This window comes from Dama dama, chromosome 8 (assembly GCF_033118175.1).
Source record: "Dama dama isolate Ldn47 chromosome 8, ASM3311817v1, whole genome shotgun sequence".
NCBI lineage: Eukaryota > Metazoa > Chordata > Mammalia > Artiodactyla > Cervidae > Dama > Dama dama.
The window spans coordinates 65,754,563-65,826,402 of record NC_083688.1 but is presented as its reverse complement, the minus strand read 5'-3'; positions in this window follow the sequence as shown (position 1 = coordinate 65,826,402).

The window sequence follows — 71,840 nt, the reverse complement described above, 5'->3', positions numbered from 1 at the left end:
ATGAGGTGTTCAAAAACATGAACAGCCTGAAAAGGTGTGAAAAATATGAAGAGCTTCAAAAGCTGTGAAAAATATGAAGAGCTTCAAAAGGTGTCAAAAATATGAGGAGCATGAAACGTTCTGAAAAATAGGAGGAGCATGAAACGGTGATCAAAAACATGAGGAGCCTAAAAAGGTGTGAGAAATATGAAGAGCTTCAAAAGGTGTGAAATTCATGAGGAGCATGAAACGGTCTGAAAAATATGAGAAGCATGAAGTGGTGTGGAAAAACATGAAGAGCCTGAAAAGGTGTGAAAATATGAATAGCTTCAAATGGTGTCAAAAATATGAAGAGCATGAAACGGTCTGAAATTTTGGAGGATCATGATCGGTGTTCAAAAACATGAAGAGCTTTAAAAGGTGTGAAAAATATGAAGAGCTTCAAATGGTGTCAAAAATATGAGAAACATGAAACGCTGTGAAAGATAGGAGGAGCATGAAACGGTGATCAGAAACATGAAGAGCCTGAAAAGTTGTGAAAAATATGAAGAGCTTTAAAAGTTGTGAAATTCATGAGGAGCATGAAATCTTTCTGAAAAATATGAGAAGCATGAAGTGGTGTGGAAAAACATGAAGAGCCTGAAAAGGCGTGAAAAATGTGAAGAGCTTCAAAAGGTGTGAAAAATATGAATAGCTTCAAAAGGTGTCAAAATTATGAGGAACATGAAACGTTCTGAAAAGTAGGAGTATCATGAAACTTTGTTCAAAAACATGAAGATCCTGAAAAGGTGTGAAAAATATGAAGAGCTTCAAATGGTGTCAAAAATATGAGAAGAATGAAACGGTCTGAAAGATAGATGCGGCATGAAATGGTGTTGAAAAACATGAAGAGCCTGAAAAGGTGTGAAAAATATGAAGAGCTTCAAAAGGTGAGAAATACATGAGGACCATGAAAAGGGCTGAAAAATAGAAGCATGAAGTGGTGTGGAAAAATATGAGGAGCCTGAAAAGGTGTGAAAAATATGAAAAGCTCCAAAAGGAGTGAAATATATTAGGAGCATGAAACTCTGAAATATAGGAGGAGCATGAAGCGGTGTTCAAAAACATGAAGAGCCTGAAAAGGTGTGAAAAATATGAAGAGTTTCAAAAGGTGTCAAAAATATGAGGAGCATGAAACGGTCTGAAAAATAGGAGGAGCATGAAGCTGTGTTCAAAAATATGAAGAGCCTGAAAAGGGGTGAAAAATATGAAGAGCTTCAAAAGGGGTCAAAAATATAAAGAGCATGAAACTGTCTGAAAAATATAAGCAGCATGAAACGGTGTTGAAAAACATGAAGAGCCTGAAAAGGTGTGAAAAATATGAAGAGCTTCAAAAGGTGTCAAAAATATGAGGAGCATGAAACGTTCTGAAAAATAGGAGGAGAATGAAACGGTGATCAAAAACATGAGGAGCCTGAAAAGGTGTGAGAAATATGAAGAGCTTCAAAAGGTGTGAAATTCATGAGGAGCATGAAACGGTCTGAAAAATATGAGAAGCATGAAGTGGTGTGGAAAAACATGAAGAGCCTGAAAAGGTGTGAAAAATATGAATAGCTTCAAAAAGTGTGAAATTCATGAGGAGCGTGAAACAGTCTGAAAAAAAAGAGAAGCATGAAGTGGTGTGGAAAAACATGAAGAAACTGAAAAGGTGTGAAAAATATGAAGAGTTTCAAAAGGTGTCAAAAATATGAAGAGCATGAAACGGTCTGAAAATTCGGAGGATCATGAGCAGTGTTCAAAAACATGGGGAGCCTGAAAAGGTGTGAAAAATATGAAGAGCTTCAAATGGTGTCAAAAATATGAGAAGTATGAAACGGTCTGAAAGATAGGAGGAGCATGAAACGGTGATCAGAAACATGAAGAGCCTGAAAAGTTGTGAAAAATATGGAGAGCTTCAAAATGTCTGAAATACATGAGGAGCATGAAACATTCTGAAAAATAGGAGGAGCATGATGAGGTGTTCAAAAACATGAACAGCCTGAAAAGGTGTGAAAAATATGAAGAGCTTCAAAAGGTGTGAAAAATGTGAAGAGCTTCAAAAGGTGTCAAAAATATGTAGAGCTTCAAAAGGTGTCAAAAATATGAGGAGCATGAAACGTTCTGAAAAATAGGAGGAGCATGAAGCGGTGTTCAAAAACATGAAGAGCCTGAAAAGTTGTGAAAAATATGAAGAGCTTCAAAAGGTGTCCAAATTATGAGGAGCATGAAACGGTCTGAAAAATACGAGGAGCATGAAGCGGTGTTGAAAAACATGAAGAGCCTGAAAAGCTGTGAAAAATATGAAGAGCTTCAAAAGGTGTCCAAAATATGAGGAGCATGAAACGGTCTGAAAAATAGGGGGAGCATGAAGCGGTGTTGAAAAAAATGAAGAGCCTGAAAAGCTGTGAGAAATATGAAGAGCTTCAAAAGTTGTGAAAAATATGAAGAGCTTCAAAAGGTGTCAAAAATATGACGAGAATGAAACGGTCTGCAACATAGGATGAGCATGAAATGGTGTTCAAAAACATGAAGAGCCTGAAAAGGTGTGAGAAATATGAAGTGATTCAAAAGGTGTGAAATACATGAGGAGGATTAAACGGTCTGAAACATAGGAGGAGCATGAAGCGGTGTTGAAAAACATGAAGAGCCTGAAAACGTGTGAAAAATATGAAGAGCTTCAAAAGGTGTGAGAAATATGAAGAGCTTCAAAAAGTGTCAAAAATTAGATGAGCATGAAACGGTCTGAAAAATAGGAGTAGCATGAAGTGGTGTTGAAAAATATGAAGAGCCTGAAAACGTGTGAAAAATATGAAGAGCTTCAAAATGTGTGAAAAAGATGAAGAGCATCAAAAGGTGTCAAAATGAGATGAGCATGAAACGGTCTGAAAAATAGGAGGAGAATGAAGCGGTGTTGAAAAACATGAAGAGCCTGAAAACGTGTGAAAATTATGAAGAGCTTCAAAAGGTGTGAAAAATATGAAGAGCTTCAAATGGTGTCAAATATTAGATGAGCCTGAAACGGTCTGAAAAATAGGAGGAGCATGAAGTGGTGTTGAAAAAAATGAAGAGCCTAAAGAGGTGGTAAAAATATGAAGAGCTTCAAAAGGTGTCAAAAATATGAGGAGCATGAAACGGTCTGAAAAATAGGAGGAGCATGAAGCGGTGTTGAAAAACATGAAGAGCCTGAAAAGGTGTGAAAAATATGAAGAGCTTCAAAATGTGTCAAAATGAGACGAGCATGAAACGGTCTGAAAAACAGGAGGAGAATGAAGCGGTGTTGAAAATCATCAAGAGCATGAAAAGGTGTGAAAAATATGAAGAGCTTCAAAAGGTGTCTAAAATATGAGGAGCGTGAAACAATCTGAAAAATAGGAGGAGCATGAAGCGGTGTTCAAAAATATGAAGAGCCTGAAAAGGTGTGAAATATATGAAGAGCTTCAAAAGGTGTCAAAAATATGAAGAGCATGAAACGGTCTGAAAAATAGGAGGAACATGAAGCGGTGTTCAAAACATGAAAAGCCTGAAAAGGTGGGAAAAATATGAAGATCTTCAAAAGCTGTCAAAAATATGAGGAGCATGAAACGTTCTGAAAAATACGAGGAGGATGAAGCGGTGTTGAAAAACATGAAGAGCCTGAAAAGGTGTGAAATATATGAAGAGCTTGAAAAGGTGTCAAAAATATGAAGAGAATGAAACGGTCTGAAAAATAGGAGGAGCATGAAGCGGTGTTAAAAAACATGAAGAGCCTGACAAGGTGTGAAAAATATGAAGAGTTTCTAAATGTGTCAAAATGAGATTAGCATGAAACGGTCTGAAGAATAGGAGGAGAATGAAGAGGTGTTGAAAATCATCAAGAGACTGAAAAGGTGTGAAAAATATGAAGAGCTTCAAAAGGTGTCAAAAAGAGATGAGCATGAAAAGGTCTGAAAAATAGGAGGAGCATGAAGTGGTGTTGAAAAAAATGAAAACCCTGAAAAGGGGTGAAATATATGAAGAGCTTCAAAAGGTGACAGATACATGAGAGCATGAAACGATCTGCAAAATAGCAGGAGCATGAAGCGGTGTTGAAAAACATGAAGTGTCTGAAAATTGTGAAAATATGAAGAGCTTCAAAAATACGAAAAATATGAAGCGCTTCAAAAGGTGTGAAAAATATGAAGAGCTTCAAAAGGTGTCAAAAATGAGATGAGCATGAAACTCTCTGAAAAATAGGAGGAGCATGAAGCAGTGTTGAAAATCATGAAGAGCCTGAAAAGGTGTGAAATATATGAAAAGCTTCAAAAGATGTGAAAAATATGAAGAGCTTCAAAAGTTGTGAGAAATATGAAGAGCTTCAAAAAGTGTAAAAATTAGATGAGCATGAAACGGTCTGAAAAATAGGAGTAGCATGAAGTGGTGTTGAAAAATATGAAGAGCCTGAAAACGTGTGAAAAATATGAAGAGCTTCAAAAGGTGTCAAAAATATGCGGAGCATGAAACCGTCTGAAAAATAGGAGGATTATGAAACGGTGTTCATAAACATGAAGAGCCTGAAAAGGTGTGAAAAATATGAAGAGTTTCAAAAGGTGTGAAATATATGAGGTGCAAGAAACGGTCTGAAAAATATTAGGAGCATGAAGCGGTGTTGAAAAACAAGAGGAGCCCGAAAAGGTGTGAAAAATATAAAGAGTTTCAAAAGGTGTGAAATATATGAGGTGCAAGAAACGGTCTGAAAAATATTAGGAGCATGAGCGGTGTTGAAAAACATGAAGAGCCTGAAAAGGTGTGAAATATATTAAGAACTTCAAAAGGTGTGAAAAATATGGAGAGCAAGAAACGGTCTGAAAAATAGGAGGAGCATGAAGCGGTGTTCACAAACATGAAGAGCCTGAAAAGGTGTGAAAAATATGAAGAGTTTCAAAAGGTGTGAAATATATGAGGTGCATGAAACGGTCTGAAAAATATTAGGGGCATGAATCGGTGTTGAAAAACATGAAGAGCCTGAAAAGGTGTGAAAAATATGAAGAGCTTCAAAAGGTGTCAAAAATATGAGGAGCATGAAAGGTTCTGAAAAATATGAAGAGCATGAAGCCGTGTTGAAAAACATGAAGAGCCTGAAAAAGTGTGAAAAATATGAAGAGCTTCAAAAGGTGTCAAAAATATGAGGAGCCTGAAACGGTCTGAAAATTAGGAGGAGCATGAAACGGTGATTAAAACATGACGAGACTGAAAAGGTGTGAAAAATAAGAAGAGCTTCAAAAGGGGTCAAAAACATGAGGAGAAAGAAACGGTCTGAAAAATAGGAGGAGCATGAAGCGGTGTTGAAAAACATGACGAGCCTGAAAAGGTGTGAAAAATATGAAGAGCTTCAAAAGGGGTCAAAAATATGAGGAGCATGAAACGATCTGAATTAGGAGGATCATGAGCGGTGTTCAAAAACATGAAGAGCCTGAAAAGGTGTGAAAAATATGAAGACCTTCAAAAGGTGTCAAAAACATGAGGAGAAAGAAACGGTCTGAAAAATAGGAGGAGCATGAAGCGGTGTTGAAAAACATGAAGAGCCTGAAAACGTGTGAAAAATATGAAGAGCTTCAAATGTGACAAAAATGAGATGAGCATGAATCGGTCTGAAAAATAAGAGGAGCATGAAACGGTGTTGAAAGATATGAAGCGCCTGAAAAGGCGTGAAAAATATGAAGAGTTTCAAAAGGTGTCAAAAATATGAGGAGCATGAAACGGTCTGAAAAATAGGAGGAGCATGAAGCTGTGTTCAAAAAAATGAAGAGCCTGAAAAGGTGTGAAAAATATGAAGAGCTTCAAAAGGTGTGAAACATATGTAGAGCATGAAACGGTGTGAAAAATAGAAGCAGCATGAAACGGTATGGAAAAACATGAAGAGCCTGAAAAGGTGTGAAAAATATGAAGAGGTTCAAACGGTGTCAAAAATATGAGGAGCATGAAACGTTCTGAAAAATAGGAGGAGCATGAAACGGTGATCAAAAACATGAAGAGCATGAAAAGGTGTGAAAAATATGAAGAGCTTCAAAAGGTGTCCAAAATATGAGGAGCATGAAACGGTCTGAAAAATAGGAAGAGCATGAAGCGGTGTTGAAAAACATGAAGAGCCTGAAAAGCTGTGAGAAATATGAAGAGTTTCAAAAGGTGTCAAAAATATGAGGAGCATGAAACTGTCTGAAAAATAGGAGGAGCATGACGCCGTGTTCAAAAATATGAAGAGCCTGAAAAGGTGTGAAAAATATGAGGAACTTCAAACGGTGTGAAATATATGAGGAGCATTAAACGGTCTGAAAAATAGGAGGAGCATGAAGCGGTTTTGAAAAACATGAAGAGCCTGAAAACTTGTGAAAAATATGAAGAGCTTCAAAAGGTGTGAAAAATATGAAGAGCTTCAAAAGGTGTCAAAATGAGATGAGAATGAAACGGTCTGAAAAACAGGAGGAGCATGAAGTGGTGTTGAAAAAATGAAGAGCCTGAAAAGGTGTGAAATATATGAAGAGCTTCAAAAGGTGTGAAAAGTATGAGGAGAACGAAACTGTGTGAAAAATAGGAGGAGCATGGAGTAGTGTTGAAAAACATGAAGAGGCTGAAAAGCTGTGAGAAATATGAAGAGCATCAAAAGTTGTGAAAAATATGAAGAGCTTCAAAAGGTGTCAAAAATATGAGGAGAATGAAACGGTCTGCAAGATAGGAGGAGCAGAAATGGTGTTCAAAAACATGAAGAGCCTGAAAAGGTGTGAAAAATATGAAGTGATTCAAAAGGTGTGAAATACATGAGGAGGATTAAACGGTCTGAAACATAGGAGGAGCATGAAGCGATGTTGAAAAACATGAAGAGCCTGAAAACGTGTGAAAAATACGAAGAGCTTCAAAAGGTGTGAGAAATATGAAGAGCTACAAAATGTGTGAAATACATGGGGAGCATGAAACGGTCTGAAAAATAGGAGGAGCATGAACCAGTGTTCAAAAACATGAAGAGCCTGGAAAGGTGTGAAAAATATGAAGAGCTTCAAAAGGTGTCAAAAATATGAAGAGGATGAAATGTTCTGAAAAATAGGAGGATCATGAAGCAGTGTTCAAAAACATGAAGTGCCTGAAAAGGTGTGTAAAATATGAAGAGCTTCAAAAGGTGTGAAAAATAAGAGGAGCATGAAACGGTCTGAAAAATAGAAGCAGCATGAAATGGTGTTGAAAAACATAAAGAGCCTGAAAAGGTGTGATTAATATGAAGAGCTTCAAAACGTGTGAAATACAATAGGAGCATGAAACTCTCTGAAAAATAGGAGGAGCATGAAGTGGTGTTCAAAAACATGAAGAGCCTAAAAAGTTGTGAAAAATATGAAAAGCTTCAAAAGGTGTCAAAAATATGAGGAGCATGAAACGGTCTGAAAAATAGGAGGATCATGAATCGGTGTTGAAAGACATGAAGAGCCTGAAAAGGCGTCAAAAATATGAAGAGTTTCAAAAGGTGTCAATAATATGAGGAGCATGAAAAGGTCTGAAAAATAGGAGGAGCATGACGCCGTGTTCAAAAACATGAAGAGCCTGAAAAGGTGTGAAAAATATGAGGAACTTCAAACGGTGTGAAATACATGAGGAGCATTAAATGGTCTGAAAAATAGGAGGAGCATGAAGCGGTGTTGAAAAACATGAAGAGCCTGAAAAGGTGTGAAAAATATGAAGAGCTTCAAAAGGTGTGAAAAATATGAAGAGCTTCAAAAGGTGTAAAATGAGATGAGAATGAAACGGTCTGAAAAACAGGAGGAGCATGAAGTGGTGTTAAAAAAAATGAAGAGCCTGAAAAGGTGTGAAATATATGAAGAGCTTCAAAAGGTGTGAAAAATATGAGGAGAACGAAACGGTGTGAAAAATAGGAGGAGCATGGAGTGCTGTTGAAAAACATGAAGAGCCTGAAAAGCTGTGAGAAATATGAAGAGCATCAAAAGTTGTGAAAAATATGAAGAGCTTCAAAAGGTGTCAAAAATATGAGGAAAATGAAACGGTCTGCAACATAGGAGGAGCATGAAATGGTGTTCAAAAACATGAAGAGCCTGAAAAGGTGTGAAAAATATGAAGTGATTCAAAATGTGTGAAATACATGAGGAGGATTAAACGGTCTGAAACATAGGAGGAGCATGAAGCGGTGTTGAAAAACATGAAGAGCCTGAAAACGTGTGAAAAATACGAAGAGCTTCAAAAGGTGTGAGAAATATGAAGAGCTTCAAAATGTGTGAAATACATGGGGAGCATGAAACGGTCTGAAAAATAGGAGGAGCATGAACCAGTGTTCAAAAACATGAAGAGCCTAGAAAGGTGTGAAAAATATGAAGAGCTTCAAAAGGTGTCAAAAATATGAAGAGGATGAAATGTTCTGAAAAATAGGAGGATCATGAAGCAGTGTTCAAAAACATGAAGTGCCTGAAAAGGTGTGTAAAATATGAAGAGCTTCAAAAGGTGTGAAAAATATGAGGAGCATGAAACGGTCTGAAAAATAGAAGCAGCATGAAATGGTTTTGAAAAACATAAAGAGCCTGAAAAGGTGTGATTAATATGAAGAGCTTCAAAACGTGTGAAATACAATAGGAGCATGAAACTCTCTGAAAAATAGGAGGAGCATGAAGTGGTGTTCAAAAACATGAAGAGCCTAAAAAGTTGTGAAAAATATGAAAAGCTTCAAAAGGTGTCAAAAATATGAGGAGCATGAAACGGTCTGAAAAATAGGAGGATCATGAAACGGTGTTGAAAGACATGAAGAGCCTGAAAAGGCGTCAAAAATATGAAGAGTTTCAAAAGGTGTCAAAAATATGAGGAGCATGAAACGGTCTGAAAAATAGGAGGAGCATGAAGCTGTGTTCAAAAACATGAAGAGCCTGAAAAGTTGGGTAAAATATGAAGAGCTTCAAAAGGTGTGAAAAATATGGAGAGCATGAAACGGTGTGAAAAATAGAAGCAGCATGAAACGGTGTTGAAAAACATGAAGAGCCTGAAAAGGTGTGAAAAATATGAAGAGGTTCAAAAGGTGTCAAAAATATGAGGAGCATGAAATGTTCTGAAAAATAGGAGGAGCATGAAACGGTGATCAAAAACATGAAGAGCCTGAAAAGGTGTGAAAAATATGAAGAGCTTCAAAAGGGGTCAAAAATATGAGGAGCATGAAACGTTCTGAATTAGGAGGATCATGAGCGGTGTTCAAAAACATGAAGAGCCTGAAAAGGTGTGAAAAATTTGAAGAGCTTCAAAAGGTGTGAAATTCATGAGGAGCATGAAACGGTCTGAAAAATGGGAGAAGCATGAAGTGGTGTGGAAAAACATGAAGAGCCTGAAAAGCTGTGAGAAATATGAAGAGCATCAAAAGTTGTCAAAAATATGAAGAGCTTCAAAAGGTTTCAAAAATATGAGGAGCATGAAACGGTCTGAAAAAATCGGAGGAACATGAAACGGTGTTCCAAATCGTGAAGAGCCTGAAAAGGTGAGAAAAATATGAAGAGCTTCAAAAGATGTGAAAAATATGAAGAGCTTCAAAAGCTGTCAAAAATTAAATGAGCATGAAACGGTCTGAAAAATAGGAGGAGCATGAATAGGTGTTCTAAAACATGAAGAGCCTGAACAGGTGTGAAACATATGAATAGCTTCCAAAGGTGTCAAAAATGAAATGAGAATAAAACGATCTGAAAAATAGGAGGAGCATGAAGCGGTGTTCAAAAACATGAAGAGTCTGAAAAGGTGTGAAATATATGAAGAGCTTCAAAATGTGTCAAAAATGAGATGACCATGAAACGGTCTGAAAAATAGGAGGAGCATGAAGTGGTGTTGAAAACATGAAGAGCCTAAAAAAGTGTGAAATATATGAAGAGCTTCAAAAGGTGTCAAAAATACGAGGAGCATGAAACGGTCAGAAAAATATGATCATCATGAAGCGGTGTTGAAAAACATGAAGAGCTTGAAATGTGTGAAAAATATGAAGAGCTTCAAAAGGTGTGAAAAATATGAAGAGCTTCAAAAGCTGTCAAAAATGAGCTGAGCATGAAACGGACTGAAAAATAGAAGAAGCATGAAGTGGTGTTGAAAAGATGAAGAGCCTGAATACGTGTGAAAAATATGATGAGCTTCAAAAGTTGTCAAATATACGAGGAGCCTGAAACGGTCTGAAAAATAGGAGGATCATGAAGCGGTGTTGAAAAATATGAAGAGAATCAAAGGTGTGAAAAATATGAAGAGCTTCAAAAGGTGTCAAAAATAGGAGGAGAATGAAACGGTCTGAAAATTCGGAGGAGCATGAAACGGTGTTCAAAACATGAAGAGCCTGAAAAGGTGAGAAAAATATGAAGAGTTTCAAAAGGTGTCAAAATATGAGGAGCATTAAACGGTCTGAAAATAGGAGGAGCATGAAACGGTGTGGAAAAACATGAAGAGCATGAAAAGGTGTGAAAAATATGAAGAGTTTCAAAAGGTGTCAAAAATATGAGGAGCATGAAACGGTCTGAAATATAGGAGGAGCATTAAGCCGTGTTCAAAAACATGAAGAGCCTGAAAAGGTGTGAAAAATATGAAGAGCTTCAAAAGGTGTCAAAATATGAGGAGCATGAAATTCTGAAAAATAGGAGGAGCATGAAACTCTCTGAAAAATAGGAAGAGCATGAAGTGGTGTTCAGAAACATTTAGAGCCTGAAAAGGTGTGAAATATATGAAGAGCTCCAAAAAGTGTCAAAAATAGGAGGAGCATAAAACGGTCTGAAAAATAGGAGGAGCATGAAGCAGTGTTGAAAAACCTGAATAGCCTGAAAAGGTGTGAAATATATGATGAGCTTCAAAAGGTGTCAAAAATAGGAGGAGCATGAGACGGTATGAAAAATAGGAGGAGCATGAAGCCGTGTTCAAAAACATGAAGAGCCTGGAAAGGTGTGAAAAATATGAAGAGCTTCAAAAGGTGTCAAAATATGAGGAGCATGAAATTGTCTGAAAAATAGGAGGAGCATGAAACGGTCTGAAAAATAGGAGGAGCATGAATCGGTGTTGAAAACAAGAAGAGCATGAAAAGGTGTGAAAAAACTGAAGATTTTCAAAAGGTGTCAAAAATATGAGGAGCATGAAATTGTCTGAAAAATAGGAGGAGCATGAAGTGGTGTTCAAAACATGAAGAGCCTGAAAATGTGTGAAAAATTCGTAGAGCTTCAAAAGGTGTGAAAAATATGAGGAGCATGAAACGGTCTGAAAAATAGGAGGAGCATGAAGCGGTGTTCAAAAACATGAAGAGCCTGAAAAAGTGTGAAAAATATGAAGAGCTTCAAAAGGTGTGAAAAATATGAGGAGCATGAAACGGTCTGAAAAAAAGGAGGAGCATGAAGCGGTGTTGAAAAAATGAAGAGCCTGAAAAGGTATGAAAAACATGAAGAGCATGAAAATGTGTGAAAAATATGAAGAGCTTCAAAAGGTGTCAAAAATATGAGGAGCAAGAAACGGCCTGAAAAATAGGAGGAGCATGAAGCCGTGTTCAAAAACATGAAGAGCCTGGAAAGGTGTGAAAAACATGAAGAGCTTCAAAAGGTGTGTAATATATGAGGAGCATGAAACGGTCTAAAAAATAGGAGGAGCATGAAGCAATGTTGATAAACATGAAGAGCCTGGAAAGGTGTGCAATATATGAAGAGCTTCAAAAGGTGTCAACAATATGAGGAGTATGAAATGGTCTGAAAAAGAAGAGGAGCATGAAGGGGTGGTCGAAAACATGAAGACGCTGAAAAGGTGTGAAAAATATGAAGAGCTTCAAAAGGTGTCAAAAATATGAGAACTATGAAACGTTCTGAAAAATAGGAGGAACATGAAGCGGTTTTGAAAAACATGAAGAGACTTAAAACGTGTGAAAAATATGAAGAGCTGCAAAAGGTGTGAAAAATATGAGGAGCATGGAACGTACTGAAAAATAGGAGGAGCATGAAACGGTCTGAAAAATAGGAGGATCATGAAGCTGTGTTGAAAAACCTGAAGAGCCTGAAAAGGCGTGAAATATATGAAGAGCTTCAAAGGTGTCAAAAATAGGAGGAGCATGAAACGGTCTGAAAAATAGGAGGAGCATGAAGCGGTGTTGAAAAACATGAATAGCCTGAAAAGGTGTGAAATGTATGAAGAGCTACAAATGGTGTCAAAAATATGATGAGCCTGATACGGTCTAAAAAATAGGAGGAGCATGAATGGGTGTTGAAAACATGAAGAGCATGAAAAGGTGTGAAAAATATGAAGAGCTTCAAATGGAGTCAAAAATATGAGGAGCATGAAACGGTCTGAAAAATAGGAGGAGCATGAAGTGGTGTTCAGAAACATGAAGAGCCTGAAAAGGTGTGAAATATATGAAGAGCTTCAAAAAGTGTCAAAAATACGAGGAGCATGAGACGGTATGAAAAATAGGAGGAGCATGAAGCGGTGTTGAAAAACCTGAAGAGCCTGAAAATGTGTGAAAAATACGAAGAGATTCAAAAGGTGTCAAAAATATGAGGCGCATGAATCGGTCTGAAAAATAGGAGGAGCAAGAAGCGGTGTTGAAAAACATGAAGAGCCTGAAAAGGTGTGAAAATATGAAGAGTTTCAAAAGGTGTCAAATTTATGAGGAGCACGAAATGGTCTGAAAAAAAAAGGAGGAGCATGAAGCGGTGTTGAAAAACATGAAGAGCTTGAAAAGTTGTCAAAAATATGAAGAGCTTCAAAAGGTGTCAAAAATATGAGGATCAAGAAACTGTCTGAAAAATAGGAGGAGCATAAAGTGGTGTTCAAAAACATGAAGAGCATTAAAAGGTGTGAAAAATATGAAGAACTTCAAAATGTGTCAAAAATATGAGGAGCAATAAACGGTCTGAATAATAGGAGGATCATGAAGCGGTGTTGAAAAACCTGAAGAGCCTGAAAAGGCGTGAAATATGTGAAGAGCTTCAAAATGTGTCAAAAATATGAGGAGCATGAAACGGTCTGAAAAATAGGAGGAATATGAAGCGGTGTTGAAAAACCTGAAGAGCATGAAAAGGTGTGAAAAATATGAATAGTGTCAAAAGGTGTCAAAACTATGAAGAGCATGAAACGGCCTGAAAAATAGGAGGAGCATGAAACGATCTGAAAAACAGGAGGAGCATGAAATGATGTTCAAAAACATGAAGAGCCTGAAATGGTGTGAAATATATGAAGAGCTTCAAAAGGTTTCAAAAATATGAGGAGCATGAAACGGTCTGAAAAAATCGGAGGAATATGAAACGGTGTTCCAAATCGTGAAGAGCCTGAAAAGGTGTGAAAAATATGAAGAGCTTCAAAAGATGTGAAAAATATGAAGAGCTTCAAAAGCTGTCAAAAATGAAATGAGCATGAAACGGTCTGAAAAATAGGAGGAGCATGAATAGGTGTTCTAAAACATGAAGAGCCTGAACAGGTGTGAAACATATGAATAGCTTCCAAATGTGTCAAAAATGAAATGAGAATGAAACAGTCTGAAAAATAGGAGGAGCATGAAGCGGTGTTCAAAAACATGAAGAGTCTGAAAAGGTGTGAAATATATGAAGAGCTTCAAAATGTGTCAAAAATGAGATGAGCATGAAACGGTCTGAAAAATAGGAGGAGCATGAAGTGGTGTTGAAAACATGAAGAGCCTAAAAAAGTGTGAAATATATGAAGAGCTTCAAAAGGTGTCAAAAATATGAGGAGCATGAAACGGTCAGAAAAATATGAGCATCATGAAGCGGTGTTGAAAAACAAGAAGAGCTTGAAATGTGTGAAAAATATGAAGAGCTTCAAAAGGTGTGAAAAATATGAAGAGCTTAAAAAGCTGTCAAAAATGAGCTGAGCATGAAACGGACTGAAAAATAGAAGAAGCATGAAGTGGTGTTGAAAACATGAAGAGCCTGAAAGGTGTGAAAAATATGAAGAGCTTCAAAAGGTGTCAAAAATATGAGGAGCATGAAACGGTCTGAAAAATAGGAGGAGCATGAAACGGTGTTCAAAAACATGAAGAGCCTGAAAAGTTGTGAAAAATATGAAGAGCTTCAAAAGGTGTCAAAATTAGGAGGAGCATGAAACGGTCTGAAAATTAAGAGGAGCATGAAGCGGTGTTGAAAAAAATGCAGAGCATGAAAAGGTGTGAAAAATATGAAGAGCTTCAAGGTGTCAAATATATGAGGTGCATGAAACGGTCTAAAAAATAGAGGGGAATGAAGCGCTGTTGAAAAACCTGAAGAGCATTAAAAGGTGTGAAAAATATGAAGAGTTTCAAAAGGTGTCAAAAATATGAGGAGCATGAAACGGCCTGAAAAATAGGAGGAGCATGAAACGGTCTGAAAAATAGGAGGAGCATGAAGCGGTGTTGAAAAACCTGAAGAGCATGAAAAGGTGTGAAAAATATGAAGAGTTTCCAAAGGTGTCAAAACTATGAAGAGCAGGAAACGGCCTGAAAAATAGGAGGAGCATGAAACGGTCTCAAAAATAGGAGGAGCATGAAGAGGTGTTGAAAAACCTGAAGAGCATGAAAAGGTGTGAAAAATATGAAGAGTTTCAAAAGGTGTCAAAACTATGAAGAGCATGAAACGGCCTGAAAAATAGGAGGAGCATGAAACGGCCTGAAAAATAGGAGGAGCATGAAACGGTCTGAAAAATAGGAGGAGCATGAAGCGGTGTTCAAAAACATGAAGAGCATGAAAAGGTGTGAAAAATATGAAGAGTTTCAAAAGGTGTCAAAACTATGAGGAGCATGAAACGGCCTGAAAAATAGGAGGAGCATGAAACGGTCTGAAAAATAGGAGGAGCATGAAGCGGTGTTGAAAAACCTGAAGAGCATGAAAAGGTGTGAAAAATATGAAGAGTTTCCAAAGGTGTCAAAACTATGAAGAGCAGGAAACGGCCTGAAAAATAGGAGGAGCATGAAACGGTCTCAAAAATAGGAGGAGCATGAAGAGGTGTTGAAAAACCTGAAGAGCATGAAAAGGTGTGAAAAATATGAAGAGTTTCAAAAGGTGTCAAAACTATGAGGAGCATGAAACGGCCTGAAAAATAGGAGGAGCATGAAACGGTCTGAAAAATAGGAGGAGCATGAAGCGGTGTTGAAAAACCTGAAGAGCATGAAAAGGTGTGAAAAATATGAAGAGTTTCCAAAGGTGTCAAAACTATGAAGAGCAGGAAACGGCCTGAAAAATAGGAGGAGCATGAAACGGTCTCAAAAATAGGAGGAGCATGAATCGGTGTTGAAAACAAGAAGAGCATGAAAAGGTGTGAAAAAACTGAAGATTTTCAAAAGGTGTCAAAAATATGAGGAGCATGAAATTGTCTGAAAAATAGGAGGAGCATGAAGTGGTGTTCAAAACATGAAGAGCCTGAAAATGTGTGAAAAATTCGTAGAGCTTCAAAAGGTGTGAAAAATATGAGGAGCATGAAACGGTCTGAAAAATAGGAGGAGCATGAAGCGGTGTTCAAAAACATGAAGAGCCTGAAAAAGTGTGAAAAATATGAAGAGCTTCAAAAGGTGTGAAAAATATGAGGAGCATGAAACGGTCTGAAAAAAAGGAGGAGCATGAAGCGGTGTTGAAAAAATGAAGAGCCTGAAAAGGTATGAAAAACATGAAGAGCATGAAAATGTGTGAAAAATATGAAGAGCTTCAAAAGGTGTCAAAAATATGAGGAGCAAGAAACGGCCTGAAAAATAGGAGGAGCATGAAGCCGTGTTCAAAAACATGAAGAGCCTGGAAAGGTGTGAAAAACATGAAGAGCTTCAAAAGGTGTGTAATATATGAGGAGCATGAAACGGTCTAAAAAATAGGAGGAGCATGAAGCAATGTTGATAAACATGAAGAGCCTGGAAAGGTGTGCAATATATGAAGAGCTTCAAAAGGTGTCAACAATATGAGGAGTATGAAATGGTCTGAAAAAGAAGAGGAGCATGAAGGGGTGGTCGAAAACATGAAGACGCTGAAAAGGTGTGAAAAATATGAAGAGCTTCAAAAGGTGTCAAAAATATGAGAACTATGAAACGTTCTGAAAAATAGGAGGAACATGAAGCGGTTTTGAAAAACATGAAGAGACTTAAAACGTGTGAAAAATATGAAGAGCTGCAAAAGGTGTGAAAAATATGAGGAGCATGGAACGTACTGAAAAATAGGAGGAGCATGAAACGGTCTGAAAAATAGGAGGATCATGAAGCTGTGTTGAAAAACCTGAAGAGCCTGAAAAGGCGTGAAATATATGAAGAGCTTCAAAGGTGTCAAAAATAGGAGGAGCATGAAACGGTCTGAAAAATAGGAGGAGCATGAAGCGGTGTTGAAAAACCTGAAGAGCATGAAAAGGTGTGAAAAATATGAATAGTGTCAAAAGGTGTCAAAACTATGAAGAGCATGAAACGGCCTGAAAAATAGGAGGAGCATGAAACGATCTGAAAAACAGGAGGAGCATGAAATGATGTTCAAAAACATGAAGAGCCTGAAGTGGTGTGAAATATATGAAGAGCTTCAAAAGGTTTCAAAAATATGAGGAGCATGAAACGGTCTGAAAAAATCGGAGGAATATGAAACGGTGTTCCAAATCGTGAAGAGCCTGAAAAGGTGTGAAAAATATGAAGAGCTTCAAAAGATGTGAAAAATATGAAGAGCTTCAAAAGCTGTCAAAAATGAAATGAGCATGAAACGGTCTGAAAAATAGGAGGAGCATGAATAGGTGTTCTAAAACATGAAGAGCCTGAACAGGTGTGAAACATATGAATAGCTTCCAAATGTGTCAAAAATGAAATGAGAATGAAACAGTCTGAAAAATAGGAGGAGCATGAAGCGGTGTTCAAAAACATGAAGAGTCTGAAAAGGTGTGAAATATATGAAGAGCTTCAAAATGTGTCAAAAATGAGATGAGCATGAAACGGTCTGAAAAATAGGAGGAGCATGAAGTGGTGTTGAAAACATGAAGAGCCTAAAAAAGTGTGAAATATATGAAGAGCTTCAAAAGGTGTCAAAAATATGAGGAGCATGAAACGGTCAGAAAAATATGAGCATCATGAAGCGGTGTTGAAAAACAAGAAGAGCTTGAAATGTGTGAAAAATATGAAGAGCTTCAAAAGGTGTGAAAAATATGAAGAGCTTAAAAAGCTGTCAAAAATGAGCTGAGCATGAAACGGACTGAAAAATAGAAGAAGCATGAAGTGGTGTTGAAAACATGAAGAGCCTGAAAGGTGTGAAAAATATGAAGAGCTTCAAAAGGTGTCAAAAATATGAGGAGCATGAAACGGTCTGAAAAATAGGAGGAGCATGAAACGGTGTTCAAAAACATGAAGAGCCTGAAAAGTTGTGAAAAATATGAAGAGCTTCAAAAGGTGTCAAAATTAGGAGGAGCATGAAACGGTCTGAAAATTAAGAGGAGCATGAAGCGGTGTTGAAAAAAATGCAGAGCATGAAAAGGTGTGAAAAATATGAAGAGCTTCAAGGTGTCAAATATATGAGGTGCATGAAACGGTCTAAAAAATAGAGGGGAATGAAGCGCTGTTGAAAAACCTGAAGAGCATTAAAAGGTGTGAAAAATATGAAGAGTTTCAAAAGGTGTCAAAAATATGAGGAGCATGAAACGGCCTGAAAAATAGGAGGAGCATGAAACGGTCTGAAAAATAGGAGGAGCATGAAGCGGTGTTGAAAAACCTGAAGAGCATGAAAAGGTGTGAAAAATATGAAGAGTTTCCAAAGGTGTCAAAACTATGAAGAGCAGGAAACGGCCTGAAAAATAGGAGGAGCATGAAACGGTCTCAAAAATAGGAGGAGCATGAAGAGGTGTTGAAAAACCTGAAGAGCATGAAAAGGTGTGAAAAATATGAAGAGTTTCAAAAGGTGTCAAAACTATGAAGAGCATGAAACGGCCTGAAAAATAGGAGGAGCATGAAACGGCCTGAAAAATAGGAGGAGCATGAAACGGTCTGAAAAATAGGAGGAGCATGAAGCGGTGTTCAAAAACATGAAGAGCATGAAAAGGTGTGAAAAATATGAAGAGTTTCAAAAGGTGTCAAAACTATGAGGAGCATGAAACGGCCTGAAAAATAGGAGGAGCATGAAACGGTCTGAAAAATAGGAGGAGCATGAAGCGGTGTTGAAAAACCTGAAGAGCATGAAAAGGTGTGAAAAATATGAAGAGTTTCCAAAGGTGTCAAAACTATGAAGAGCAGGAAACGGCCTGAAAAATAGGAGGAGCATGAAACGGTCTCAAAAATAGGAGGAGCATGAAGCGGTGTTGAAAAACCTGAAGAGCATGAAAAGGTGTGAAAAATATGAAGAGTTTCAAAAGGTGTCAAAACTATGAGGAGCATGAAACGGCCTGAAAAATAGGAGGAGCATGAAACGGTCTGAAAAATAGGAGGAGCATGAAGCGGTGTTGAAAAACCTGAAGAGCATGAAAAGGTGTGAAAAATATGAAGAGTTTCCAAAGGTGTCAAAACTATGAAGAGCAGGAAACGGCCTGAAAAATAGGAGGAGCATGAAACGGTCTCAAAAATAGGAGGAGCATGAAGAGGTGTTGAAAAACCTGAAGAGCATGAAAAGGTGTGACAAATATGCAGAGTTTCAAAAGGTGTCAAAACTATGAAGAGCATGAAACGGCCTGAAAAATAGGAGGAGCATGAAACGGCCTGAAAAATAGGAGGAGCATGAAACGGTCTGAAAAATAGGAGGAGCATGAAGCGGTGTTGAAAAACCTGAAGAGCCTGAAAAGGCGTGATATATATGAAGAGCTTCAAAAGGTGTCAAAAATAGGAGGAGCATGAAACGGTCTGAGAATAGGAGGAACATGAAGCGCTGTTGAAAAACCTGAAGAGCCTGAAAAAGTTTGAAATATATGAACAGCTTCAAAAAGTGTCAAAAATATGAGGAGCATGAAACGGTCAGAAAAATAGGAGGAGCATGAAACGGTCTGAGAATAGGAGGAACATGAAGCGGTGTTGAAAAACCTGAAGAGCCTGAAAAGGTGTGAAAAATATGAAGAGCTTCAAAAGGTGTCAAAAACATGAGGAGCATTAAACGGCCTGAAAAATAGGAGGAGCATGAAACGGTCTGAAAAATAGCAGGAGCATGAATCGGTGTTGAAAAACATGAAGAGCATGAAAATGTGTGAAAAATATGAAGAGCTTCAAAAGGTGTCAAAAATTTGAGGAGCATGAAACGGCCTGAAAAATAGGAGGAGCATGAAGCCGTGTTCAAAAACATGAAGAGCCTGGAAAGGTGTGAAAAATATGAAGAGCTTCAAAAGGTGTGTAATATATGAGGAGCATGGAACGTTCTGAAAAATAGGAGGAGCATGAAGCGGTTTTGAAAAACATGAAGAGACTGAAAACGTGTGAAAAATATTAAGAGCTGCAAAAGGTGTGAAAAATATGGGGAGTATGGAACGTTGTGAAAAATAGGAGGAGCATGAAATGATGTTCAAAAACATGAAGAGCCTGAAATGGTGTGAAATATATGAAGAGCTTCAAAAGGTTTCAAAAATATGAGGAGCATGAAACGGTCTGAAAAAATCGGAGGAATATGAAACTGTGTTTCAAATCGTGAAGAGCCTGAAAAGGTGTGAAAAATATGAAGAGCTTCAAAAGATGTGAAAAATATGAAGAGCTTCAAAAGCTGTCAAAAATGAAATGAGCATGAAACGGTCTGAAAAATAGGAGGAGCATGAATAGGTGTTCTAAAACATGAAGAGCCTGAACAGGTGTGAAACATATGAATAGCTTCCAAAGGTGTCAAAAATGAAATGAGAATGAAACGGTCTGAAAAATAGGAGGAGCATGAAGCGGTGTTCAAAAATATGAAGAGTCTGAAAAGGTGTGAAATATATGAAGAGCTTCAAAATGTGTCAAAAATGAGATGAGCATGAAACGGTCTGAAAAATAGGAGGAGCATGAAGTGGTGTTGAAAACATGAAGAGCCTAAAAAAGTGTGAAATATATGAAGAGCTTCAAAAGGTGTCAAAAATATGAGGAGCATGAAACGGTCAGAAAAATATGAGCATCATGAAGCGGTGTTGAAAAACATGAAGAGCTTGAAATGTGTGAAAAATATGAAGAGCTTCAAAAGGTGTGAAAAATATGAAGAGCTTCAAAAGCTGTCAAAAATGAGCTGAGCATGAAACGGACTGAAAAATAGAAGAAGCATGAAGTGGTGTTGAAAACATGAAGAGCCTGAATACGTGTGAAAAATATGATGAGCTTCAAAAGGTGTCAAAAATACGAGGAGCATGAAACGGTCCGAAAAATAGGAGGATCATGAAGCGGTGTTGAAAAACATGAAGAGCCTGAAAGGTGTGAAAAATATGAAGAGCTTCAAAAGGTGTCAAAAATAGGAGGAGCATGAAACGGCCTGAAAAATAGGAGGAGCATGAAACGTTCTGAAAAATAGGAGGAGCATGAAGCGGTGTTCAAAAACATGAAGAGCATGAAAAGGTGTGAAAAATATGAAGAGTTTCAAAAGGTGTCAAAACTATGAGGAGCATGAAACGGCCTGAAAAATAGGAGGAGCATGAAACGGTCTGAAAAATAGGAGGAGCATGAAGCGGTGTTGAAAAACATGAAGAGACTGAAAAGTCGTGAAATATATGAAGAGCTTCAAAAGGTGTCAACAATAGGAGGAGCATGAAACCGTCTGAAAAATAGGAGGAATATGAAGCGGTGTTGAAAAACCTGAAGAACATGAAAAGGTGTGACAAATATGAAGAGTTTCAAAAGGTGTCAAAACTATGAAGAGCATGAAACGGCCTGAAAAATAGGAGGAGCATGAAACGGTCTGAAAAATAGGAGGAGCAAGAGACCGTGTTCATAAACATGAAGAGCCGGAAAAGGTTTGAAAAATATGAAAAGATTGAAATGGTGGCAAAAATATGAGGAGCATTAAACGGTCTGAAATATAGGAGGAGCATGAAGTGGTGTTCAAAAACGTGAAGAGCCTGAAAAGGTGTGAAAAATATGAAGAGCTTCAAATGGTGTCAAAAATATGAGGAGCATGAAACGGTCTGAAAAATAGGAGGAGCAAGAAATGGTGTTCAAAAACATGAAGACTTGGAAAGGTGTGAAAAATATGAAGATCTTCAGAAGGTGTCAAAAATATGAGGAGAATGAAACGGTCTGAAAAATAGTAGGAGCATGAAGTGGTGTTGAAAAACATGAAGAGCCTGAAAAGGTGTGAAAAATATGAAGAGCTTCAAAAGGTGTCAAAAATATCAGGAGCATGGAACGGTCTGAAAAATAGGAGGAGCATGAAGCTGTGTTCAAAAACATGAAGAGCCAGAAAAGGTTTGAAAAATATGAAGAGCTTCAAAACGTGTCAAAAATATGAGGAACATGAAACGGTTTAAAAAATAGAAGGAGCACGAAACGGTCTTCAAAAATATGAAGTGCCTGAAAAGGTGTGAAAAATATGAAGAGCTTCAAAAGGTGTCAAAAATATCAGGAGCATGGAACGGTCTGAAAAATAGGAGGAGCATGAAGTAGTATTGAAAAACAGAAAGAGCCTGAAAAGGTGTGATAAATATGAAGAGCTTCAAAAGGTGTCAAAAATATGAGGAGCATGAAACGGTTTAAAAAATAGAAGGAGCACGAAACGGTCTTCAAAAATATGAAGTGCCTGAAAAGGTGTGAAAAATATGAAGAGCTTCAAAAGGTGTCAAAATATGAGGAGCATGAAACAGTGTTCAAAATCATGAAAAGCCTGAAAAGTTGTGAAATATATGAAGAGCTTCAAAGGTGTCAAAAATGTGAGTAGCATGAAACGGTCTGAAAAATAGGAGGAACATGAAGCGGTGTTGAAAAACATGAAGAACCTGAAAAGGTGTGAAAAATATGAAGAGCTTGAAAAGGTGTCAAAAATATGAGAAGCATGAACAGTCTGAAAAATAGGAGGAGCATGAAGTGGTGTTGAAAAACATGAAGAGTTTGAAAAAGGTGTGAAACATATGAGTAGAATAAAACGGTCTGAAAAATAGGAGGAGCATTAAGTGGTGTAGAAAAACATGAAGAGCCTGAAAAGGTGTGAAAAATATGAAGAGCTTCAAAAGGTGTCAAAAATATGAGGAGCATGAAATGGTCTGAAAAATAGGAAGAGCATGAAGCAGTGTTTAAAAATATGAAGAGCCTGAAAAGGTGTGAAAATTATAGAGAGCTTCAAAAGGTGTCAAAAATATGAGGAGCATGAAACGGTCTGAAATATATGTGGAGCATGAAGTGATGTTGAGAAACATGAAGAGCCTGATAAGGTGTGAAATATATGAAAAGCTTCAAAATGTGTCAAAAATATGAGGAGAATTAAACTGTCTGAAAAATAGGAGGAGCATGAAGCAGTTTTGAAAAACATGAAAAGACTGAAAGTGTGTGAAAAATATGAAGAGCTTCAAAAGGTGTCAAAAATATGAGGAGCATGAAACGGTCTGAAAAATAGGAAGAGCATGAAGTGGTGTTGAAAAACTTGAAGAGCCTATAAAGGTGTGAAAAATATGAAGAGCTTCCAAAGGTGTGAATAATATGAGGAGCATTAATCGGGCTAAAAAATAAGAGGAGCGTGAAACGGTGTTCAAAAACATCAAGAGCCTGAAAAGGTGTGTAAAATATGAAGAGCTTCAAAAGATGTGAAATAAATGAGGAGCATTAAACGGTCTGAAAAATAGGAGAAGCATGAAGTAGTCTTGAAAAACATGAAGAGCCTGAAAAGGTGTGAAAAATATGAAGAGCTTCAAATCGTGTCAAAAATATGAGGAGTATGAAACAGTGTGAAAAATAGGAGAAGTATGAAGCGGTGTTGAAAAACATGAAGAGCGTAAAAAGGTGTGAAAAATATGAAGAGCATGAAAATGTGTGAAAAATATGAAGAGCATAAACTGTGTTCAAAAACATGAAGAGCCTGAAAAGGTGTGAAAAATATGAAGAGCTTCTAAACGTGTCAAAAATATGAGGAGCATGAAACCTTCTTAAAAATTGGAGGAGCATGAAGCTGTGTTCAAAAATCCAAAGAGCCTGAAAAGGTGTGAAAAATATGAAGAGCTTCAAAAGGTGTCAAAAATATGAGGAGCATGAAATGGTCTGAAATATAGGAGGAGCATGAAACGGTGTTGAATAACATGAAGAGCCTGAAAAGGTGTGAAAAATATGAAGAGCTTCAAAAAGTGTCAAAAATACGAGGAGCATGAAACAGTCTGAAAAATAGGAGGAGCATGAAACTGTGTTCAAAAACATGAAGAGCCTGAAAGGTGTCGAAAATATGAAGAGCTTCAAAATGTTTCAAAAATATGAGGAGCATGAAACGATCTGAATAATCGGAGGAGCATGAAAGCGTGTTGAAAAACATGAAGAGCACGAAAAGGTGTGAAAAATATGAAGAGCTTCAAAACGTGTTAAAAATATGAGGACCATGAAACGTTCTGAAAAATAGGAGGAGCATGAAGCGTTGTTGAAAAACATGAAGAGCCTGAAAAGGTGTGAAATATATGAAGAGCTTCAAAAGGTGTAAAAAATATGAGGAGTTTGAAACGGTCTGAAAATTAAGAGGATCTGGTTTCCTCAGTGTGTATGCCCAGAAGTGGAATTGCTGGGTCATATGGCAGTTCTATTTCCAGTTTTTTAAGAAATCTCTACACCGTTTTCCATAGCGGCTGTACTAGTGTGCATTCCCACCAACAGTATAAGAGGGTTCCCTTTTCTCCACTCCCTCTCCAGCATTTATTGCTTGTAGACTTTTGGATAGCAGCCATCCTGACTGGCATATAATGGTACCTCATTGTGGTTTTGATTTGCATTTCTCTAATAATGAGTGATGTTGAGCATCTTTTCATGTGTTTGTTATCCATCTGTATGTCTTCTTTGGAGAAATGTCTGTTTAGTTCTTTGGCTCATTTTTTATTGGGTCATTTATTTTTCTGGAATTGAGCTGCAGGATTTGCTTGTATATTTTTGAGATTAATCCTTTGTCTGTTTCTTCATTTGCTATTATTTTCTCCCAATCTGAGGGCTGTCTTTTCACCTTACTTATAGTTTCCTTTGTAGTGCAAAAGCTTTTAAGTTTCATTAGGTCCCATTTGTTTAGTTTTGCTTTTATTTCCATTATTCTGGGAGGTGGGTCATAGAGGATCTTGCTTTGATTTATGTCGGAGAGTGTTTTGCCTATCTTCTCCTCTAGGAGTTTTATAGTTTCTGGTCTCACATTTAGATCTTTAATCCATTTTGAGTTTATTTTTGTGTATGGTGTTAGAAAGTGTTCTATTTTCATTCTTTTACAAGTGGTTGACCAGTTTTCCCAGCACCACTTGTTAAAGAGGTTGTCTTTTTTCCATTGTATATCCTTGCCTCCTTTGTCAAAGATAAGGTGTCCATAGGTTCGTCTGAAAGAGACACGTGCACCCCAATGTTCATCGCAGCACTGTTTATAATAGCCAGGACATGGAAGCAACCTAGATGCCCGTCAGCAGATGAATGGATAAGAAAGCTGTGGTACATATACACCATGGAATATTACTCAGCCATTAAAAAGAATTCATTTGAATCAGTCCTAATGAGATGGATGAAGCTGGAGCCCATTATACAGAGTGAAGTAAGCCAGAAAGATAAAGAACATTACAGCATACTGACACATGTATATGGAATTTAGAAAGGTGACAACGATAACCCTATATGCAGAACAGAAAAAGAGACACAGAAATACAGAACAGACTTTTAAACTTTGTGGGAGAATGTGAGGGTGGGATATTTCAAATGAACAGCATGTATGCTATCTATGGTGAAACAGATCACCAGCCCAGGTAGGATGCACGAGACAAGTGCTCCGGCTTGGTGCACTGGGAAGACCCAGAGGAATCGGGTGGAGAGGGAGGTGGGAGGGGGAATCGGGACTGGGAATACATGTAAATCCATGGCTGATTCATATCAAAGTATGACAAAACCCACTGGAAAAAAAAATAAAAAAAATGAAAAAAAAATTAAAAAAATAACAATAAAAAAAAAATAAGAGGAGCATGAAACGGTGTTCAAAAACATGAAGAGCCTGAAAAGGTGTGGAAATAATGAAGAGCTTCAAAAGGTGTCAAATATATGAGGAGCATGAAACGGTCTGAAAAATAGGAGGAGCATGAAGTGGTGTTGAGAAACATGAAAAGCCTGAAAAAGTTGAGAAACATATGAGGAGAATGAAACGGTCTGAAAAATAGGAGGAGCATGAAGTGGTGTAGAAAAACATGAAGACCCTGAAAAAATGTGAAAAATATGAAGAGCTTCAAAAGGTGTCAAAAATATGAGGACCATGAAACGGTCTGAAAAATATGAGGAGCAAGAAACTGTTTTCAAAAACATGAAGAGCATCAAAAGGTGTGAAAAGTATGAAGAGCTTCAAACTGTGTCAAAAATATGATGAGCATGAAACGGTCTGAAAAATAGGAGGAGCATGAAGTGGTGTTGAAAAACATGAAGAGCCTGAAAAGGTGTGAAAAATATGAAGAGCTTCAAAAGGTGTCAAAAAGATGAGGAGCATGAAACGGTCTGAAATAAAGGAGGAGAATGAAGCAGTGTTGAAAAACATGAAAAGCCTGAAAAGGTGTGAAAAATATGAAGAACTTCAAAAGGTGTCAAAAATATGAGGAGCATGAAACGGTCTGAAAAATAGGAGGAGCATGAAGTGGTGTTGAGAAACATGAAAAACCTGAAAAAGTTGAGAAACATATGAGGAGAATGGAACGGTCTGAAAAATAGGAGGAGCATGAAGTGGTGTAGAAAAACATGAAGACCCTGAAAAAATGTGAAAAATATGAAGAGCTTCAAAAGGTGTCAAAAATATGAGGAGCTTGAAACGGTCTGAAATATAGGAGGAGCGTGAAAAGGTGTTAAAACATGAAGAGCTTAAAAAGGTGTGAAACATATGAGGAGCATGAAAAGGTCTGAAAAATAGTATGAGCATGAAGCGGTGTTGAAAAACATGAAAAGCCTGAAAAGGTGTGAAAAATATGAAGAGCTTCAAAAGGTTTCAAAAATATGAGAGGCATGAACGGTCTGAAATATAGGGGGAGCATGAAGCGGTGTAGAAAAACATGAAGAAACTGAAAAGGTGTGGAAATTATGAAGAGCTTCAAAAGGTGTCAAATATATGAGGAGCATAAAACGGTCTGAAAAAAAGGAGGAGCATGAAATGGTGTTGAAAAACATGAAGAGCCTGAAAAGGTGTGTTAAATATGAAGAGTTTCAAAACGTGTCAAAAAGATGAGGAGCATGAAACGGTCTGAAAAATAGGAGGAGCATGAAGCGGTGTTGAAAAATATGAAGAGCCTGTAAAGGTGTGAAAAATCTGAAGAGCTTCAAAAGGTGTCAAATATATGAGGAGCATGAAACGGTCTGAAAAATAGGAGGAGCATGAAGTGGTGTTGAAAACCATGAAGAGCCTGTAAGGTGTGAAAAATATGAAGAACTTCAAAACGTGTCAAAAATATAAGGAGCATGAAACGGCCTGAAAAATAGGAGGAGCATGAAGTGGTGTTGAAAAACGTGAAGAGCCTGAAAAGGTGTGAAAAATATGAAGAACTTCAAAAGGTGTCAAAAATATGAGCAGCATGAAACGGTCTGAAAAATAGGAGGAGCATGAAGTGGTGTTGAGAAACATGAAGAGCCTGAAAAAGGTGTGAAACATATGAGGAGCATGAAATGGTCTGAAAAATAGGAGGCTCATGAGACAGTGTTGAAATACATGAAAAGCCTGAAAAGGTGTGAAAAATATGAAGAGCTTCAAAGGATGTCAAAAATATGAGGAGCATGAAAATGTCTGAAAAATAGGAAGAGAATGAAGCGGTGTAGAAAAACATGAAAAGCATGAAAAGGTGTGAAAAATATAAAGAGCTTCAAAAGGTGTCAAAAAGATGAGGAGCATGAAACAGTCTGAAATAAAGGAGGAGAATGAAGCAGTGTTGAAAAACATGAAAAGCCTGAAAAGGTGTGAAAAATATGAAGAACTTCAAAAGGTGTCAAAAATATGAGGAGCATGAAAGGGTCTGAAAAGTAGGAGGAGCATGAAGTGGTGTTGAGAAACATGAAGAGCCTGAAAAAGTTGTGAAACATATGAGGAGAATGAAACGGTCTGAAAAATAGGAGGAGCATGAAGTGGTGTAGAAAAACATGAAGACACTGAAAAAATGTGAAAAATATGAAGAGCTTCAAAAGGTGTCAAAAATATAAGGAGCATGAAATGGTCTGAAATTTAGGAGGAGCGTGAAAAGGTCTGAAAAATAGTAGAAGCATGAAGCGGTCTTGAAAAATATGAAAAGCCTGAAAAGGTGTGAAAAATATGAAGAGCTTCAAAAGGTGACAAAAATATGAGGAGCATGAAAAGCTCTGAAAAATAGGAGGAGCAAGAAGCGGTGTAGAAAAACATGAAGAGCCTGAAAAGGTGTGAAATCTATGGAGAGCTTCAAAAGGTGTCAAAAATATGAGGCGCATGAAACGGTTTAAAAAATAGGAGGAGCATGAAATGGTGTTCAAAAACATGAAGAGCATTAAAAGGTGTGAAAAATATGAAGAGCTTCAAAAGGTGTCAAAATCATGAGGACCATGAAACGGTCTGAAAAATAGGAGGAGCATGAAGCGGTGTTGAAAAACATGAAGAGCCTGAAAAGGTGTGAAATATATGAAGAGCTACAAAAGGTGTAAAAAATATGAGGAACTTGAAACGGTCTGAAAAATAAGAGGATCTGGTTTCCTCAGTGTGTAAGCCCAGAAGTGGGATTGCTGGGTCATACGGCAGTTCTATTTCCAGTTTTTTAAGAAATCTCCACACTGTTTTCCATAGGGGATGTACTAGTGTGCATTCCCACCAACAGTGTAAGAGGGTTCCCTTTTCTCCACACCATCTCCAGCATTTATTGCTTGTAGACTTTTGGATAGCAGCCATCCTGACTGGCATATAATGGTACCTCATTGTGGTTTTGATTTGCATTTCTCTAATAATGAGTGATGTTGAGCATCTTTTCATGTGTTTGTTATCCATCTGTATGTCTTCTTTGGAGAAATGTCTGTTTAGTTCTTTGGCTCATTTTTTATTGGGTCATTTATTTTTCTGGAATTGAGCTGCAGGATTTGTTTGTATATTTTTGAGATTAATCCTTTGTCTGTTTCTTCATTTGCTATTATTTTCTCCCAATCTGAGGGCTGTCTTTTCACCTTACTTATAGTTTCCTTTGTAGTGCAAAAGCTTTTAAGTTTCATTAGGTCCCATTTGTTTAGTTTTGCTTTTATTTCCAATATTCTGGGAGGTGGGTCATAGAGGATCTTGCTTTGATTTATGTCGGAGAGTGTTTTGCCTATCTTCTCCTCTAGGAGTTTTATAGTTTCTGGTCTCACATTTAGATCTTTAATCCATTTTGAGTTTATTTTTGTGTATGGTGTTAGAAAGTGTTCTATTTTCATTCTTTTACAAGTGGTTGACCAGTTTTCCCAGCACCACTTGTTAAAGAGGTTGTCTTTTTTCCATTGTATATCCTTGCCTCCTTTGTCAAAGATAAGGTGTCCATAGGTTCGTCTGAAAGAGACACGTGCACCCCAATGTTCATCGCAGCACTGTTTATAATAGCCAGGACATGGAAGCAACCTAGATGCCCGTCAGCAGATGAATGGATAAGAAAGCTGTGGTACATATACACCATGGAATATTACTCAGCCATTAAAAAATTCATTTGAATCAGTCCTAATGAGATGGATGAAGCTGGAGCCCATTATACAGAGTGAAGTAAGCCAGAAAGATAAAGAACATTAGAGCATGCTGACACATGTATATGGAATTTAGAAAGGTGATAACGATAACCCTATATGCAGAACAGAAAAAGAGACACAGAAATACAGAACAGACTTTTGAACTTTGTGGGAGAATGTGAGGGTGGGATATTTCAAAAGAACAGCATGTATGCTATCTATGGTGAAACAGATCACCAGCCCAGGTAGGATGCATGAGACAAGTGCTCCGGCTTGGTGCACTGGGAAGACGGAGAGGAATCGGGTGGAGAGGGAGGTGGGAGGGGGGATTGGAATTGGGAATACATGTAAATCCATGGCTGATACATATCAATGTATGACAAAACCCACTGGGAAAAAAAAATAAAAATAATAAAAAAAATTTAAAAAAATAACAATAAAAAAAAATAAGAGGAGCATGAAATGGTGTTCAAAAACATGAAGAGCCTGAAAAGGTGTGGAAATTATGAAGAGCTTCAAAAGGTGTCAAATATATGAGGAGCATATAATGGGCTGAAAAAAGGGAGGACCATGAAGCGGTGTTCAAAAACATGAAGAGGCTGAAAACGTGTGAAAAATATGAAGAGCTTCAAAACGTGTGAAGTACATGAGGAGCATGAAGCGGTCTGAAAAATAGGAGGAGCATCAAGCGGTGTTCAAAAATATGAAGAGCCTGAAAAGGTGTGAAAAATAGGAAGAGCTTCAAAAGGTGTGAAAAATAGGAGGAGCATGAAACGGGCTGAAAAATAGGAGGAGCATGAAGCGGTGTTCAAAAACATGAAGAGCCTGAAAAGTTGTGAAAAATATGAAGAGCTTCAAAAGGTGTCAAAAATATGAGGAGCATGAAACGGTCTGAAAAAAGGGAGGACCATGAAGCGGTGTTCAAAAACATGAAGAGCCTGAAAAAGTGTGAAAAATATGAAGACCTTCAAAAGGTGTCAAAAATTAGATAGCATGAAAGGGTCTGAAAAATAGGAGGAGCATGAAGTGATGTTGAAAAACATGAAGAGCCAGAGAAGGTGTGAAATATATGAAGAGTTTCAAAAGGTGTGAAAAATATGAAGAGTTTCAAAAGGTGTCAAACATGAGATGAGAATGAAACGATCTGAAAAATAGGAGGAGCATGAAGTGGTGTTCAAAAACCTGAAGAGAGTGAAAAGGTGTGAAAAATATGAAAAGCTTCGAAACGGGTCAAAAATATGAGGAGCATGAAACGGTCTGAAAAATAGAAGCAGCATGAAGCGGTTTTGAAATACATGAAGAGCCTGAAAACGTTTAAAAATATGAAGAGCTTCAAAAGGTGTGAAAAATATGAAAAACTTCAAAAGGTGTGAAATACATGAGGGACATTAAACGGTCTGAAAAGTAGGAGGAGCATGAAGAGGTGTTGAAAAACATGAAGAGCCTGAGAAAGGTGTGTAAAATATGAAGAGCTTCAAAAGGTGTGAAAAATATGAGGTGCATGAAACGGTCTGAAAAATAGGAGGAGCATGAAGCGGTGTTGAAAAACATGAAGAACCTGAAAAGGTGTGAGAAATATGAAGAGCTTCAAAAGGTGTCAAAAATATGAGGAGCATGAAATGGTCTGAAAAATAGGAGGAGCATGAAGCGGTGTTGAAAAACATGAAGAGCCTGAAAAGGTGTGAAAAATATGAAGAGCATCAAAAGGTGTCAAAAATATGAGGAGCATGAAACGGTCTGAAAAATAGGAGGAGCATGAAGCGGTGTTGAAAAACATGAAGAGCCTGAAAAGGTGTGAAAAATATGAAGAGCTTCAAAATGTGTCAAAAATATGAGTATAATGAAACGGTCTGAAAAATAGGAGAAGAAAGAAGTGCTGTTGAAAAACATGAAGAGCCTGAAAACGTGTGAAAAATATGAAGAGCTTCAAAAGGTGTGAAAAATATGAAGAGTTTCAAAAGGTGATAAAAATGAGTTGAGCATGAAACGGTCTGAAAAATATGAGGAGCATGAAGCGGTGTTGGAAATCATGAAGAGTCTGAAAAGCTGTGAAATATATTAAGAGCTTCAAAAGGTGTCAAAAATATGAGGAGCATGAAACGGTCTGAAAAATAGGAGGAGCATGAAGCGGTGTTGAAAAACATGAAGAACCTGAAAAGGTGTCAAAAATATGAAGAGCTTCAAAAGGTGTCAAAACTATGAGGAGCATGAAACGGTCTGAAAAATAGGAAGAGCATGAAAAGTTGTTCAAATGCATGAAGAGCCTGAAAAGGTGTGAAAAATATGAAGAGCTTCAAAAGGTGTAAAATACATGAGGAACATGATACGGTCTGGAAAATAGGAGGAGCATGAAGCTCTGTTCAAAAACATGAAGAGCCTGAAAAGTTGTGAAAAATATGAAAAGCTTCAAAAGTTGTCAAAAATATGAGGAGCATGAAACATTCTGAAAAATAGGAGGATGATGAAGCGGAGTTCAAAATCATGAAGAGGCTGAAAAGGTGTGAAAAATATGAAGAGCTTCAAAACGTGTTAAGTACATGAGGAGCATGAAACGGTCTGAAAAATAGGAGGAGCATCAAGCGGTGTTCAAAAATATGAAGAGCCTGAAAAGGTGTGAAAAATATGAAGAGCTTCAAAAGGTGTGAAAAATAGGAGTAGCATGAAACGGGCTGAAAAATAGGAGGAGCATGAAGCGGTTATCAAAAACATGAAGAGCCTGAAAAGTTGTGAAAAATATGAAGAGCTTCAAAAGGTGTCAAAAATATGAGGAGCATGAAACGGTCTGAAAAAAGGGAGGACCATGAAGCGGTGTTCAAAAACATGAAGAGCCTGAAAAGGTGTGAAAAATATGAAGAGCTTCAAAAGGTGTGAAAAATATGAAGACCTTCAAAAGGTGTCAAAAATTAGATTAGCATGAAAGGGTCTGAAAAATAGGAGGAGCATGAAACGGTCTGAAAAATAGGAGGAGCATGAATCGGTGTTCAAAAACATGAAGAGCCTGAAAAGGTGTGAAATATATGAAGAGCCTCAAAGGTGTCAAAAATATGAGGAGCAAGAAACGGTCTGAAAATAGGAGGAGCTTAAGCGGGTTGAAAAATATGAAGAGCCTGAAAAGATGTGAAAAATATGAAGAGCTTCAAAAGGTGTCAAATATATGAGGAGCATGAAACGGTCTGAAAAATTGGAGAAGCATGAAGTGGTGTTGAAAAATATGAAGAGCCTGAAAAGGTGCGAAAAATATGAAGAGCTTCAAAAGGTGTGAAACATATGAGGAGCATGAAACGGTCTGAAAATTAGGAGAATCATGAAACGGTGTTCAAAAACATGAAGAGCCTGAAAAGGTGTGAAAAATATGAAGAGCTTCAAAAGGTGTGAAAAATATGAGGAGCATGAAACGGTTTAAAAAATAGGAGGAGCATGAAATGGTGTTCAAAAACATGAAGAGCATTAAAAGGTGTGAAAAATATGAAGAGCTTCAAAAGGTGTCAAAATCATGAGGACCATGAAACGGTCTGAAAAATAGGAGGAGCATGAAGCGGTGTTGAAAAACATGAAGAGCCTGAAAAGGTGTGAAATATATGAAGAGCTTCAAAAGGTGTAAAAAATATGAGGAGCTTGAAACGGTCTGAAAAATAAGAGGATCTGGTTTCCTCAGTGTGTATGCCCAGAAGTGGGATTGCTGGGTCATACGGCAGTTCTATTTCCAGTTTTTTAAGAAATCTCCACACTGTTTTCCATGGGGGCTGTACTAGTGTGCATTCCCACCAACAGTGTAAGAGGGTTCCCTTTTCTCCACACCATCTCCAGCATTTATTGCTTGTAGACTTTTGGATAGCAGCCATCCTGACTGGCATATAATGGTACCTCATTGTGGTTTTGATTTGCATTTCTCTAATAATGAGTGATGTTGAGCATCTTTTCATGTGTTTGTTAGCCATCTGTATGTCTTCTTTGGAGAAATGTCTGTTTAGTTCTTTGGCTCATTTTTTATTGGGTCATTTATTTTTCTGGAATTGAGCTGCAGGATTTGTTTGTATATTTTTGAGATTAATCCTTTGTCTGTTTCTTCATTTGCTATTATTTTCTCCCAATCTGAGGGCTGTCTTTTCACCTTACTTATAGTTTCCTTTGTAGTGCAAAAGCTTTTAAGTTTCATTAGGTCCCATTTGTTTAGTTTTGCTTTTATTTCCAATATTCTGGGAGGTGGGTCATAGAGGATCTTGCTTTGATTTATGTCGGAGAGTGATTTGCCTATCTTCTCCTCTAGGAGTTTTATAGTTTCTGGTCTTACATTTAGATCTTTAATCCATTTTGAGTTTATTTTTGTGTATGGTGTTAGAAAGTGTTCTATTTTCATTCTTTTACAAGTGGTTGACCAGTTTTCCCAGCACCACTTGTTAAAGAGGTTGTCTTTTTTCCATTGTATATCCTTGCCTCCTTTGTCAAAGATAAGGTGTCCATAGGTTCGTCTGAAAGAGACACGTGCACCCCAATGTTCATCGCAGCACTGTTTATAATAGCCAGGACATGGAAGCAACCTAGATGCCCGTCAGCAGATGAATGGATAAGAAAGCTGTGGTACATATACACCATGGAATATTACTCAGCCATTAAAAAATTCATTTGAATCAGTCCTAATGAGATGGATGAAGCTGGAGCCCATTATACAGAGTGAAGTAAGCCAGAAAGATAAAGAACATTAGAGCATGCTGACACATGTATATGGAATTTAGAAAGGTGATAACGATAACCCTATATGCAGAACAGAAAAAGAGACACAGAAATACAGAACAGACTTTTGAACTTTGTGGGAGAATGTGAGGGTGGGATATTTCAAAAGAACAGCATGTATGCTATCTATGGTGAAACAGATCACCAGCCCAGGTAGGATGCATGAGACAAGTGCTCCAGTTTGGTGCACTGGGAAGACAGAGAGAAATCGGGTGGAGAGGGAGGTGGGAGGGGGGATTGGGATTGGGAATACATGTAAATCCATGGCTGATTCATATCAATGTATGACAAAACCCACTGGGAAAAAAAAATAAGAATAATAAAAAAAATTTTAAAAAAATAACAATAAAAAAAAAAAAATAAGAGGAGCATGAAATGGTCTGAAAAATAGGAGGAGCATGAAGCGGTGTTGAAAAACATGAAGAGCCTGAAAAGATGTGAAAAATATGAAGAGCTTCAAAATGTGTCAAAAATATGAGGATAATGAAACTGTCTGAAAAATAGGAGGAGCATGAAGCGGTGTTGAAAAACATGAAGAACCTGAAAAGGTGTCAAAAATATGAGGATAATGAAACGGTCTGAAAAATAGGAGGAGCAAGAAGTGGTGTTGAAAAACATGAAGAGCCTGAAAAGGTGTGAAAAATATGAAGAGCTTCAAACGGTGTGAAAAATATGAAGAGTTTCAAAAGGTGATAAAAATGAGATGAGCATGAAACGGTCTGAAAAATATGAGGAGCATGAAGCGGTGTTGGAAATCATGAAGAGTCTGAAAAGCTGTGAAATATATTAAGAGCTTCAAAAGGTGTCAAAAATATGAGGAGCATGAAACGGTCTGAAAAATAGGAGGAGCATGAAGCGGTGTTGAAAAACATGAAGAACCTGAAAAGGTGTCAAAACTATGAGGAGCATGAAACGGTCTGAAAAATAGGAGGAGTATGAAAAGGTGTTCAAATGCATGAAGAGCCTGAAAAGGTGTGAAAAATATGAAGAGCTTCAAAAGGTGTAAAATACATGAGGAACATGATACGGTCTGAAAAATAGGAGGAGCATGAAGCTCTGTTCAAAAACATGAAGAGCCTGAAAAGTTGTGAAAAATATGAAAAGCTTCAAAAGTTGTCAAAAATATGAGGAGCATGAAACATTCTGAAAAATAGGAGGATGATGAATCGGTGTTCAAAATCATAAAGAGGCTGAAAAGGTGTGAAAAATATGAAGAGCTTCAAAACGTGTGAAGTACATGAGGAGCATGAAACGGTCTGAAAAATAGGAGGAGCATCAAGCGGTGTTCAAAAACATGAAGAGCCTGAAAAGGTGTGAAAAATATGAAAAGCTTCAAAAGGTGTGAAAAATATGAAGACCTTCTAAAGGTGTCAAAAATTAGATTAGCATGAAAGGGTCTGAAAAATAGGAGGAGCATGAAGTGATGTTGAAAAACATGAAGAGCCAGAGAAGGTATGAAATATATGAAGAGCTTCAAAAGGTGTGAAAAATATGAAGAGTTTCAAAAGCTGTCAAAAATGAGTTGAGCATGAAACGATCTGAAAAATAGGAGGAGCATGAAGTGGTGTTCAAAAACCTGAAGAGCCTGAAAAGGTGTGAAAAATATGAACAGCTTCCAAACGGGTGAAAAATATGAGGAGCATGAAACGGTCTGAAAAACAGAAGCAGCATGAAACGGTGTTGAAAAACATGAAGAGCATGAAAAGGTGTGAAAAATATGAAAAGCTTCAAAATGTGTGAAATACATGAGGAGCATTAAACGGTCTGAAAAATAAAAGCAGCATGAAACGGTGTTGAAAAATATGAAGAGCCTGAAAAGGAGTGAAAAATATGAAGATCTTCAAAAGGTGTGAAAAATATGATGAGCTTCAAAGGTGTCAAAAATGAGATGAGCATGAAACGGTCTGAAAAATAAGAGAAGCATGAAGTGGTGTTGAAAAACATGAAGAGCCTGAAAAGATGTGAAAAATATGAAGAGCTTCAAAAGGTGTGAAAAATATGAGGAGCATGAAACGGTCTGAAAAAGAGGAGGAGCATGAAACGGTGATCAAAAACATGAAGAGCCTGAAAGGGTGTGAAAAATATGAAGAGCTTCAAAAGGTGTGAAATACATGAGGAGCATTAAACTCTCTGAAAAATAGGAGGAGCTTGAAGCGGTGTTGAAAAACATGAAGAGTCTGAAAACATGTGAAAATATGAAGAGCTTCAAAAATATGAAAAATATGAAGAGCTTCAAAAGTTGTGAAAAATATGAAGAGCTTCAAAAGATGTCAAAAATTAGATGAGCATGAAAGGGTCTGAAAAATAGGAGGAGCATGAAGAGGCTTTGAAATTCATGAAGAGCCTGAAAAGTTGTGAAAAATATGAAGAGCTTCAAAACGTGTCAAAAATATGAGGAGCATGAAATGGTCTGAAAAGTAGGAGGAGCAAGAAGGGGTGTTGAAAAACAAGAAGAGCCTGGAATGGTGTGAAAAATACGAAGAGCTTCAAAAGATGTGGTAAAATATGAAGAGCTTCAAAAGGTGTCAAAAATGAGATGAGCATGAAACGGTCTGAAAAATAGGAGGAGCATGAAGCGGTGTTGAAAAACATGAAGAACCTGAAAAGCTGTGAAAAATATGAAGAGCTTCAAATGGTGTCAAAAATATGAGGAGCAGGAAACGGTCTGAAAAATAGGAGGAGCATGAAGCGGTGTTCAAAAACATGAAGAGTTTGAAAAGGTGTGAAATATATGAAAAGTTTCAAAAGGTGTCAAAAATATGAGGAGCATGAAACGGTCTGAAAAATAGGAGTGTCATGAAACGGTGTTGAAAAACATGAAGACCCTGAAAAGGTGTGAAATATATGAAGAGCGTCAAAAGGTTTCAAAAACATGAGGAGCTTGAAACGGTCTGAAAAATAGGTGGAGCATGAAGTGGTGTTCAGAAACATGAAGAGCCTGAAAAGGTGTGAAAAATATGAAGAGCTTCAAAAGGTGTCAAAAATAAGAGGAGCATGAAATGGTCTGAAAAATATGAGGAGCATGAAACGGTGTTCAAAAACATGAAGAACCTGAAAAGGTGTGAAAAATATAAAGAGCTTCAAAACGGGTCAAAAATATGAGGAGCATGCAACGGTCTGAAAAATAGAAGCAGCATGAAGCGGTGTTGAAATACATGAAGTGTTTGAAAACGTGTGAAAAATATGAAGAGCTTCAAAAAATGTGAAAAATATGAAGAGCTTCAAAAAATGTGAAAAATATGAAGAGCTTCCAAAGGTGTCAAAAATTAGATGAGCATGAAAAGGTCTGCAAAATAGGAGGAATAAGAAGTAGTTTTGAAAAAAATGAAGAGGCTGAAAAGGTGTGAAAAATATGAAGAGCTTGAAAAGGTGTCAAAAATACGAGTAGCATGAAACGGTCTGAAAAATAGGAGTAGCATGAAGCTGTGTTCAAAAACATGTAGAGCCTGAACACGGGTGAAAAATATGAAGATCTTCAAAGGGTGTGAAATATATGAGGCTCATGAAACGGTCTGAAAAATAGAAGCAGCATGAAACGGTGTCGAAAAACATGAAGAGCCTGAAAGGTGTGAAAAATATGAAGAGCTTCAAAAGGTGTGAAAAATATGAGGAGCATGAAATGGTCTGAAAAATAGAATCAGCATGAAATGGTGTTGAAAAACACGAGAGCATGAAAAGGTGTGAAAAATATGAAGAGCTTCAAAAGCTGTCAAAAATATGAAGAGCACGAAACGGTCTGAAAAATAGGAGGATCATGAAGCGGTGTTCAAAGACATGAAGAGCCTGAAAACGTGTGAAAAATATGAAGAGCTTCAAAAGGTGTCAAAAATATGAGGAGCATGAAACGGTCTGAAAAGTAGGAGGAGCATGAAACGGTGATCAAAAACATGAAGATGCTGAAAAGGTGTGAAAAAGATGAAGAGCTTCAAAAGGTGTGAAATACATGAGGAGCATGAAACGGGCTGAAAAATAGGAGGAGCATGAATCTGTGTTCAAAAACATGAAGAGCCTGAAAAGGTGTGAAAAATATGAAGAGCTTCAAAAGGTGTCAAAAATATGAGGAGCATGAAACGGTCTGAAAAATAGGAGGAGCATGAAGCGGTGTTGAAAAACATGAAGAACCTGAAAAATTGTGAAAAATATGAAGAGGTTCAAAAATGTGAAAAATATGAAGAGCTTCAAAAGGTGTGAAATATATGAAGAGCTTCAAAAGGTGTCAAAAATTAGATGAGCATGAAACGGTGTGAAAAATAGCAGGAGCATGAAGCGGTGTTCAAAACCATGAAAAGCCTGAAATGGTGTGAAAAATATGAAGAGCTTCAAAATGTGTCTAAAATATTAGGAGCAGGAAACGGTCTGAAAAATAAGAGCAGTATAAAACGGTGATCAAAAACATGAAGAGCCTGAAAAGGTGTGAAAAATATGAAGACCTTCAAAAGGTGTGAAATACATGAGGAGCATGAAACGGTCTGTAAATTAGGAGGAGCATGAAGCGGTGTTCAAAAACATAAAGAGCCCGAAAAGGTGTGAAAAATATGAAGAGCTTCAAAAGGTGTCAAAAATGAGATGAGCATGAAACGGTGTGAAAAATAGGAGGAGCATGAAGCGGTTTTGAAAATCATGAAGAGCTGGAAAATGTTTGAAATATATGAAGAGCTTCAAAATGTGTCAAAAATAAGAGGAGCATGAACCGGTCTGAAAAATCGGGGAGTATGAAACGGTGTTCAAAAACATGAAGAGCCTGAAAAGGTGTGAAAAATATGAAGAGCTTCAGAAGGTGTGAAAAATATGAAGAGCTACAAAAGGTGTCAAAATTTCGATGAGCATGAACGGTCTGAAAAATAGGAGGAGCATAAAGTGGTGTTGAAAAACCCGAAGAGCCTGAAAAGGTGTGAAAAATATGAAGAGCTTCAAAATGTGTCAAAAATTTGAGGAGCATGAAACGGTCTGAAAAATAGGGGAGTATGAAACGGTGTTCAGAAACATGAAGAGCCTGAAAAGGTGTGAAAAATATGAAGAGCTTCAAAATATGTGAAATACATGAGGAGCATTAAACTCTCTGAAAAATAGGAGGAGCATGAAGTGGTGTTCAAAAACATGAAGAGCTTGAAAAGTTGTGAAAAATATGAAGAGCTTCAAAAGGAGTGAAAAATATGAGAGCATGAAACGGTCTGAAAATAGATGCTGCATGAAATGGTGTTGAAAAACATGAAGAGAGTGAAAAGGTGTGAAAAATATGAAGTGCTTCAAAAGGTGTGAAATACATGAGGACCATGAAACGAGCTGAAAAATAGAAGCATGAAGTGGTGTGGAAAAACATGAAGAGCCTGAAAAGGTGTGAAAAATATGAAGAGCTTCAAAAGGAGTGAAATACATTAGGAGCATGACACACTCTGAAAAATAGGAGGAGCATGAAGCGGTATTCAAAAACATAAAGAGCCTAAAAAGTTGTGAAAAATATGAAAAGATTCAAAAGGTGTCAAAAATGAGATGAGCATGAAACGGTCTGAAAAATAGATGCGGCATGAAATGGTGTTGAAAAACATGAAGAGCCTGAAAAGGTGTGAAAAATATGAAGAGCTTCAAAAGGAGTGAAATACATTAGGAGCATGACACACTCTGAAAAATAGGAGGATCATGAAACGGTGTTGAAAAACATGAAGATCCTGAAAAGGTGTGGAAAAATATGAAGAGTTTCAAAAGGTGTCAAAAATATGAGGAGCATGAAACGGTCTGAAAAATAGATGCGGCATGAAATGGTGTTGAAAAACATGAAGAGCCTGAAAAGGTGTGAAAAATATGAAAAGCTTCAAAACGTGTCAAAAATATGAGGAGCATGAAACGATCTGAAAGATAGGAGGAGCATGAAACGGTGATCAGAAACATGAAAAGACGGAAAAGTTGTGAAAAATATGAAGAGCTTCAAAAGGTGTGAAATTCATGAGGAGCATGAAACGGTCTGAAAAATAGGAGAAGCATGAAGTGGTGTGGAAAAACATGAAGAGCCTGAAAAGTTGTGAAAAATATGAAGAGCTTCAAAAGGTGTGAAATACATGAGGAGCCTGAAACTCTCTGAAAAATAGGAGGAGCATGAAGTGGTGTTCAAAAACATGAAGAGTCTGAAAAGGTGTGAAAAATATGAAGAGCTTCAAAAGGTTTCAAACTATGAGGAGCATGAAACGGTCTGATAAATAGGAGGAGCATGAAGTGCTGTTGAAAAACATGAAGAGCCAGAAAAGGTGTGAAATATATGAAGAGCTTCAAAAGTTGTTAAAAATATGAGGAGCAGGAAACGGTCTGAAAAATAGGAGCATGAAATGGTGATGAAAACCATGAAGAGCCTGAAAAGCTGTGAAAAACATGAAGAGCATCAAAAACTGTCAAAATATGAGGAGCATGAAACGGTGTTCAAAAACATGAAACGCCTGAAAAGGTGTGAAATATATGAACAGCTTCAAAATGTATCACAAATAGGAGGAGCATGAAACGGTCTGGAAAATAGGAGGAGCATGAAGCGGTGTTGAAAAACATGAAGAGCCTGAAAAGATGTGAAAAATATTAAGAGCTTCAAAAGGTGTCAAAAATATGAGGAGCATGAAACGGTCTGGAAAATAGGAGGAGCATGAAACCGTGTTCAAAAACATGAAGAGCCTGAAAATGTGTAAGAAATATTAAGAGTTTCAAAAGATGTGAAATACATGAGGAGCATGAAACGGTCTGAAAAATAGGAGGAGCACGAAACGGTCTGAAAAATGGGAGGAGCATGAAGCAGTGTTGAAAAACATGAAGAGCCTGAAAACGTGTGAAAAACATGAAGAGCTTAAAAGTTGTGAGAAATATGAAGAGCTTCAAAAGGTGTCAAAAATGAGACGAGCATGAAACGGTCTGGAAAATAGGACTAGCATGAAGTGGTGTTGAAAACATGAAGAGCCAGAAAAGGTGTGAAAAATATGAAGAGCTTCAAAAGGTGTGAAAAAAATGAAGAGCTTCAAAAGGTGTGAAAAAAATGAAGAGCTTCAAAATGTGTCAAAATATGAGGAGCATGAAAAGATCTGAAAAATAGGAGCAGCATGAAACGGTGTTCAAAGACATGAAGAGCCTGAAAAGGTGTGAAAAATATGAAGAGCTTCAAAACGTGTCAAAAATATGAGGAGCATGAAACGATCTGAAAAATAGGAGGAGCAAGAAGCAGTGTTGAAAAAAATGAAGAGCCTGAAAACGTTTGAAAAATATGAAGAGCTTCAAAAGGTGTGGAAAATATGAAGAGCTTCAAAATGTGTCAAAGTGAGATGAGCATGAAACGGTCTGAAAATAGGAGGAGCATGAAGTGGTGTTGAAAAACATGAAGAGCCTGAAAATGTGTGAAATATATGAAGAGCTTCAAAAGTTTTCAGAAATGATAGAAACATGAAACGGTCTGAAAAATAGGATGAGCAAGAAGCGGTGTTGAAAAACATGAAGAGCCTGAAAACGTTTGAGAAATATGAAGAGCTTCATAAGGTGTGAAAAATATGAAGAGCTTCAAAAGGTGTCAAAAGTGAGATGAGCATGAAACAGTCCGAAAAATAGGAGGAGCATGAAATCGTGTTCAAAAACATGAAGAGCCTAAAAAGGTGTGAAAAATATAAAGAGCTTCAAAAGGTGTGAAATACATGAGGAGCATGAAACGGTCTGAAAAATAGGAGGAGCATGAAACCGTGTTCAAAAACATAAAGAGCCTGAAAAGTTGTGAAAAATATGAAGAGCTTCAAACGGTTGGAAATACATGAGGAGCATGAAACGGTGTTGAAAAACATGAAGAGCCTGAAAAGGTGGGTAAAATATGAAGAGCTTCAAAAGGTGTCAGAAATGATAGAAACATGAAACGGTCTGAAAAATAGGATGAGCAAGAAGGGGTGTTGAAAAACATGAAGAGCCTGAAAACGTTTGAGAAATATGAAGAGATTCAAAAGGTGTGAAATATATGAAGAGCTTCAAAAGGTGTGAAATACATGAGGAGCAGGAAACAGTCTGAAAAATAGGAGGAGCATGAAGCGGTGTTGAAAAACATGAAGAGCCTGAAAAGCTGTGAAAAATATTAAGAGCTTCAAAAGGTGTCAAAAATATGAGGAGCATGAAACGGTCTGGAAAATAGGAGGAGCATGAAACCGTGTTCAAAAACAGGAAGAGCCTGAAAATGTGTAAGAAATATTAAGAGCTTCAAAAGATGTGAAATACATGAGGAGCATGAAAAGGTCTGAAAAATAGGAGGAGCATGGAGCGGTGTTGAAAAACATGAAGAGCCTGAAAAGGTGTGAAAAATATGAAGAGCTTCAAAAGGGGTCAAATATATGAGGAGAATGTTAAGATCTGAAAAATAGGAGGAGCATGAAGTGGTGTTGAAAAACATGAAGAGCCTGAAAAGGTGTGAAAAATATGAAGAGCTTCAAAAGGTGTGAAAATATGAGGAGCATGAAACGGTCTGAAAAATAGGAGAAGCATGAAGTGGTGTTGAAAAACATGAAGAGCCTGAAAAGGTGTGAAAAATATGAAGAGCTTCAAAAGGTGTGAAAAATATGAGGAGCATGAAACGGTCTGAAAAATAGGAGGAGCATGAAGCTTTGTAGAAAAACAGGAAGAGCATGAAAAGGTGGGAAATATATGAAGAGCTAAAAAAGTGTCAAATATATGAGGAGCATGAAACGGTCTGAAAAATAGGAGAAGCATGAAGTGGTGTTGAAAAACATGAAGAGCCTGAAAAGAAGTGAAAAATATGAAGAGCTTCAAAAGGTGTGAAAATATGAGGAGCATGAAACGGTCTGAAAAATAGGAGGAGCATGAAGCTTTGTTGAAAAACAGGAAGAGCATGAAAAGGTGGGAAATATATGAAGAGCTCAAAAAGTGTCAAATATATGAGGAGCATGAAACGGTCTGAAAAATAGGAGGAGCATGAAGTGGTGTTGAAAAACATGAAGAGCCAGAAAAGGTGTGAAATATATGAAGAGCTTCAAAAGGTGTCAACAATATGAGGAGCATGAAACGGTGTGAAAAATAGGAGGAGCATGATATGGTGTTCAAAAACATGAAGAGCCTGAAAAGGTGTGAAATATATGAAGAGATTCAAAAGGTGTCAAAAATATGAGGAGCATGAAACGCTCTGAAAAATAGGAGGATCATGAAGTAGTGTTGAAAAATATGAAGAACCTGAAAAGGTGTGAAAAATATGAAGAGCTTCAAAAGGTGTCAAATTATGAAGAGCTTCAAAGGTGTCAAAAATATGAGGAGCATGAAACGGTCTGAAAAATAGGAGGAGCATGAAGTGGCATCGAAAAACATGAAGAGACTGAAAAGGTGTGAAATATATGAAGAGCATCAAAAGGTGTCAAAATTTTGAAGAGCTTCAAAATTGTCAAAAATATGAAGAGCATGAAACGGTGTTCAAAAATATGGAAAGCAAGAAAAGGTGTGAAAAATATGAAGAGCTTCAAAAGGTGTCAAAAATATGAGGAGCATGAAACGGTCGGAAAAATAGGAGGAAAATGAAGCGGTGTTGAAAAACATGAAGAGCTTGAAAAGGTTTGAAAAATATGAAGAGCTTCAAAAGGTGTCAAAAATAGAGGAGCATGAAGCGGTATGAAAAATAGGAGGAGCATGAACCGGTGTTGAAAAACATGAAGAGCCTGAAAAGGTGTGTAAAATATGAAGAGTTTGAAAATGTGTCAAAAATATGAGGAGCAGGAAACGGTCTGAAAAATAGGAGCATGAAGTGGTGTTGAAAACCATGAAGAGCCTGAAAAGCTGTGAAAAATATGAAGAGCATCAAAAACTGTCAAAATATGAGGAGCATGAAACGGTGTTCAAAACCATGAAACGTCTGAAAAGGTGTGAAATATATGAACAGCTTCAAAATGTATCAAAAATAAGAGGAGCATGAAGTGGTGTTGAAAAACATGAAGATGCTGAAAAGGTGTGAAAAATATGAAGAGCTTCACATCGTGTCAAAAATATGAGGAGCATGGAACGGTCTGAAAAATTGGAGGAGCATCAAGCAGTGTTGAAAACATGAAGAGCCTGAAAAGGTGTGAAATATATGAAGAGCTTCAAAAGGTGTCAAAAATATGAGGAGGATGAAACGGTTTGAAAAATAGGAGGAGCATGAAGCGGTGTTGAAAAACAAGAAGAGCCTGAAAAGGTGTGAAAAATATGAAGAGCTTCAAAAGGTGTCAAATATATGAGGAGCATGAAACGGTCTGAAAAATAGGAAGAGCATGAAGTGGTATTCAAAAACATGAAGAGCCTGAAAAGATGTGAAAAATATGAAGAGCTTCAAATGGTGTGAAAAATATGAGGAGCATGAAACGGTCTGAAAAATAGGAGGAGCAAGAAGCGGTGTTGAAAAACATGAAGAGCCTGGAAACGTTTGAAAAAGATGAAGAGCTTCAAAAGGTGTGGAAAATATGACGAGCTTCAAAATGTGTCAAAAATAAGAGGAGCATGAAACGGTCTGAAAAATAGGAGGAGCATGAAGTGGTGTTGAAAAACATGAAGAGCCTGAAAATGTGTGAAATATATGAAGAGCTTCAAAAGGTGTCAGAAATGAGAGGAGCATGAAACTGTCTGAAATATAGGAGGAGCATGAAGTGATGTTGAAAAACATGAAAAGCCTTAAAAGGTGTGAAAAATATGTAGAGCTTCAAAAGGTGTCAAAAATATGAGGAGCATGAAACGGTCTGAAAAATAGGAAGAGCATGAAGCGGTGTTGAAAAACATGAAGAGCCTGAAAAGGTGTGAAAAATATGAAGAGCTTCAAAAGGTGTCAAAAATATGAGGAGCATGAAACGGTCTGAAAAATAGGAGGAGCACGAAACGGTCTGAAAAATGGGAGGAGCATGAAGCGGTGTTGAAAAACATGAAGAGCCTGAAAACGTGTGAAATATATGAAGAGCTTAAAAGTTTTGAGAAATATGAAGAGCTTCAAAAGGTGTCAAAAATGAGACGAGCATGAAACGGTCTGGAAAATAGGACGAGTATGAAGTGGTGTTGAAAACATGAAGAGCCAGAAAAGGTGTGAAAAATATGAAGAGCTTCAAAAGGTGTGAAAAAAATGAAGAGCTTCAAAAGGTGTGAAAAAAATGAAGAGCTTCAAAATGTGTCAAAAATATGAGGAGCATGAAAAGATCTGAAAAATAGGAGCAGCATGAAACGGTGTTCAAAGACATGAAGAGCCTGAAAAGGTGTGAAAAATATGAAGAGCTTCAAAACGTGTCAAAAATATGAGGAGCATGAAACGATCTGAAAAATAGGAGGAGCAAGAAGCAGTGTTGAAAAAAATGAAGAGCCTGAAAACGTTTGAAAAATATGAAGAGCTTCAAAAGGTGTGGAAAATATGAAGAGCTTCAAAATGTGTCAAAGTGAGATGAGCATGAAACGGTCTGAAAAAAAGGAGGAGCATGAAGTGGTGTTGAAAAACATGAAGAGCTTGAAAATGTGTGAAATATATGAAGAGCTTCAAAAGTTTTCAGAAATGATAGAAACATGAAACGGTCTGAAAAATAGGATGAGCAAGAAGCGGTGTTGAAAAACATGAAGAGCCTGAAAACGTTTGAGAAATATGAAGAGCTTCATAAGGTGTGAAAAATATGAAGAGCTTCAAAAGGTGTCAAAAATGAGATGAGCATGAAACAGTCCGAAAAATAGGAGGAGCCTGAAATCGTGTTCAAAAACATGAAGAGCCTAAAAATGTGTGAAAAATATAAAGAGCTTCAAAAGGTGTGAAATACATGAGGAGCATGAAACGGTCTGAAAAATAGGAGGAGCATGAAACCGTGTTCAAAACCATAAAGAGCCTGAAAAGTTGTGAAAAATATGAAGAGCTTCAAACGGTTGGAAATACATGAGGAGCATGAAACGGTGTTGAAAAACATGAAGAGCCTGAAAAGGTGGGTAAAATATGAAGAGCTTCAAAAGGTGTCAGAAATGATAGAAACATGAAACGGTCTGAAAAATAGGATGAGCAAGAAGGGGTGTTGAAAAACATGAAGAGCCTGAAAACGTTTGAGAAATATGAAGAGATTCAAAAGGTGTGAAATATATGAAGAGCTTCAAAAGGTGTGAAATACATGAGGAGCAGGAAACAGTCTGAAAAATAGGAAGAGCATGAAGCGGTGTTGAAAAACATGAAGAGCCTGAAAACGTTTGAGAAATATTAAGAGCTTCAAAAGGTGTGGAAAATATGACGAGCTTCAAAATGTGTCAAAAATAAGAGGAGCATGAAACGGTCTGAAAAATAGGAGGAGCATGAAGTGGTGTTGAAAAACATGAAGAGCCTGAAAATGTGTGAAATATATGAAGAGCTTCAAAAGGTGTCAGAAATGAGAGGAGCATGAAACGGTCTGAAATATAGGAGGAGCATGAAGTGATGTTGAAAAACATGAAAAGCCTTAAAAGGTGTGAAAAATATGTAGAGCTTCCAAAGGTGTCAAAAATATTAGGAGCATGAAACGGTCTGAAAAATAGGAAGAGCATGAAGCGGTGTTGAAAAACATGAAGAGCCTGAAAAGGTGTGAAAAATATGAAGAGCTTCAAAAGGTGTCAAAAATATGAGGAGCATGAAACGGTCTGAAAAATAGGAGGAGCACGAAACGATCTGAAAAATGGGAGGAGCATGAAGCGGTGTTGAAAAACATGAAGAGCCTGAAAACGTGTGAAATATATGAAGAGCTTAAAAGTTTTGAGAAATATGAAGAGCTTCAAAAGGTGTCAAAAATGAGACGAGCATGAAACGGTCTGGAAAATAGGACGAGCATGAAGTGGTGTTGAAAACATGAAGAGCCAGAAAAGGTGTGAAAAATATGAAGAGCTTCAAAATGTGTCAAAAATATGAGGAGCATGAAAAGATCTGAAAAATAGGAGCAGCATGAAACGGTGTTCAAAGACATGAAGAGCCTGAAAAGGTGTGAAAAATATGAAGAGCTTCAAAACGTGTCAAAAATATGAGGAGCATGAAACGATCTGAAAAATAGGAGGAGCAAGAAGCAGTGTTGAAAAAAATGAAGAGCCTGAAAACGTTTGAAAAATATGAAGAGCTTCAAAAGGTGTGGAAAATATGAAGAGCTTCAAAATGTGTCAAAGTGAGATGAGCATGAAACGGTCTGAAAAATAGGAGGAGCATGAAGTGGTGTTGAAAAACATGAAGAGCCTGAAAATGTGTGAAATATATGAAGAGCTTCAAAAGTTTTCAGAAATGATAGAAACATGAAACGGTCTGAAAAATAGGATGAGCAAGAAGCGGTGTTGAAAAACATGAAGAGCCTGAAAACGTTTGAGAAATATGAAGAGCTTCATAAGGTGTGAAAAATATGAAGAGCTTCAAAAGGTGTCAAAAATGAGATGAGCATGAAACAGTCCGAAAAATAGGAGGAGCCTGAAATCGTGTTCAAAAACATGAAGAGCCTAAAAATGTGTGAAAAATATAAAGAGCTTCAAAAGGTGTGAAATACATGAGGAGCATGAAACGGTCTGAAAAATAGGAGGAGCATGAAACCGTGTTCAAAAACATAAAGAGCCTGAAAAGTTGTGAAAAATATGAAGAGCTTCAAACGGTTGGAAATACATGAGGAGCATGAAACGGTGTTGAAAAACATGAAGAGCCTGAAAAGGTGGGTAAAATATGAAGAGCTTCAAAAGGTGTCAGAAATGATAGAAACATGAAACGGTCTGAAAAATAGGATGAGCAAGAAGGGGTGTTGAAAAACATGAAGAGCCTGAAAACGTTTGAGAAATATGAAGAGATTCAAAAGGTGTGAAATATATGAAGAGCTTCAAAAGGTGTGAAATACATGAGGAGCAGGAAACAGTCTGAAAAATAGGAAGAGCATGAAGCGGTGTTGAAAAACATGAAGAGCCTGAAAACGTTTGAGAAATATGAAGAGCTTCAAAAGGTGTGGAAAATATGAAGAGCTTCAAAATGTGTCAAAGTGAGATGAACATGAAACGGTCTGAAAAATAGGATGAGCAAGAAGCGGTGTTGAAAAACATGAAGAGCCTGAAAACGTTTGAGAAATATGAAGAGCTTCATAAGGTGTGAAAAATATGAAGAGCTTCAAAAGGTGTCAAAAATGAGATAAGCATGAAACAGTCCGAAAAATAGGAGGAGCCTGAAATCGTGTTCAAAAACATAAAGAGCCTGAAAATTTGTGAAAAATATGAAGAGCTTCAAACGGTTGGAAATACATGAGGAGCATGAAACGGTGTTGAAAAACATGAAGAGCCTGAAAAGGTGGGTAAAATATGAAGAGCTTCATAAGGTGTCAGAAATGATAGAAACATGAAACGGTCTGAAAAATAGGATGAGCAAGAAGGGGTGTTGAAAAACATGAAGAGCCTGAAAACGTTTGAGAAATATGAAGAGATTCAAAAGGTGTGAAATATATGAAGAGCTTCAAAAGGTGTGAAATACATGAGGAGCAGGAAACAGTCTGAAAAATATGAGGAGCATGAAGCGGTGTTGAAAAACATGAAGAGCCTGAAAAGCTGTGAAAAATATTAAGAGCTTCAAAAGGTGTCAAAAATATGAGGAGCATGAAACGGTCTGGAAAATAGGAGGAGCATGAAACCGTGTTCAAAAACATGAAGAGCCTGAAAATGTGTAAGAAATATTAAGAGCTTCAAAAGATGTGAAATACATGAGGAGCATGAAAAGGTCTGAAAAATAGGAGGAGCATGGAGCGGTGTTGAAAAACATGAAGAGCCTGAAAAGGTGTGAAAAATATGAAGAGCTTCAAAAGGTGTCAAATTATGAAGAGCTTCAAAGGTGTCAAAAATATGAGGAGCATGAAACGGTCTGAAAAATAGGAGGAGGATGAAGTGGTATCGAAAAACATGAAGAGACTGAAAAGGTGTGAAATATATGAAGAGCATCAAAAGGGGTCAAAATTTTGAAGAGCTTCAAAATTGTCAAAAATATGAGGAGCATGAAACGGTGTTCAAAAATATGGAAAGCAAGAAAAGGTGTGAAAAATATGAAGAGCTTCAAAAAGTGTCAAAAATATGAGGAGCATGAAACGGTCGGAAAAATAGGAGGAAAATGAAGCGGTGTTGAAAAACATGAAGAGCTTAAAAAGGTTTGAAAAATATGAAGAGATTCAAAAGGTGTCAAAAATAGGAGGAGCATGAAGCGGTATGAAAAATAGGAGGAGCATGAACCGGTGTTGAAAAAAATGAAGAGCCTGAAAAGGTGTGTAAAATATGAAGAGTTTGAAAACGTGTCAAAAATATGAGGAGCAGGAAACGGTCTGAAAAATAGGAGCATGAAGTGGTGTTGAAAACCATGAAGAGCCTGAAAAGCTGTGAAAAATATGAAGAGCATCAAAAACTGTCAAAATATAAGGAGCATGAAACGGTGTTCAAAACCATGAAACGTCTGAAAAGGTGTGAAATATATGAACAGCTTCAAAATGTATCAAAAATAAGAGGAGCATGAAGCGGTGTTGAAAACCTTGAAGACCCTGAAAAGGTGTGAAAAATATGAAGAGCTTCAAATCGTGTCAAAAATATGAGGAGCATGAAACGGTCTGAAAAATTGGAGGAGCATGAAGCAGTGTTGAAAAACATGAAGAGCCTGAAAAGGTGTGAAATATATGAAGAGCTTCAAAAGGTGTCAAAAATATGAGGAGCATGAAACGGTTTGAAAAATAGGAGGAGCATGAAGCGGTGTTGAAAAACAAGAAGAGCCTGAAAAGGTGTGAAAAATATGAAGAGCTTCAAAAGGTGTCAAATATATGAGGAGCATGAAACGGTCTGAAAAATAGGAAGAGCATGAAGTGGTATTCAAAAACATGAAGAGCCTGAAAAGTTGTGAAAAATATGAAGAGCTTCAAATGGTGTGAAAAATATGAGGAGCATGAAACGGTCTGAAAAATAGGAGGAGCAAGAAGCGGTGTTGAAAAACATGAAGAGCCTGAAAACGTTTGAAAAATATGAAGAGCTTCAAAAGGTGTGGAAAATATGAAGAGCTTCAAAATGTGTCAAAAATAAGAGGAGCATGAAACGGTCTGAAAAATAGGAGGATCATGAAGTGGTGTTGAAAGACATGAAGAGCCTGAAAATGTGTGAAATATATGAAGAGCTTCAAAAGGTGTCAGAAATGAGAGGAGCATGAAACGGTCTGAAATATAGGAGGAGCATGAAGTGATGTTGAAAAACATGAAAAGCCTGAAAAGTTTTGAAAAATATGAAGAGCTTCAAAAGGTGTCAAAAATATGAGGAGCATGAAACGGTCTGAAAAATAGGAGGAGCATGAAACGGTCTGAAAAATGGGAGGAGCATGAAGCGGTGTTGAAAAACATGAAGAGCCTGAAAAAGTGTGAAAAACATGAAGAGCTTAAAAGTTGTGAGAAATATGAAGAGCTTCAGAAGGTGTCAAAAATGAGACGAGCATGAAACGGTCTGGAAAATAGGACGAGCATGAAGCGGTGTTGAAAACATGAAGAGCCAGAAAAGGTGTGAAAAATATGAAGAGCTTCAAAAGGTGTGAAAAAAATGAAGAGCTTCAAAAGGTTGAAAAAAATGAAGAGCTTCAAAATGTGTCAAAAATATGAGGAGCATGAAAAGATCTGAAAAATAGGAGCAGCATGAAACGGTGTTCAAAGACATGAAGAGCCTGAAAAGGTGTGAAAAATATGAAGAGCTTCAAAACGTGTCAAAAATATGAGGAGCATGAAACGATCTGAAAAATAGGAGGAGCAAGAAGCAGTGTTGAAAAAAATGAAGAGCCTGAAAACGTTTGAAAAATATGAAGAGCTTCAAAAGGTGTGGAAAATATGAAGAGCTTCAAAATGTGTCAAAGTGAGATGAGCATGAAACGGTCTGAAAAAAAGGAGGAGCATGAAGTGGTGTTGAAAAACATGAAGAGCTTGAAAATGTGTGAAATATATGAAGAGCTTCAAAAGTTTTCAGAAATGATAGAAACATGAAACGGTCTGAAAAATAGGATGAGCAAGAAGCGGTGTTGAAAAACATGAAGAGCCTGAAAACGTTTGAGAAATATGAAGAGCTTCATAAGGTGTGAAAAATATGAAGAGCTTCAAAAGGTGTCAAAAATGAGATGAGCATGAAACAGTCCGAAAAATAGGAGGAGCCTGAAATCGTGTTCAAAAACATGAAGAGCCTAAAAATGTGTGAAAAATATAAAGAGCTTCAAAAGGTGTGAAATACATGAGGAGCATGAAACGGTCTGAAAAATAGGAGGAGCATGAAACCGTGTTCAAAACCATAAAGAGCCTGAAAAGTTGTGAAAAATATGAAGAGCTTCAAACGGTTGGAAATACATGAGGAGCATGAAACGGTGTTGAAAAACATGAAGAGCCTGAAAAGGTGGGTAAAATATGAAGAGCTTCAAAAGGTGTCAGAAATGATAGAAACATGAAACGGTCTGAAAAATAGGATGAGCAAGAAGGGGTGTTGAAAAACATGAAGAGCCTGAAAACGTTTGAGAAATATGAAGAGATTCAAAAGGTGTGAAATATATGAAGAGCTTCAAAAGGTGTGAAATACATGAGGAGCAGGAAACAGTCTGAAAAATAGGAAGAGCATGAAGCGGTGTTGAAAAACATGAAGAGCCTGAAAACGTTTGAGAAATATTAAGAGCTTCAAAAGGTGTGGAAAATATGACGAGCTTCAAAATGTGTCAAAAATAAGAGGAGCATGAAACGGTCTGAAAAATAGGAGGAGCATGAAGTGGTGTTGAAAAACATGAAGAGCCTGAAAATGTGTGAAATATATGAAGAGCTTCAAAAGGTGTCAGAAATGAGAGGAGCATGAAACGGTCTGAAATATAGGAGGAGCATGAAGTGATGTTGAAAAACATGAAAAGCCTTAAAAGGTGTGAAAAATATGTAGAGCTTCCAAAGGTGTCAAAAATATTAGGAGCATGAAACGGTCTGAAAAATAGGAAGAGCATGAAGCGGTGTTGAAAAACATGAAGAGCCTGAAAAGGTGTGAAAAATATGAAGAGCTTCAAAAGGTGTCAAAAATATGAGGAGCATGAAACGGTCTGAAAAATAGGAGGAGCACGAAACGATCTGAAAAATGGGAGGAGCATGAAGCGGTGTTGAAAAACATGAAGAGCCTGAAAACGTGTGAAATATATGAAGAGCTTAAAAGTTTTGAGAAATATGAAGAGCTTCAAAAGGTGTCAAAAATGAGACGAGCATGAAACGGTCTGGAAAATAGGACGAGCATGAAGTGGTGTTGAAAACATGAAGAGCCAGAAAAGGTGTGAAAAATATGAAGAGCTTCACATCGTGTCAAAAATATGAGGAGCATGGAACGGTCTGAAAAATTGGAGGAGCATCAAGCAGTGTTGAAAACATGAAGAGCCTGAAAAGGTGTGAAATATATGAAGAGCTTCAAAAGGTGTCAAAAATATGAGGAGGATGAAACGGTTTGAAAAATAGGAGGAGCATGAAGCGGTGTTGAAAAACAAGAAGAGCCTGAAAAGGTGTGAAAAATATGAAGAGCTTCAAAAGGTGTCAAATATATGAGGAGCATGAAACGGTCTGAAAAATAGGAAGAGCATGAAGTGGTATTCAAAAACATGAAGAGCCTGAAAAGATGTGAAAAATATGAAGAGCTTCAAATGGTGTGAAAAATATGAGGAGCATGAAACGGTCTGAAAAATAGGAGGAGCAAGAAGCGGTGTTGAAAAACATGAAGAGCCTGGAAACGTTTGAAAAAGATGAAGAGCTTCAAAAGGTGTGGAAAATATGACGAGCTTCAAAATGTGTCAAAAATAAGAGGAGCATGAAACGGTCTGAAAAATAGGAGGAGCATGAAGTGGTGTTGAAAAACATGAAGAGCCTGAAAATGTGTGAAATATATGAAGAGCTTCAAAAGGTGTCAGAAATGAGAGGAGCATGAAACTGTCTGAAATATAGGAGGAGCATGAAGTGATGTTGAAAAACATGAAAAGCCTTAAAAGGTGTGAAAAATATGTAGAGCTTCAAAAGGTGTCAAAAATATGAGGAGCATGAAACGGTCTGAAAAATAGGAAGAGCATGAAGCGGTGTTGAAAAACATGAAGAGCCTGAAAAGGTGTGAAAAATATGAAGAGCTTCAAAAGGTGTCAAAAATATGAGGAGCATGAAACGGTCTGAAAAATAGGAGGAGCACGAAACGGTCTGAAAAATGGGAGGAGCATGAAGCGGTGTTGAAAAACATGAAGAGCCTGAAAACGTGTGAAATATATGAAGAGCTTAAAAGTTTTGAGAAATATGAAGAGCTTCAAAAGGTGTCAAAAATGAGACGAGCATGAAACGGTCTGGAAAATAGGACGAGTATGAAGTGGTGTTGAAAACATGAAGAGCCAGAAAAGGTGTGAAAAATATGAAGAGCTTCAAAAGGTGTGAAAAAAATGAAGAGCTTCAAAAGGTGTGAAAAAAATGAAGAGCTTCAAAATGTGTCAAAAATATGAGGAGCATGAAAAGATCTGAAAAATAGGAGCAGCATGAAACGGTGTTCAAAGACATGAAGAGCCTGAAAAGGTGTGAAAAATATGAAGAGCTTCAAAACGTGTCAAAAATATGAGGAGCATGAAACGATCTGAAAAATAGGAGGAGCAAGAAGCAGTGTTGAAAAAAATGAAGAGCCTGAAAACGTTTGAAAAATATGAAGAGCTTCAAAAGGTGTGGAAAATATGAAGAGCTTCAAAATGTGTCAAAGTGAGATGAGCATGAAACGGTCTGAAAAAAAGGAGGAGCATGAAGTGGTGTTGAAAAACATGAAGAGCTTGAAAATGTGTGAAATATATGAAGAGCTTCAAAAGTTTTCAGAAATGATAGAAACATGAAACGGTCTGAAAAATAGGATGAGCAAGAAGCGGTGTTGAAAAACATGAAGAGCCTGAAAACGTTTGAGAAATATGAAGAGCTTCATAAGGTGTGAAAAATATGAAGAGCTTCAAAAGGTGTCAAAAATGAGATGAGCATGAAACAGTCCGAAAAATAGGAGGAGCCTGAAATCGTGTTCAAAAACATGAAGAGCCTAAAAATGTGTGAAAAATATAAAGAGCTTCAAAAGGTGTGAAATACATGAGGAGCATGAAACGGTCTGAAAAATAGGAGGAGCATGAAACCGTGTTCAAAACCATAAAGAGCCTGAAAAGTTGTGAAAAATATGAAGAGCTTCAAACGGTTGGAAATACATGAGGAGCATGAAACGGTGTTGAAAAACATGAAGAGCCTGAAAAGGTGGGTAAAATATGAAGAGCTTCAAAAGGTGTCAGAAATGATAGAAACATGAAACGGTCTGAAAAATAGGATGAGCAAGAAGGGGTGTTGAAAAACATGAAGAGCCTGAAAACGTTTGAGAAATATGAAGAGATTCAAAAGGTGTGAAATATATGAAGAGCTTCAAAAGGTGTGAAATACATGAGGAGCAGGAAACAGTCTGAAAAATAGGAAGAGCATGAAGCGGTGTTGAAAAACATGAAGAGCCTGAAAACGTTTGAGAAATATTAAGAGCTTCAAAAGGTGTGGAAAATATGACGAGCTTCAAAATGTGTCAAAAATAAGAGGAGCATGAAACGGTCTGAAAAATAGGAGGAGCATGAAGTGGTGTTGAAAAACATGAAGAGCCTGAAAATGTGTGAAATATATGAAGAGCTTCAAAAGGTGTCAGAAATGAGAGGAGCATGAAACGGTCTGAAATATAGGAGGAGCATGAAGTGATGTTGAAAAACATGAAAAGCCTTAAAAGGTGTGAAAAATATGTAGAGCTTCCAAAGGTGTCAAAAATATTAGGAGCATGAAACGGTCTGAAAAATAGGAAGAGCATGAAGCGGTGTTGAAAAACATGAAGAGCCTGAAAAGGTGTGAAAAATATGAAGAGCTTCAAAAGGTGTCAAAAATATGAGGAGCATGAAACGGTCTGAAAAATAGGAGGAGCACGAAACGATCTGAAAAATGGGAGGAGCATGAAGCGGTGTTGAAAAACATGAAGAGCCTGAAAACGTGTGAAATATATGAAGAGCTTAAAAGTTTTGAGAAATATGAAGAGCTTCAAAAGGTGTCAAAAATGAGACGAGCATGAAACGGTCTGGAAAATAGGACGAGCATGAAGTGGTGTTGAAAACATGAAGAGCCAGAAAAGGTGTGAAAAATATGAAGAGCTTCAAAATGTGTCAAAAATATGAGGAGCATGAAAAGATCTGAAAAATAGGAGCAGCATGAAACGGTGTTCAAAGACATGAAGAGCCTGAAAAGGTGTGAAAAATATGAAGAGCTTCAAAACGTGTCAAAAATATGAGGAGCATGAAACGATCTGAAAAATAGGAGGAGCAAGAAGCAGTGTTGAAAAAAATGAAGAGCCTGAAAACGTTTGAAAAATATGAAGAGCTTCAAAAGGTGTGGAAAATATGAAGAGCTTCAAAATGTGTCAAAGTGAGATGAGCATGAAACGGTCTGAAAAATAGGAGGAGCATGAAGTGGTGTTGAAAAACATGAAGAGCCTGAAAATGTGTGAAATATATGAAGAGCTTCAAAAGTTTTCAGAAATGATAGAAACATGAAACGGTCTGAAAAATAGGATGAGCAAGAAGCGGTGTTGAAAAACATGAAGAGCCTGAAAACGTTTGAGAAATATGAAGAGCTTCATAAGGTGTGAAAAATATGAAGAGCTTCAAAAGGTGTCAAAAATGAGATGAGCATGAAACAGTCCGAAAAATAGGAGGAGCCTGAAATCGTGTTCAAAAACATGAAGAGCCTAAAAATGTGTGAAAAATATAAAGAGCTTCAAAAGGTGTGAAATACATGAGGAGCATGAAACGGTCTGAAAAATAGGAGGAGCATGAAACCGTGTTCAAAAACATAAAGAGCCTGAAAAGTTGTGAAAAATATGAAGAGCTTCAAACGGTTGGAAATACATGAGGAGCATGAAACGGTGTTGAAAAACATGAAGAGCCTGAAAAGGTGGGTAAAATATGAAGAGCTTCAAAAGGTGTCAGAAATGATAGAAACATGAAACGGTCTGAAAAATAGGATGAGCAAGAAGGGGTGTTGAAAAACATGAAGAGCCTGAAAACGTTTGAGAAATATGAAGAGATTCAAAAGGTGTGAAATATATGAAGAGCTTCAAAAGGTGTGAAATACATGAGGAGCAGGAAACAGTCTGAAAAATAGGAAGAGCATGAAGCGGTGTTGAAAAACATGAAGAGCCTGAAAACGTTTGAGAAATATGAAGAGCTTCAAAAGGTGTGGAAAATATGAAGAGCTTCAAAATGTGTCAAAGTGAGATGAACATGAAACGGTCTGAAAAATAGGATGAGCAAGAAGCGGTGTTGAAAAACATGAAGAGCCTGAAAACGTTTGAGAAATATGAAGAGCTTCATAAGGTGTGAAAAATATGAAGAGCTTCAAAAGGTGTCAAAAATGAGATAAGCATGAAACAGTCCGAAAAATAGGAGGAGCCTGAAATCGTGTTCAAAAACATAAAGAGCCTGAAAATTTGTGAAAAATATGAAGAGCTTCAAACGGTTGGAAATACATGAGGAGCATGAAACGGTGTTGAAAAACATGAAGAGCCTGAAAAGGTGGGTAAAATATGAAGAGCTTCATAAGGTGTCAGAAATGATAGAAACATGAAACGGTCTGAAAAATAGGATGAGCAAGAAGGGGTGTTGAAAAACATGAAGAGCCTGAAAACGTTTGAGAAATATGAAGAGATTCAAAAGGTGTGAAATATATGAAGAGCTTCAAAAGGTGTGAAATACATGAGGAGCAGGAAACAGTCTGAAAAATATGAGGAGCATGAAGCGGTGTTGAAAAACATGAAGAGCCTGAAAAGCTGTGAAAAATATTAAGAGCTTCAAAAGGTGTCAAAAATATGAGGAGCATGAAACGGTCTGGAAAATAGGAGGAGCATGAAACCGTGTTCAAAAACATGAAGAGCCTGAAAATGTGTAAGAAATATTAAGAGCTTCAAAAGATGTGAAATACATGAGGAGCATGAAAAGGTCTGAAAAATAGGAGGAGCATGGAGCGGTGTTGAAAAACATGAAGAGCCTGAAAAGGTGTGAAAAATATGAAGAGCTTCAAAAGGTGTCAAATTATGAAGAGCTTCAAAGGTGTCAAAAATATGAGGAGCATGAAACGGTCTGAAAAATAGGAGGAGGATGAAGTGGTATCGAAAAACATGAAGAGACTGAAAAGGTGTGAAATATATGAAGAGCATCAAAAGGGGTCAAAATTTTGAAGAGCTTCAAAATTGTCAAAAATATGAGGAGCATGAAACGGTGTTCAAAAATATGGAAAGCAAGAAAAGGTGTGAAAAATATGAAGAGCTTCAAAAAGTGTCAAAAATATGAGGAGCATGAAACGGTCGGAAAAATAGGAGGAAAATGAAGCGGTGTTGAAAAACATGAAGAGCTTAAAAAGGTTTGAAAAATATGAAGAGATTCAAAAGGTGTCAAAAATAGGAGGAGCATGAAGCGGTATGAAAAATAGGAGGAGCATGAACCGGTGTTGAAAAAAATGAAGAGCCTGAAAAGGTGTGTAAAATATGAAGAGTTTGAAAACGTGTCAAAAATATGAGGAGCAGGAAACGGTCTGAAAAATAGGAGCATGAAGTGGTGTTGAAAACCATGAAGAGCCTGAAAAGCTGTGAAAAATATGAAGAGCATCAAAAACTGTCAAAATATAAGGAGCATGAAACGGTGTTCAAAACCATGAAACGTCTGAAAAGGTGTGAAATATATGAACAGCTTCAAAATGTATCAAAAATAAGAGGAGCATGAAGCGGTGTTGAAAACCTTGAAGACCCTGAAAAGGTGTGAAAAATATGAAGAGCTTCAAATCGTGTCAAAAATATGAGGAGCATGAAACGGTCTGAAAAATTGGAGGAGCATGAAGCAGTGTTGAAAAACATGAAGAGCCTGAAAAGGTGTGAAATATATGAAGAGCTTCAAAAGGTGTCAAAAATATGAGGAGCATGAAACGGTTTGAAAAATAGGAGGAGCATGAAGCGGTGTTGAAAAACAAGAAGAGCCTGAAAAGGTGTGAAAAATATGAAGAGCTTCAAAAGGTGTCAAATATATGAGGAGCATGAAACGGTCTGAAAAATAGGAAGAGCATGAAGTGGTATTCAAAAACATGAAGAGCCTGAAAAGTTGTGAAAAATATGAAGAGCTTCAAATGGTGTGAAAAATATGAGGAGCATGAAACGGTCTGAAAAATAGGAGGAGCAAGAAGCGGTGTTGAAAAACATGAAGAGCCTGAAAACGTTTGAAAAATATGAAGAGCTTCAAAAGGTGTGGAAAATATGAAGAGCTTCAAAATGTGTCAAAAATAAGAGGAGCATGAAACGGTCTGAAAAATAGGAGGATCATGAAGTGGTGTTGAAAGACATGAAGAGCCTGAAAATGTGTGAAATATATGAAGAGCTTCAAAAGGTGTCAGAAATGAGAGGAGCATGAAACGGTCTGAAATATAGGAGGAGCATGAAGTGATGTTGAAAAACATGAAAAGCCTGAAAAGTTTTGAAAAATATGAAGAGCTTCAAAAGGTGTCAAAAATATGAGGAGCATGAAACGGTCTGAAAAATAGGAGGAGCATGAAACGGTCTGAAAAATGGGAGGAGCATGAAGCGGTGTTGAAAAACATGAAGAGCCTGAAAAAGTGTGAAAAACATGAAGAGCTTAAAAGTTGTGAGAAATATGAAGAGCTTCAGAAGGTGTCAAAAATGAGACGAGCATGAAACGGTCTGGAAAATAGGACGAGCATGAAGCGGTGTTGAAAACATGAAGAGCCAGAAAAGGTGTGAAAAATATGAAGAGCTTCAAAAGGTGTGAAAAAAATGAAGAGCTTCAAAAGGTTGAAAAAAATGAAGAGCTTCAAAATGTGTCAAAAATATGAGGAGCATGAAAAGATCTGAAAAATAGGAGCAGCATGAAACGGTGTTCAAAGACATGAAGAGCCTGAAAAGGTGTGAAAAATATGAAGAGCTTCAAAACGTGTCAAAAATATGAGGAGCATGAAACGATCTGAAAAATAGGAGGAGCAAGAAGCAGTGTTGAAAAAAATGAAGAGCCTGAAAACGTTTGAAAAATATGAAGAGCTTCAAAAGGTGTGGAAAATATGAAGAGCTTCAAAATGTGTCAAAGTGAGATGAGCATGAAACGGTCTGAAAAAAAGGAGGAGCATGAAGTGGTGTTGAAAAACATGAAGAGCTTGAAAATGTGTGAAATATATGAAGAGCTTCAAAAGTTTTCAGAAATGATAGAAACATGAAACGGTCTGAAAAATAGGATGAGCAAGAAGCGGTGTTGAAAAACATGAAGAGCCTGAAAACGTTTGAGAAATATGAAGAGCTTCATAAGGTGTGAAAAATATGAAGAGCTTCAAAAGGTGTCAAAAATGAGATGAGCATGAAACAGTCCGAAAAATAGGAGGAGCCTGAAATCGTGTTCAAAAACATGAAGAGCCTAAAAATGTGTGAAAAATATAAAGAGCTTCAAAAGGTGTGAAATACATGAGGAGCATGAAACGGTCTGAAAAATAGGAGGAGCATGAAACCGTGTTCAAAACCATAAAGAGCCTGAAAAGTTGTGAAAAATATGAAGAGCTTCAAACGGTTGGAAATACATGAGGAGCATGAAACGGTGTTGAAAAACATGAAGAGCCTGAAAAGGTGGGTAAAATATGAAGAGCTTCAAAAGGTGTCAGAAATGATAGAAACATGAAACGGTCTGAAAAATAGGATGAGCAAGAAGGGGTGTTGAAAAACATGAAGAGCCTGAAAACGTTTGAGAAATATGAAGAGATTCAAAAGGTGTGAAATATATGAAGAGCTTCAAAAGGTGTGAAATACATGAGGAGCAGGAAACAGTCTGAAAAATAGGAAGAGCATGAAGCGGTGTTGAAAAACATGAAGAGCCTGAAAACGTTTGAGAAATATTAAGAGCTTCAAAAGGTGTGGAAAATATGACGAGCTTCAAAATGTGTCAAAAATAAGAGGAGCATGAAACGGTCTGAAAAATAGGAGGAGCATGAAGTGGTGTTGAAAAACATGAAGAGCCTGAAAATGTGTGAAATATATGAAGAGCTTCAAAAGGTGTCAGAAATGAGAGGAGCATGAAACGGTCTGAAATATAGGAGGAGCATGAAGTGATGTTGAAAAACATGAAAAGCCTTAAAAGGTGTGAAAAATATGTAGAGCTTCCAAAGGTGTCAAAAATATTAGGAGCATGAAACGGTCTGAAAAATAGGAAGAGCATGAAGCGGTGTTGAAAAACATGAAGAGCCTGAAAAGGTGTGAAAAATATGAAGAGCTTCAAAAGGTGTCAAAAATATGAGGAGCATGAAACGGTCTGAAAAATAGGAGGAGCACGAAACGATCTGAAAAATGGGAGGAGCATGAAGCGGTGTTGAAAAACATGAAGAGCCTGAAAACGTGTGAAATATATGAAGAGCTTAAAAGTTTTGAGAAATATGAAGAGCTTCAAAAGGTGTCAAAAATGAGACGAGCATGAAACGGTCTGGAAAATAGGACGAGCATGAAGTGGTGTTGAAAACATGAAGAGCCAGAAAAGGTGTGAAAAATATGAAGAGCTTCAAAAGGTGTGAAAAAAATGAAGAGCTTCAAAAGGTGTGAAAAAAATGAAGAGCTTCAAAATGTGTCAAAAATATGAGGAGCATGAAAAGATCTGAAAAATAGGAGCAGCATGAAACGGTGTTCAAAGACATGAAGAGCCTGAAAAGGTGTGAAAAATATGAAGAGCTTCAAAACGTGTCAAAAATATGAGGAGCATGAAACGATCTGAAAAATAGGAGGAGCAAGAAGCAGTGTTGAAAAAAATGAAGAGCCTGAAAACGTTTGAAAAATATGAAGAGCTTCAAAAGGTGTGGAAAATATGAAGAGCTTCAAAATGTGTCAAAGTGAGATGAGCATGAAACGGTCTGAAAAATAGGAGGAGCATGAAGTGGTGTTGAAAAACATGAAGAGCCTGAAAATGTGTGAAATATATGAAGAGCTTCAAAAGTTTTCAGAAATGATAGAAACATGAAACGGTCTGAAAAATAGGATGAGCAAGAAGCGGTGTTGAAAAACATGAAGAGCCTGAAAACGTTTGAGAAATATGAAGAGCTTCATAAGGTGTGAAAAATATGAAGAGCTTCAAAAGGTGTCAAAAATGAGATGAGCATGAAACAGTCCGAAAAATAGGAGGAGCCTGAAATCGTGTTCAAAAACATGAAGAGCCTAAAAATGTGTGAAAAATATAAAGAGCTTCAAAAGGTGTGAAATACATGAGGAGCATGAAACGGTCTGAAAAATAGGAGGAGCATGAAACCGTGTTCAAAAACATAAAGAGCCTGAAAAGTTGTGAAAAATATGAAGAGCTTCAAACGGTTGGAAATACATGAGGAGCATGAAACGGTGTTGAAAAACATGAAGAGCCTGAAAAGGTGGGTAAAATATGAAGAGCTTCAAAAGGTGTCAGAAATGATAGAAACATGAAACGGTCTGAAAAATAGGATGAGCAAGAAGGGGTGTTGAAAAACATGAAGAGCCTGAAAACGTTTGAGAAATATGAAGAGATTCAAAAGGTGTGAAATATATGAAGAGCTTCAAAAGGTGTGAAATACATGAGGAGCAGGAAACAGTCTGAAAAATAGGAAGAGCATGAAGCGGTGTTGAAAAACATGAAGAGCCTGAAAACGTTTGAGAAATATGAAGAGCTTCAAAAGGTGTGGAAAATATGAAGAGCTTCAAAATGTGTCAAAGTGAGATGAACATGAAACGGTCTGAAAAATAGGATGAGCAAGAAGCGGTGTTGAAAAACATGAAGAGCCTGAAAACGTTTGAGAAATATGAAGAGCTTCATAAGGTGTGAAAAATATGAAGAGCTTCAAAAGGTGTCAAAAATGAGATAAGCATGAAACAGTCCGAAAAATAGGAGGAGCCTGAAATCGTGTTCAAAAACATAAAGAGCCTGAAAATTTGTGAAAAATATGAAGAGCTTCAAACGGTTGGAAATACATGAGGAGCATGAAACGATGTTGAAAAACATGAAGAGCCTGAAAAGGTGGGTAAAATATGAAGAGCTTCATAAGGTGTCAGAAATGATAGAAACATGAAACGGTCTGAAAAATAGGATGAGCAAGAAGGGGTGTTGAAAAACATGAAGAGCCTGAAAACGTTTGAGAAATATGAAGAGATTCAAAAGGTGTGAAATATATGAAGAGCTTCAAAAGGTGTGAAATACATGAGGAGCAGGAAACAGTCTGAAAAATATGAGGAGCATGAAGCGGTGTTGAAAAACATGAAGAGCCTGAAAAGCTGTGAAAAATATTAAGAGCTTCAAAAGGTGTCAAAAATATGAGGAGCATGAAACGGTCTGGAAAATAGGAGGAGCATGAAACCGTGTTCAAAAACATGAAGAGCCTGAAAATGTGTAAGAAATATTAAGAGCTTCAAAAGATGTGAAATACATGAGGAGCATGAAAAGGTCTGAAAAATAGGAGGAGCATGGAGCGGTGTTGAAAAACATGAAGAGCCTGAAAAGGTGTGAAAAATATGAAGAGCTTCAAAAGGTGTCAAATTATGAAGAGCTTCAAAGGTGTCAAAAATATGAGGAGCATGAAACGGTCTGAAAAATAGGAGGAGGATGAAGTGGTATCGAAAAACATGAAGAGACTGAAAAGGTGTGAAATATATGAAGAGCATCAAAAGGGGTCAAAATTTTGAAGAGCTTCAAAATTGTCAAAAATATGAGGAGCATGAAACGGTGTTCAAAAATATGGAAAGCAAGAAAAGGTGTGAAAAATATGAAGAGCTTCAAAAAGTGTCAAAAATATGAGGAGCATGAAACGGTCGGAAAAATAGGAGGAAAATGAAGCGGTGTTGAAAAACATGAAGAGCTTAAAAAGGTTTGAAAAATATGAAGAGATTCAAAAGGTGTCAAAAATAGGAGGAGCATGAAGCGGTATGAAAAATAGGAGGAGCATGAACCGGTGTTGAAAAAAATGAAGAGCCTGAAAAGGTGTGTAAAATATGAAGAGTTTGAAAACGTGTCAAAAATATGAGGAGCAGGAAACGGTCTGAAAAATAGGAGCATGAAGTGGTGTTGAAAACCATGAAGAGCCTGAAAAGCTGTGAAAAATATGAAGAGCATCAAAAACTGTCAAAATATAAGGAGCATGAAACGGTGTTCAAAACCATGAAACGTCTGAAAAGGTGTGAAATATATGAACAGCTTCAAAATGTATCAAAAATAAGAGGAGCATGAAGCGGTGTTGAAAACCTTGAAGACCCTGAAAAGGTGTGAAAAATATGAAGAGCTTCAAATCGTGTCAAAAATATGAGGAGCATGAAACGGTCTGAAAAATTGGAGGAGCATGAAGCAGTGTTGAAAAACATGAAGAGCCTGAAAAGGTGTGAAATATATGAAGAGCTTCAAAAGGTGTCAAAAATATGAGGAGCATGAAACGGTTTGAAAAATAGGAGGAGCATGAAGCGGTGTTGAAAAACAAGAAGAGCCTGAAAAGGTGTGAAAAATATGAAGAGCTTCAAAAGGTGTCAAATATATGAGGAGCATGAAACGGTCTGAAAAATAGGAAGAGCATGAAGTGGTATTCAAAAACATGAAGAGCCTGAAAAGTTGTGAAAAATATGAAGAGCTTCAAATGGTGTGAAAAATATGAGGAGCATGAAACGGTCTGAAAAATAGGAGGAGCAAGAAGCGGTGTTGAAAAACATGAAGAGCCTGAAAACGTTTGAAAAATATGAAGAGCTTCAAAAGGTGTGGAAAATATGAAGAGCTTCAAAATGTGTCAAAAATAAGAGGAGCATGAAACGGTCTGAAAAATAGGAGGATCATGAAGTGGTGTTGAAAGACATGAAGAGCCTGAAAATGTGTGAAATATATGAAGAGCTTCAAAAGGTGTCAGAAATGAGAGGAGCATGAAACGGTCTGAAATATAGGAGGAGCATGAAGTGATGTTGAAAAACATGAAAAGCCTGAAAAGTTTTGAAAAATATGAAGAGCTTCAAAAGGTGTCAAAAATATGAGGAGCATGAAACGGTCTGAAAAATAGGAGGAGCATGAAACGGTCTGAAAAATGGGAGGAGCATGAAGCGGTGTTGAAAAACATGAAGAGCCTGAAAAAGTGTGAAAAACATGAAGAGCTTAAAAGTTGTGAGAAATATGAAGAGCTTCAGAAGGTGTCAAAAATGAGACGAGCATGAAACGGTCTGGAAAATAGGACGAGCATGAAGCGGTGTTGAAAACATGAAGAGCCAGAAAAGGTGTGAAAAATATGAAGAGCTTCAAAAGGTGTGAAAAAAATGAAGAGCTTCAAAAGGTTGAAAAAAATGAAGAGCTTCAAAATGTGTCAAAAATATGAGGAGCATGAAAAGATCTGAAAAATAGGAGCAGCATGAAACGGTGTTCAAAGACATGAAGAGCCTGAAAAGGTGTGAAAGATATAAAGAGCTTCAAAAGGTGTGAAAAAAATGAAGAGCTTCAAAATCTGTCAGAAATGAGAGAAGCATGAAACGGTCTGAAAAATAGGATGAGCAAGAAGGGGTGTTGAAAAACATGAAGAGCCTGAAAACGTTTGAGAAATATGAAGAGCTTCATAAGGTGTGAAAAATATGAAGAGCTTCAAAGTTGTTAAAAATGAGATGAGCATGACAGAGTTTGAAATATAGGAGGAGCATGAAACCGTGTTCAAAACATGAACAGCCTAAATAGGTTGAAAAATATGAAGAGCTTCAAAAGGTGTGAAAAAAAAGGGGAGCATAAAACGGTCTGAAAAATAGGAGAAGCATGAAGTGGTGTTGAAAAACATGAAGAGCCTGAAAACGTGTGAAATATATGAAGAGCTTCAAAAGGTGTCAAAAATATGAGGAGCATGAAATGGTCTGAAAAATAGGAGGAACACAAGTGGTGTTCAAAAACATGAAGAGCCTGAAATGGTGTGAAATATGAAGAGCTTCAAATGATGTCAAAAATAGGAGGAGCATGAAACAGTCTGAAAAATAGGAGGAGCATGAAGTGGTGTAAAAAACATGAAGACCCTGAAAAGGTGTGAAAATTATGAAGAGCTTCAAAAGGTGTGAAAAAAATGAAGAGCTTCAAAAGGTGTGAAAAAAATGAAGAGCTTCAAAATGTGTCAAAAATATGAGGAGCATGAAAAGATCTGAAAAATAGGAGCAGCATGAAACGGTGTTCAAAGACATGAAGAGCCTGAAAAGGTGTGAAAAATATGAAGAGCTTCAAAACGTGTCAAAAATATGAGGAGCATGAAACGATCTGAAAAATAGGAGGAGCAAGAAGCAGTGTTGAAAAAAATGAAGAGCCTGAAAACATTTGAAAAATATGAAGAGCTTCAAAAGGTGTGGAAAATATGAAGAGCTTCAAAATGTGTCAAAGTGAGATGAGCATGAAACGGTCTGAAAAATAGGAGGAGCATGAAGTGGTGTTGAAAAACATGAAGAGCCTGAAAATGTGTGAAATATATGAAGAGCTTCAAAAGTTGTCAGAAATGATAGAAACATGAAACGGTGAAAAATAGGATGAGCAAGAAGCGGTGTTGAAAAACATGAAGAGCCTGAAAAGGTGGATAAAATATGAAGAGCTTCAAAAGGTGTCAAAAATGTGAGGAGCATGAAACGGTCTGAAAAATAGGAGGAGCATGAAGTAGTGTTTAAAAACATGAAGGGACTGAATAGGTGTGAAAAATATGAAGAGCTTCAAAAGGTGTCAAAATATGAGGAGGATGAAAGGGTTTGAAAGATAGGAGGAGCATGAATCGGTTTTGGAAAACATGAAGAGCCTGAAAATGTGTGAAAAATATGAAGATCTTTAAAACGTGTCAAAATATGAGGAGCATGAAATGGTCTGAAAAACAGGAGGATCATGAAGTCGTGTTGAAAAACATGGGGAGGCTGAAAAGGTGTGAAAAATATGAAGAGCTTCAAAAGGTTGGAAATACATGAGGAGCATGAAACGGTCTGGAAAATAGGAAGAGCATGAAGCGGTGTTGAAAAACATGAAGAGCCTGAAAAGGTGGATAAAATATGAAGAGCTTCAAAAGGTGTCAAAAATGTGAGGAGCATGAAACGGTCTGAAAAATAGGAGGAGTATGAAGTGATGTTGAAAAACATGAAGAGCCTAAAAAGGTGTGAAAAATATGAAGAGCTTCAAAACGTGTCAAAAATATGAGGAGCATGAAACGGTCTTAAAAAGAGTAGGATCATGAAGCCATTTTGAAAAACATGGGGAGCCTGAAAAGGTGTGAAAATATGAAGAGCTTCAAAAGGTGTAAAAATATGAGGAGCATGAAACGGTCTGAAAAATAGGAGGAGAATGAAACGGTGTTCAAAAACATGAAGAGCCTGAAAAGGTGTGAAAAATATGAAGAGCTTTAACAGGTGTGAAATACATGAGGAGCATGAAACGGTCTGAAAAATAGGAGGAGCATGAAACCGTGTTCAAAAACATGAAGAGCCTGAAAAGTTGTGAAAATATGAAGAGCTTCAAACTGTTGGAAATACATGAGGAGCATGAAACCTTCTGAAAAACATGACGAGCCTGAAAAGGTGGGTAAAATATGAAGAGCTTCAAAAGGTGTGAAATACATGAGGAGCATGAATCGGTCTGAAAAATAGGAGGAGCATGAAGTAGTGTTTAAAAACATGAAGAGACTGAATAGGTGTGAAAAATATGAAGAGCTTCAAAAGGTGTCAAAATATGAGGAGGATGAAATGGTTTGAAAGATAGGAGGAGTATGAATCGGTTTTGAAAAACATGAAGAACCTGAAAAGGTGTGAAATATATGAAGAGCTTCAAAAGGTGTCAAAAATATGAGGAGGATGAAACGGTTTGAAAAATAGGAGGAGCATGAAGCGGTGTTGAAAAACAAGAAGAGCCTGAAAAGGTGTGAAAAATATGAAGAGCTTCAAAAGGTGTCAAATATATGAGGAGCATGAAACGGTCTGAAAAATAGGAAGAGCATGAAGTGGTATTCAAAAACATGAAGAGCCTGAAAAGATGAGAAAAATATGAAGAGCTTCAAATGGTGTGAAAAATATGAGGTGTATGAAACGGTCTGAAAAATAGGAGGAGCAAGAAGCGGTGTTGAAAAACATGAAGAGCCTGAAAAAGTTTGAAAAATATGAAGAGCTTCAAAAGGTGTGGAAAATATGAAGAGCTTCAAAATGTGTCGAAAATAAGAGGAGCATGAAACGGTCTGAAAAATAGGAGGAGCATGAAGTGGTGTTGAAAAACATGAAGAGCCTGAAAATGTGTGAAATATATGAAGAGCTTCAAAAGGTGTCAGAAATGAGAGGAGCATGAAACGGTCTGAAATATAGGAGGAGCATGAAGTGATGTTGAAAAACATGAAAAGCCTTAAAAGGTGTGAAAATTATGTAGAGCTTCAAAAGGTGTCAAAAATATGAGGAGCATGAAACGGTCTGAAAAATAGGAAGAGCATGAAGCGGTGTTGAAAAACATGAAGAGCCTGAAAAGGTGTGAAAAATATGAAGAGCTTCAAAAGGTGTCAAAAATATGAGGAGCATGAAACGGTGTGAAAAATAGGAGGAGCACGAAACGGTCTGAAAAATGGGAGGAGCATGAAGCAGTGTTGAAAAACATGAAGAGCCTGAAAACGTGTGAAAAACATGAAGAGCTTAAAAGTTTTGAGAAATATGAAGAGCTTCAAAAGGTGTAAAAAATGAGACGAGCATGAAACGGTCTGGAAAATAGGATGAGCATGAAGTGGTGTTGAAAACATGAAGAGCCAGAAAAGGTGTGAAAAATATGAAGAGCTTCAAAAGGTGTGAAAAAAATGAAGAGCTTCAAAAGGTGTGAAAAAAATGAAGAGCTTCAAAATGTGTCAAAATATGAGGAGCATGAAAAGATCTGAAAAATAGGAGCAGCATGAAACGGTGTTCAAAGACATGAAGAGCCTGAAAAGGTGTGAAAAATATGAAGAGCTTCAAAACGTGTCAAAAATATGAGGAGCATGAAACGATCTGAAAAATAGGAGGAGCAAGAAGCAGTGTTGAAAAAAATGAAGAGCCTGAAAACGTTTGAAAAATATGAAGAGCTTCAAAAGGTGTGGAAAATATGAAGAGCTTCAAAATGTGTCAAAGTGAGATGAGCATGAAACGGTCTGAAAATAGGAGGAGCATGAAGTGGTGTTGAAAAACATGAAGAGCCTGAAAATGTGTGAAATATATGAAGAGCTTCAAAAGTTTTCAGAAATGATAGAAACATGAAACGGTCTGAAAAATAGGATGAGCAAGAAGCGGTGTTGAAAAACATGAAGAGCCTGAAAACGTTTGAGAAATATGAAGAGCTTCATAAGGTGTGAAAAATATGAAGAGCTTCAAAAGGTGTCAAAAGTGAGATGAGCATGAAACAGTCCGAAAAATAGGAGGAGCATGAAATCGTGTTCAAAAACATGAAGAGCCTAAAAAGGTGTGAAAAATATAAAGAGCTTCAAAAGGTGTGAAATACATGAGGAGCATGAAACGGTCTGAAAAATAGGAGGAGCATGAAACCGTGTTCAAAAACATAAAGAGCCTGAAAAGTTGTGAAAAATATGAAGAGCTTCAAACGGTTGGAAATACATGAGGAGCATGAAACGGTGTTGAAAAACATGAAGAGCCTGAAAAGGTGGGTAAAATATGAAGAGCTTCAAAAGGTGTCAGAAATGATAGAAACATGAAACGGTCTGAAAAATAGGATGAGCAAGAAGGGGTGTTGAAAAACATGAAGAGCCTGAAAACGTTTGAGAAATATGAAGAGATTCAAAAGGTGTGAAATATATGAAGAGCTTCAAAAGGTGTGAAATACATGAGGAGCAGGAAACAGTCTGAAAAATAGGAGGAGCATGAAGCGGTGTTGAAAAACATGAAGAGCCTGAAAAGCTGTGAAAAATATTAAGAGCTTCAAAAGGTGTCAAAAATATGAGGAGCATGAAACGGTCTGGAAAATAGGAGGAGCATGAAACCGTGTTCAAAAACAGGAAGAGCCTGAAAATGTGTAAGAAATATTAAGAGCTTCAAAAGATGTGAAATACATGAGGAGCATGAAAAGGTCTGAAAAATAGGAGGAGCATGGAGCGGTGTTGAAAAACATGAAGAGCCTGAAAAGGTGTGAAAAATATGAAGAGCTTCAAAAGGGGTCAAATATATGAGGAGAATGTTAAGATCTGAAAAATAGGAGGAGCATGAAGTGGTGTTGAAAAACATGAAGAGCCTGAAAAGGTGTGGAAAATATGAAGAGCTTCAAAAGGTGTGAAAATATGAGGAGCATGAAACGGTCTGAAAAATAGGAGAAGCATGAAGTGGTGTTGAAAAACATGAAGAGCCTGAAAAGGTGTGAAAAATATGAAGAGCTTCAAAAGGTGTGAAAAATATGAGGAGCATGAAACGGTCTGAAAAATAGGAGGAGCATGAAGCTTTGTAGAAAAACAGGAAGCATGAAAAGGTGGGAAATATATGAAGAGCTAAAAAAGTGTCAAATATATGAGGAGCATGAAACGGTCTGAAAAATAGGAGAAGCATGAAGTGGTGTTGAAAAACATGAAGAGCCTGAAAAGAAGTGAAAAATATGAAGAGCGTCAAAAGGTGTGAAAAATATGAGGAGCATGAAACGGTCTGAAAAATAGGAGGAGCATGAAGCTTTGTTGAAAAACAGGAAGAGCATGAAAAGGTGGGAAATATATGAAGAGCTCAAAAAGTGTCAAATATATGAGGAGCATGAAACGGTCTGAAAAATAGGAGGAGCATGAAGTGGTGTTGAAAAACATGAAGAGCCAGAAAAGGTGTGAAATATATGAAGAGCTTCAAAAGGTGTCAACAATATGAGGAGCATGAAACGGTGTGAAAAATAGGAGGAGCATGATATGGTGTTCAAAAACATGAAGAGCCTGAAAAGGTGTGAAATATATGAAGAGATTCAAAAGGTGTCAAAAATATGAGGAGCATGAAACGCTCTGAAAAATAGGAGGATCATGAAGTAGTGTTGAAAAATATGAAGAACCTGAAAAGGTGTGAAAAATATGAAGAGCTTCAAAAGGTGTCAAATTATGAAGAGCTTCAAAGGTGTCAAAAATATGAGGAGCATGAAACGGTCTGAAAAATAGGAGGAGCATGAAGTGGCATCGAAAAACATGAAGAGACTGAAAAGGTGTGAAATATATGAAGAGCATCAAAAGGTGTCAAAATTTTGAAGAGCTTCAAAATTGTCAAAAATATGAGGAGCATGAAACGGTGTTCAAAAATATGGAAAGCAAGAAAAGGTGTGAAAAATATGAAGAGCTTCAAAAGGTGTCAAAAATATGAGGAGCATGAAACGGTCGGAAAAATAGGAGGAAAATGAAGCGGTGTTGAAAAACATGAAGAGCTTGAAAAGGTTTGAAAAATATGAAGAGCTTCAAAAGGTGTCAAAAATAGAGGAGCATGAAGCGGTATGAAAAATAGGAGGAGCATGAACCGGTGTTGAAAAACATGAAGAGCCTGAAAAGGTGTGTAAAATATGAAGAGTTTGAAAATGTGTCAAAAATATGAGGAGCAGGAAACGGTCTGAAAAATAGGAGCATGAAGTGGTGTTGAAAACCATGAAGAGCCTGAAAAGCTGTGAAAAATATGAAGAGCATCAAAAACTGTCAAAATATGAGGAGCATGAAACGGTGTTCAAAACCATGAAACGTCTGAAAAGGTGTGAAATATATGAACAGCTTCAAAATGTATCAAAAATAAGAGGAGCATGAAGTGGTGTTGAAAAACATGAAGATCCTGAAAAGGTGTGAAAAATATGAAGAGCTTCACATCGTGTCAAAAATATGAGGAGCATGGAACGGTCTGAAAAATTGGAGGAGCATCAAGAAGTGTTGAAAACATGAAGAGCCTGAAAAGGTGTGAAATATATGAAGAGCTTCAAAAGGTGTCAAAAATATGAGGAGGATGAAACGGTTTGAAAAATAGGAGGAGCATGAAGCGGTGTTGAAAAACAAGAAGAGCCTGAAAAGGTGTGAAAAATATGAAGAGCTTCAAAAGGTGTCAAATATATGAGGAGCATGAAACGGTCTGAAAAATAGGAAGAGCATGAAGTGGTATTCAAAAACATGAAGAGCCTGAAAAGATGTGAAAAATATGAAGAGCTTCAAATGGTGTGAAAAATATGAGGAGCATGAAACGGTCTGAAAAATAGGAGGAGCAAGAAGCGGTGTTGAAAAACATGAAGAGCCTGAAAACGTTTGAAAAAGATGAAGAGCTTCAAAAGGTGTGGAAAATATGACGAGCTTCAAAATGTGTCAAAAATAAGAGGAGCATGAAACGGTCTGAAAAATAGGAGGAGCATGAAGTGGTGTTGAAAAACATGAAGAGCCTGAAAATGTGTGAAATATATGAAGAGCTTCAAAAGGTGTCAGAAATGAGAGGAGCATGAAACGGTCTGAAATATAGGAGGAGCATGAAGTGATGTTGAAAAACATGAAAAGCCTTAAAAGGTGTGAAAAATATGTAGAGCTTCAAAAGGTGTCAAAAATATGAGGAGCATGAAACGGTCTGAAAAATAGGAAGAGCATGAAGCGGTGTTGAAAAACATGAAGAGCCTGAAAAGGTGTGAAAAATATGAAGAGCTTCAAAAGGTGTCAAAAATATGAGGAGCATGAAACGGTCTGAAAAATAGGAGGAGCACGAAACGGTCTGAAAAATGGGAGGAGCATGAAGCGGTGTTGAAAAACATGAAGAGCCTGAAAACGTGTGAAATATATGAAGAGCTTAAAAGTTTTGAGAAATATGAAGAGCTTCAAAAGGTGTCAAAAATGAGACGAGCATGAAACGGTCTGGAAAATAGGACGAGCATGAAGTGGTGTTGAAAACATGAAGAGCCAGAAAAGGTGTGAAAAATATGAAGAGCTTCAAAAGGTGTGAAAAAAATGAAGAGCTTCAAAAGGTGTGAAAAAAATGAAGAGCTTCAAAATGTGTCAAAAATATGAGGAGCATGAAAAGATCTGAAAAATAGGAGCAGCATGAAACGGTGTTCAAAGACATGAAGAGCCTGAAAAGGTGTGAAAAATATGAAGAGCTTCAAAACGTGTCAAAAATATGAGGAGCATGAAACGATCTGAAAAATAGGAGGAGCAAGAAGCAGTGTTGAAAAAAATGAAGAGCCTGAAAACGTTTGAAAAATATGAAGAGCTTCAAAAGGTGTGGAAAATATGAAGAGCTTCAAAATGTGTCAAAGTGAGATGAGCATGAAACGGTCTGAAAAATAGGAGGAGCATGAAGTGGTGTTGAAAAACATGAAGAGCCTGAAAATGTGTGAAATATATGAAGAGCTTCAAAAGTTTTCAGAAATGATAGAAACATGAAACGGTCTGAAAAATAGGATGAGCAAGAAGCGGTGTTAAAAAACATGAAGAGCATGAAAACGTTTGAGAAATATGAAGAG